We start from the raw sequence: 60,948 nt of genomic DNA, 5'->3' as shown, positions 1-60,948 counted from the left end.
TACTTTGTAAGTTCTCTTTAATTCAACATCCCTGTAGCATGTAATAATTTTGAATATTTGATGATTGCAGCAAGCAGGTTTTACAATTTAAATAAAATAACAAACACAGAATTTGATTATTTCATTTTAAACATGCAACCACCATGAAAAAAACATGAAAGCAACATTGTTTTTGTGTCACACCAGTTTAGCAAGAGATTTCTAGTTCAATGCAAAAATACTTGTCTTAAGCTTCTCTAATTTTTCTTCTCTGGTGATTATTTTTAGGCTTTTCTGTTTCTCCTGGGATACCTTCTCACCTAGCAGCCACAATGCCACCCCTTCCATGCTTTCCGGCTACTTTCATTCCTGTCCAGTTCCCATCACAAAATTCTTCCCAGGCTGAGAGCCTGGAATTCTCACAGACGTCTCCCTTGGCAATGCGCTCTGCTTGGCAAAGCAGATCCCCAGAGCTCATGCCAAACGAGAGCAGCTCAGAAATCTCAGGAGAACACGTGCAGCTTTCAGATTCAGGTGGGCAAAAAGTGCTGGAAATCTGAACCTAAGTCTATTGTGCAATTCCCGTGAATCTTTGCCTTTGCTAGTGATTCTAACTGACTTTATTGAAGGTCAGGGGAAGGTGCTTTGTTTTTATGGTGGCTTGTAATAAAAGCTTTTAAAGTATTGTAAACTTGATTTTTTTTTACTTCTCGAGTCACAGTTGACTTGCCTCATAGGGAGAGAAGTTGCAGCTTGTAGATATAAATGGAGAAGGAAGTCATTAAATTGAGAAGGCTAAATTATATGAAGTAGGGAATAGGTTATATTTAGGGGAAGAAGCATAAGAAGTCGGATGTGGCTATAGCTTTCCAAGGTGTGAGAGCATATTGCTGTAGCTAAGAAGGCCTGCTCTCTGTCAGCAATCTTGGTTTTTCTCACGCTGATCTAGAGTTGCATCACTGAGAGCTAAAACAATGTAAGCTGCTACTTGGCATATTCTCTTGGCTACACTTTGCAAGCCTTGTCTTCTGTGGGAATATACCAAAGGGTAAGAAAGAATAAAAGAGCAATTTGCAGGAAACCAAAAGTTGATTTCAAAATGGGAGGAAGAGGAGTGCAAAAAAAGTAGGAATAAACACTTAAAAGGAAAGAGAATGTAATTGTAGTCCAGACATGCATCCTGGATTCCTTTGAACTTCTGTAGTGAGACCTGACTGTGAGCCACTCTCATGGTACAACTGAAATTTTATTTTCATATTCTTCTATCTAGCTCAGGACAGGTACTCTCACTGAAAGAATCTGATCACTTCTTGTCTCTGGAACTACTATTTTCTTGCTGGTTTACACGGAACTTGGATCCATGCCCAGTTAAGTTTACAGTAGAGCTTCAGAAATACTTCTGACAGTACAAATGAGGGGAATTGAGAGATAGTCTGTGAGTGGATGAATCACAGAACCACTGAACAGTTAGGGTTGGAAGGGACCTTTGGAGATCATCTAGGTCAACCCCTCTGCCAAGGCAGGGTCACCTTGAGCAGACCACACAGGAACACATCCAGGTGGCTTTTGAATATCTCCAGAGAGGGAGACCCCATGATCTCCCTGGGCAGCCTGTTCCAGTGCTCTGCCACCCTCAGTCTAAAGAAGTGTTAAGGTGGAACTTCTTGTGTTTATAGCCATTATTCCCTGTCCTGACTCTGGGCACCATCCTCTTGGCACTTGCCTTTGAGATACTTGTATGTATTGATGAGGTTCCCTCTCAGCCTTCTTTTCTCCAGACTGAACAGGCCCAGCTCCTGCAGTGTCTCCTGATAAGAGACATGCTCCAGATCCTTCATCATCTTTGTGGCCCTCCACTGGGCCCACTCCAGTAGGTTTTTGTCTTTCTTAAACTGTGGAGACCAGAATTGAACACAATACCGCACATGTGGCCTTACTTGGGCTGAGTAGAGAGGGAGGATCTCCTCCCTCAACCTGCTGGCCACACTCTTCCCAGTGCACCCCAAGGTCCCATTGGCTCTTTTGGCCACAAGAGCACTACTGGCTCATGGTCAGCTTGTCATCCACCAATACTCCCAGTCCTCCTCAGCAGAGCTGCTCTCTAGGTGGTCAGCCCCCAGTCTGTGCTGCTGCTTGGGGTTATTCCTCCCCACGTGCAGCACCCTGCACTTGTCCTTGTTGAACCTCATAAGGTTTCTCTCTGTCCAGCTCTCCAGCCTATCAACGTCCCAGGGAATGGCAGCAGAGCCTTCAGGTGCATCAGCCAGTCTGCCCAGTTCTGTATCATCAGCAAACTTGCTTAGGGTGCTCTCTACCCCTTCATCCAGGTTGTTGACAAACAAGTTGAATAAGACTAGGCAGCAGGAATCTGACAGCAGGAACACACTAGGACAGGGAGAGGTATGACTGCTTTTTATTGAAAGCTGTGCTGACTTCAGCCTGCCTCTTGTGTAAAACTAAGGCTTGAAAGTGCAGAGGCCTCGTAACATCAGGGTAACTTCCAACTGGATCTGGTCAGTGCAGTTGTCTTTGAAATATGCTTCAGCTGAATTTGCACTTGAGGACTGGGCTAGCTGACACTTTTCTGGCTGTTGTGATGAGTCTGGTTTTTTATTGTTGGACACATAAATATATCAACAGTTTGCTTAACATTTCACATTCTTATGTAAAGGGATAAGCACCGAGCCACTGCTTCAGTCTACAGAGAGCGCCACAAAAAACCTTTCCAGACAAGATGCTCAAGAAGAGAACAGAAAAGAAAAGAAAGGTGAATTACACAGATGTTTGGGCACATTGTTCTTGCCTTGCACAGGGAATCACTAGTTGAAAATTAAAGACCTTGGGCACCTCTCCTATTAAAGCATTCTGAGGCAGCATAGCCCCACATGTGAGATCTGTGAGAAGGGACACGTGGCTTCTGCATCTCTTGCGTCTGTCAACCTACTGTGCCGCCTCTGCCTCCTCAGACATATTCTGGTGCAAGGCAGGTGGGAAGGTTGCAGAAACAGCAACACTTGTCTGCTATGGGGCTGGAGATGTTGGAGATATTTGGTGTGTAGCTGAGAAAGACTGAGGGATGAATACAAACTTTTGTATTCCTGTTGTTGGACCAGAAAGTCCTTCCAGCATGTTGCAGAGGACTTTGACAGCACTGGCTGTATTTACATGATGAAGTGAGTTATATAAATCCTGCTACAGCAACAGTGTGTAGTATGAATGAGCAAGGTTTTTTGCTCCAGTTATCAGCCCTAACTTGACCTAAAAGAGGAACTCACCACTAGCTGACACTCAGAAGAAAAATTAATTGAAGTAGAAGCTGCTTTCTTTTGGTGAAAAAGACAGCAAGCATCAATAGGAAGATGCACACATTTGCAGTTCTGTGAAATAAAACAGAAAATGTCTGGTTAGAAACTCTCATGTTCACAAATACTGCTTATTGAACTGTTAAATGAACTGGCTTGCAAGTCACATAATTATAGACACACAAGTAGTTCAGTACTGTCTAGCAGTGCCTTCACTGCCATGTTCTGGGGTGAACACATTAAGCAAGAACTACAAATCTCTAGAGGCAGGGGACACGCATCTTACTACTTGTCATTTCCAAGATTCCAGCACTAGATTTGAGGATCAGAAGCCTCTTTTTTACCACAGACTGCATCCTTCCATCTACTTAATTCAACTGTATTCTGTAAAGTGTTTGCAAAAATCAAAACCTTGTGTATGTTGTTGAAAATACAAACATTTCTAATTATTTTAGGTTATTTATTTTTCATTTATTCATTCTGTAAAGGCTTTGTTTACATTGACCTTTTTCCTGCTGCTTAGAGAACAGTCGATTAAAAAAAAAAAGGAATTTCTCTGAAACTTTTTCTGCTGCTAAAGAAGAACAAAGAGAACAACTAAAGGAGGAGATTTCTTCATCTCAGTTTGGCATAGAAGGGAAGATGAAGACTGGAAATACAGAAGCCAGGTGAGAAATTATCTTAGTCAGTCAGTCAAGCTGCAAACACATGTTTTCCTTGATGGTATACACAATGTTTGTGTTATATATGCAACACCATGGCTCTTTCCTTTGCTTGGCAGGTGTGCATGGGCAGAAATTGGGCAGGTCTATGGCCTAGCAGTTGATCTACTTCTGTGTAAGGGGATGCTGGTCTAGCCAATATAAATGAACTGGGTTTGTAACTGTGATCTCCAAAGGACAGAAGTAAGGCAAAAGTCGGCAAGGAGAGAAAAAAATATGTTGATATGCCATCACTTCTGCAGTGGCCATCAGTTTGTGATGGTAGCTCCTTCATTCCTGTCCTTGCTCTGTCTCTTCAGCTGTGCCAAGACCAATTTTTATATGCCTATATATTGAACAGGGCAGTGAAGTAATCCTTGTTAAAATTATCTGGAGAGAGAAGGATAGTAAGATTTAACTTGGATCACTTTTCTGATCTGGTTCATCACTGCACTGCAAAATGAACTGCACCAGGACTGTGGGGATGCTCACAAAAGGCAGGAATGGGTGGGCTGGCACTGGTGATGGAAGAAATGCTCTTAGAATTGTTACCTTTCCTCAACCGATGCAGATAGAAGCAGCAGGTGTTTGGCGCACTGAGCCTTTCATCAAGTAAAAAAAGAAGCAGCAAACTTCTAGGAAAGCACAGACTGAGAGCAAATGTCATGAAAATATTAGTGTGTTAACCATGTGGGAAGTTGGACAGAGAAGGAAGACAGGGACCTCCAGAGCAGAAGACTGGGAAGATGTGGCAGCACCATATGAATGTCTGGGCAAGTGGCCCTGTCCATGTATGCATTTTTGGATCATCAGTGAGCTTCTGAAGTCTGTCTCCCAGTCACCGCTACTTGTGATTTGGCTGGTATTTCACATTGTGGTCTTATCATGAGCTGGATGAAAGTAAAGCACAGAATGTTCTCCAGCTCTTCATGACACTTTCACTATGGCACCAGGCTGTACTTGGTTTGAAGCAAGCTTTGCTGAAATGAGAATTGTCTAATGTTGAGTCCTCTTCAGCAAGAGTTTTCCCTCCAAATCTCATATGATTAGGTCATGGTGTGATAGCAGAGACAGAGGGACAAATTAAAAGATTATCCATGGTACAGTGGTACTGGGTAGAGATGGGTGTAGGAAGGACAGTGATGCGCTGTACTTCTATTAATCCTAGAATTTTTTTATATTTTGTAGAAATTATTAATAAGTGACTAAATTAAGGATCAAGCACATTTCCTTTGAAATAAGATATGCTTGTGAATGCTGTATTATGCTTCATTTTGAGTCAGCTTTCAGTTTGGCTCTCTACAGCATTATAGACATTATTTTTTTCTACTCTATCACTCTTCACCATCTAATTCAAGCCACTCTACCAGAGAGATAGTGAGTTCTTTGTGACTGTCATCAACTCTAGTCTGCAGAAAATGACTGAAATATTTTTCCTTTTGACTATTTTCTATTTCTAAGGACACACTGATACCAGCCAAAAAATGTTGCTTGCTGAAAGTATAATTAATGCTTGGTCTAGACAGGATGTTTTAGAGTGAGAGTTGGATTCACACAATAGGGAGATTTTACTAACATGCTTCACATTTTAAAAGTATTGCAGAGACCATTTACAATTCTAAACTCCATATCAGCTTCATACAAATTATCAAAAGAAAACTAACTAAAGAATGTTACAAATAAGTACCTTCTTTTTCCTTGCCTGGGCAAATCACACCAGCAATTGGTATTAGACAGAAGACTTCTGAAAAATTTGTTGAAGAGCAACTTAAAGCAGACAATCATCTCATAGAAAAGCAGCAGAAGGAGCAACAGGTACTGTTGCCATCGGTGCATTCACTTCGTTTTTGACAAATTCTCACGGACATAGATATTGCATGGGCTCTATTTGGTCTCATTGCATGGTAGCACATTTTTCCACTGATCTTGCATGTGATATTGAAAGATTTTTCCCCAAAGTGGAAAAAAAGGGCTGTATTACTCAGTCACAATCCTATTCCCCCACTACTTCCCACTGGATTCCTCTGTTTCCACCTATTTTCTGGGTCATAGTTTGTGCCCAGGTCTCAAGACACTTAGTTAAAATAGACATCAAGGTAGTCTCTGTTTGTTCCATAATAAATGGTCTCTCATGTGCCACCACTGTGAGAATGGGGGCATTTCCAAATGCAGGTTTCCTACAAGGGCCAATTACAGTGAGAGTCTTCTGCTTTTTGCTGTGGGTACAGTTTGAGATGAGCTTATGCCTGACACCTCTAGGTGTCAGACTCAGCATTTGGTTCGGCTTGGTGACTTGGAAGATGCATGTTTCATCACTCAGAAATTTTCTCTATGTCTCCTTGGTAAAATAGCATCTCATACTGATGCAGTTATATATTTTTGTGTCACATTGTAAAAACTACTTGGATTTGCCCTGAAAACAAAGAAGGATAGAACTTTTCCCATCTTCTGTCATACAGACATTTAGCACCATCTTAATCCTTTGACTCTACTAATGAATGAATGAATGGAGGCATCACATAGCGACTGCTTCTAAAAATTCTTGCACCTTCCCTGTAATCTCAGGGCTGTTTCTTATGTACTCAGTTATCCGTACCCAGTGTCTTTAAGACTTCTGGTGTCTCAGTTTTTTCAGTTATTGTAAATATCTTCCTTTCTGCAGAACAATTCTCAGGCTGTGACTGTCAGGATTTAATTTTTATTTTTTTCCAGGGCAAGCCAAAAATAACACCTCGAAAGCTTTTTCTGAAACGAAGAGAGGGCATAGCCAGGCTCAAAAAAATTAAGCAGAGGCCTGTAAAAGAGGACAGCAAGAATTCCAGAAGAGCTGGTTTGAATTTCTGGGGTCATTTCTCCCAGTCTAGCCAAGTGAACAGAGGCATACTACAGCCAGGAGAATGCTCTCAGCTAAATCTGCAGGTCAGTAGCTCCATGCAGATGGATACACATGAAAAAAAGCCAGACTGTGCTTTAGCTGAGAGGGAGATGAAGGTTAAGACTGACTGTGAAGCAAAAGTAGTTGAGCAAAGTGCAGAAGAAAAAGAAGTGATTGGGGGAGATAAAGACTTAAAGGAAAATCTTGGTGACACACCACAGAGAAGATGGCCTGAAATCCTGCAACCACGTCCCAAAACAGCAACAGACACAAACCTACAAGTAGGAGAGGAGCTGGAGACTCATCACATGGGTCCTTTAGAACAAGTAGGCAAAACTGCTGGAAGAGCTGTGGAGGGTACTCTGCAAAAGGACCTAGGTAGGGTGGATCAGCCTCTGAAAGGACATCTCATAGAGGGAGCAAAAACCCCCTTGGAAGTCCTACAGAGGCATTATCCACTCCAGGGTTTAGATACAGATCACATCAAGGAGGCAGAGTGGAGTGCAGGTCCTGCATTCACACAGGGTCAGAACTGGGTTCAGGTATGCCCACAGGAAGTTGTGGACAGCCAGAACTTGGAAAGCAAGAGGCAAATCCATACTGGGTTTAAGGTGGTCAATGATAAAATAATAAAAATTACATGTAGCTCACCTGAGGCTGTGGAGAAGGGAAGCTCAGCCTTGCAGCAAGAGTGGCAAAGGAGGGGAACAGTTGCCTCCAAATGGCAAGTTGCATCTTTCTCCTGTGAGTCAAACTGCTTACCCCCAAAAAGTAATAATGACCCCAAATCTCACCATGCTCAATATCCCTCCCAGCATGTGCCTCAGGGAGTGGATCACACTGGCAGGCATTTGGATCTTTCTGATGGTGATTATGCTAGTGATGAACCCAGTGGAACAGAAAAAATCTCTCTGAGGAAATACTGCAGATCACCACCAAGAAAACAAGATATTCAAGCAATTTCAGGTCAACAAGATCTCTCCTGCAGCACAAGCAGCAGTGATTCTAGTACTGGAGCTGTCAGTCTGAAAGGGAGCAAGGCTCGCTCTTCTTTTCGTCAGTCCCTATTTCAGCTCACAAGATTGAAAAGGAGAGAGCATGAGCCTGAGTCAAAGAATGAGAACAGGACTAGCAATGTTAAAAGCCTACATCTGCCATCTTCAAGAGAGGCTCATGAGATTCCTGCTTTCAAGATTAAAGAAAGCCCTGAAGTGGAAGAACTACAAAAAAACATGATTGCAGACACATCCGGTAAGAGCTACGCAAGTGTTGATTTATGTTTATTTTTCACTGGGGAAAAATTTTTGTCTTGGATTTATGACTCCTTCTGCCTGTGCTCCCTAGCTATATGCCCACCTCTGTCAGTATTTCTCAGGCCTAAACTGGAAAAAACAGAGAAGAGGGAAGAGATACATCTGCAAGCCCCTTGTTTTTCTTGGTTCTCTATCACCACGAGTCATTCTTCCTAAGTCTGTTGCTTGAGGTACACTTTCAGGTGCAGACTTTAGATCCCATGAGATGGCTGCGATATTCAATGAATCTCTGTAGTCAGGGATAGAATTCCCTGTAGCTTAGGTATGACTCATCCCTTGACAGTGACATATTCCCATTTTCTATTTAAATTCCGCAGAGATAACATATGTGACTTTTTAAAAAGTGGGCAAATTAATCTCTCAAATTTGCATGTTTTTCTCCTAAGGCACAGACAACCTCCGCTCAGTGGCAAATTAAAATTTCCTAAGAATGTCTTCACTCAGTTTTGCCTTAATGTGGTCCCAGCTCTTTGGTCAATCAATGTTTCTTGTCTTTTGGCTCAGTGATCTTACTTCTGGTCATGAAGTGGCATCCTGCTTCAGCAGGCTTTAGTCCTTTTTATTGAACAAGTTCTTGACTTTTCTTGATTTCCACTGAAGGACTTCCCACACATTGACTCCTCATCCCAAACCATTGGCTTTCTCTTTACATAATATCAGTCAAAATAAGTTTTCCTGTCTGCAATAATCACCAGGGCAGAAATACTCACTTCTGATAGCTCTCAATTGCTCTGTCACAATCTAGAAGCACACTCTAGTCTGTGTCAGACTGCTGCTACAAAAGGGTTCCTGAGTCCTCTTTGAAAGTTATGCTCATGCTAAGGTTGAACCATCAGATGGCATTCACATTCCTAAAGAGGAATTCAGCTACTGACACTAATATACCCCGAAATCTCTTTCATTTACTTGATTTGTAGGGCTTGGATTGCACTACTAAGACCTTTGCTGGGAATGGAATACTTGCATAATTAGGCAAAATACATTAATTCCTTCTGATAGATTAAGCAATAAATGCACTTATGCAGTCTGTGGTTTTAAATACATAATGAGGGTTCATAAATATTCACCAAGTTCTGTGTACTATCACAGATACCTGTCCAGAAGAATCCCAGACTATCCTTAGCAGAGGATTAGAGATTGACGTATACCGCAGAGGAACCCCTTCACTGACCATGGTGAAAGAGGAACATGAGGAAGCAATGCATTTTTGCAGGTAAATCTGCATACACAAGAAACTGATCTGTGTGTGCAGTGAGGAAAATATTTCTTTTAGCTTCCTTAAAATCAGGCTGCTAAATTCTTACTTACCAGCTAAGTTCTTTCCACTGGCATTTCTGTTGTTTCTGAACTGAAACACTTATTTAGCCATCTAGATTAGAAGTAAAGCATGTCACTGAAGTAGGCCAGCTCTCAAAACACTGATGCAGTTTGGGTCTGAATCTGAGTAGCACCAAATGCTTCTCATAATTTGCTGAATATCTTTGGATTACAGTGAAAGCAGTAGGAACTCAGGCTAATTTTTTTAAAATTTGATCAGGCCACTGATTAAGTAAAGGATAAACTTCTCACATTCACAACAGGGTAGCACATATTTCTGAGGTTAATAAAAAGTGTAGATTATACATCAATGCCGACAGCATTCTTATGTCAGGAATACTAATCTTTAGACTAGACTGAGAATGTATTTGTTATCATATAAATTAAGAAGTTGAAAATTCAAGATAGTTGCTTTTGTAATTTGTAATTTGTAATTATTAAACGCTGTCAAAGTTTTAGTTTGGTTTTTTTTTTGTTTACATCTTCATAGAAGAAAAATACTTTCTTAACACAAAATCGCTGCAATGAATAATTTTGGAACTATGGGATTTGTAATGGAAGTGCCTTCACAACTATAATTAATTTTAGGCTATGAAAATGCCTCTAATAAAAATTGAGGTTGCTTACAATCAAATCAAATACGAATTTTTAATGTGATGAAATCTGTTAGAAATTAGTAGGTGCTATCTACTGTAAACACAGGAGAGATTCTTTCCCTCTTTACATTTCAAACCTAGTTCTTAACTGGTGCAAAATTGACATAGTTTATTGATTTTGATTTTTTGATATATAAAGCAAAGTAAGAAATTATTTTTCAGATCTACTTGTCCATTCCTCTTAATTTCAAAGACCACAGGAATAGTGCAAAAGGCTATTTTGCATTTATCAGTTTGTATCATTTTCTCCTATAGCTGTCTTGTAGCAAAATGTTTTCACCATCTTAAAAATAAATGGTTTTGTTAAAGATCTTTCTTGGATCTCTGATCTCTGGCTGACTCTAATAGGTGTTCCAGATGTGAGTGTTTGTGGGATTTGGAAGTTCATGAAACTACTAATGAAATTAGGTGCTGCTTTTACTTTTACTGGTGTAAATTTTGACTGTGGAGTAATGTACTGGTGCAGAGTTACTGCAGTGCCAAATTCTGCCAGCACTGTATTCTCTGCCTGCTGGCAGTGCTGCCTTACAGATGCAATTACTTTGACTTTTTCAAAATAATGCATATTTTTAAAAGAGCTTGCCATCGATTTATTCATGTCATTAGCCATAGTAGCCCCTAGCATTTCCGCACAGGTGTTTACCCAAAAATGCCTGCCCAGTATAATGTGTACATCTTTTCACTCACTTTTTCTAACTTATAAGCTAAAGCTAATTGCAAAAGGCAGCTTATCCTCCCCGGCTGTGTCAGCTCTGTGCTGATTTATGCAATCTGAGAATCTGCTTTGCATTTTTAAATCAGTAACATCTTGTTAGGTGTAGGTTACGGGGGTTCTGGGGTCCAGTCGGGACGGCCGGATGTAGACGGTGACGGATGGAGACGAGAGATCTCTATAGGCAGGTCTTGGGACACAGCCGGTTTATTGTAAAGGGCGTGGGTATTGGGGCACTGCTCAGAGCTGGTAGACTCAGCTCTGAGCAGGCCCAAGAGAGCAAGAGAGTGAACGGGTGAGAGAGAGAGAGAGAGAGAGTAGGAGCATGAGTGGAAGTGGAAGAGAGAGAATGAGAATGTCTGAAGTCCTGGTTACAATACAATAAATCATCTTCTGCACTGAATATTCTAATTGTCACTAACCAATCTAATACAAGATACAAATCCTATAGCATTTACATACAGCCTATAAGAGTTCTTATATTACCATAGAGTGTTACATCTTAACTTCTAAAAACTACTCTTTGGACCCCTTCTGCTGAGCTAGTAGGGTCTGCTCTGACCCTTGGACCTGTTTGCAAGCAGAGGGTATTGTTCCATCAAGAAGGGATTACTTCAGTCGGCCATACCATTGTTTTCTAGTTGTTCAGTAACTAAGACCTGGTATTTCAAAAGTGGCTTTCATTTCGATGTTGCCTGTAGTTTTCATATTCCCAAAATCTTTTGTCAGGCAATCATATTTCCAAGGCTTTCCTGTTTCATCTTCCCCAACATCTCCCCCTTTTCGACAGACAATTAAGATATTAGACATAGTCTTACTCGTCATTTTTTGCACACACTGAAGTATACAAGGTACTGCTACTAAAACTATAATTATTACTACTAGAATAATCAAGCCTATTTTACAGAGTTCCCTTAGCCAGGGTGCAAAGCTCCAACCATCAAACAAACTGTCTAGCCAAGACGAGTTATCTGTTGTAATTTGGTTAGCTAGGTCCCTTAGTTTGTCTTTGGTTGATTTACAGGTAAAGCTTCGCTACAAAAACTAAAACATAAGAATAAAAGCAACATGCACGCGCGCAGATGAGAAAGCTCCATTATTTTCTTGAGCTGTTTTTGGCAGATCGCTTTCTTCTGGTGATTCTGCGCACTTTAGGTTTGGGTGCTTGCTTCCTGGCTTCCACTTGCAGGGTCACTGGCTAGTGTGGAACAGACAGTGGGCTTTGATGCGTGGTACAGCTTCACGTTTTTTTTGCTGGAACCCACTTGAGCTCTCCACCTGTGGAAACACATGCAAACCCCTTCCCCCATGTTATAAGATTGTATGGTCCTTCTATTTTTCCTGATTCTAGATTCTTGATTAAAACTAGGGGGTGCTCTTTCAGTTTTGCTTTTTTGTTGTTTAGGAAATGTCTAAAGATGGGGGGTTCAGGCTCTTCTGCAGAGCTGTTCAAGAAATTAAAAACATACAATGCTTTATTCAACCTCCTTTGAGGTGTAGCCTGGGCTTTTCCCCTTTTCTGTTGATTTAAAATGCGTTTTAAAGTTTGATGTGTTCCTTTTAGGGTACTTTTTGGCAGTTGTTTAAGATACGGTGAGCAAATGCCACTGTATCTTACAGCACTTTTTAGTTCTTTAATTTGGAGAGTGGAGATGGGAGCCCACATTTTAGGACTGTCAGGCTGTTGGCTAGTTATCACAGGCTTAGTTAATAGACTAAGACTTTCATCTTTATAGATTTGGGGTCTTATTTCATGGCAATCTGTTAATTTAGAATAATCTGAGCACTTTGGAGGATTTTTTGATTCAGAAGGTAGCGCTGACAAACTTTCAGAACTCGTTTTCTCTTTCTGGGTTGCAAGATCCCCGCCGCTTGCCGGCGGGACTCTGGGGCTTATTGCAAACAAATCTGGCTGCTTTTCAGAGTTTACTTGTGTTAGATTTAAAGCATCAGCTCCGGCAGAGGGGCTCTCTGTCCCCCCTGCCACTGGAGCTGCATTATTGCTCTCGGGTCCCCCCTTGCTCGTGGCTCCTGAGGCGAGGCTGCGCTGCGCGGAGGGATACGGCTGTACGGTGTCGGGGGACCCCGGCGGGGGCGGCTGCGGCGCGGGGATGGGACCCGGCGGGGGGTAGCGATGGAACGGCAGAGTTCGGGAGTGGTGCAGCCGATCTCGGTGGCAGCGGGCGAGGAGGCGGGGTGGAGCTGCGCGGCGGAGTCGCGGGAGGATGCGCGGCTGGTCCCGGGAGCGGTGCTGAGGTTGGAGAAGTCTGAGCGGACTGATACCACTGGTCCGGGAGTTGCAGCAATGGCGCATGCGCGTGTTGCGTCATCAGGTCCGCGCGGTAGGCTGTAAGGGCAGCAGTCCGTGTGGCGGGCGGTTCGGGCAAAGCGAAAGATGGCAGGACTGCAGAACCAGGGGCTGGGGCTGCGGTCGCGGGAGGCAGGAGGGCTGGTGGCTGGATGGCGGCGTGCTGCTGCTGGAAGCTTGTAGGCTGGGCTGGGGTGGGTGGTGGTGCCGCGGGAGACGGGGCTGCAGTGCCGGGAGACGTAGCTGGAGCAGGGGCAGGAACGGAGGAGACTGCAGACCTCTGTGCAGGCAGCGCGGCACCGGCATCAAGTGGCTCGCGGAGCTGGGGCGCTCCCAGCGCAAGCGATGGTGTGCGGGGATCGGGGAACTGCACAGAAACGGCAGGAGAGACGGGAGTAGACACAGGCGGCTGCTGTGCCGCCACGGGGCCGGGGGACCGCTCGGGGCGTGCTGTGTGCGCTTGAACGGCAAGGTGGGGGGGTAGGGTTCCTGCGGTAATGTGCACAGGGGGTGCTGGAGACAGCAGCGCGGCCGTGACCGGCGCTGTAGGCACCGGTGGTTCGGGAGCGGCAGGGGACTGTGAAGACGCAGCAGCGGCGGACGCGGATGGAACAATGGCTATCATCGGCGCCGTGTGGGGGGGGGGGACCTGGGGGGCTGGAAGAAGGGTCGCCGCTTGGCTTTGGGGGGGGCCGGCTATAATGGCAGCCATGGCCATAACCGGCGCGGCTGGGGGAGGGGTAACACCCGTAGGTAGCAGGGGGGTAGGCGCTGGCCCCGCCGGGGGTACCGCCGGGGGGCGGGGCCACCATGATGTCAGCAGCGGGGGGTGGGGTAGCAATGACGGCAGCAGGGGGGGGTGGAGCCGCGGTGACGGAACCGGGGGGGGGGGCACGGGGGGGCAGGGGCAAGGGGCGGGGCCGCGGAGACGCTGGCACTGAAGGCGGGGGCCGCGGAGGATGGGGCAGCGGGGGCCGCGGGGGATGGGGCAGCGGGGAGGAACGGGATGGCGGGAGGGGCGGGAGGGGCCGTAGGGTCCGGTGGGGTGGCTGGGGCCGGGGTAACGGGCGCGGGGGCCACGAGCGCGGGGGGCGGGGCGGCGCGCGTCAGCCGGACCGCGGGTATCGGAGCCACGGGGTCCGGCGGAGGGGCGGGGGCCGTGCTCCGCTGCGGGCTCGCGACAGCAAGGGGCGGACTAGCAGCCGGAACCGGGCTCAGCGGGGTGACTGCTGCGGGCGGCGCCACCGCGGCAAACAGCTCTACCAGCGCTCTGCAAGCTGGGAGCAGCTGTGCGGCTGCCATATCCCGGTAGGAGATATTATTAAAGAGCTTAACTCCAACTGTGTCCCAAAAGTCTCTTGTAAAGACGGCTGAACGGTCAGCATTTGGGAAATTAAGTCGGGTCCATTCTAAAAGATTTTTTAGCTCGTGTTTAGGCAACTGACTTGGACCAGAGCTTATAAGTAAATGCTTAAGTTGCTTATAGAGATCTCTGTCATGGGCAGAGTGGGTTTGTCCCATTTTTTAGACCAGTATGATACTCACTTAGGTGATGTCGCAGGAGCAGCGTCCTTACTCAGATGTCTGTCGTGGGGGGCTGGCCAGGCACTCCACTCAGCACTCAGGACGCCGCTTTTCGGTCCTTTCCCAGAGCTCCGATTTCAGTCGTCGCTTGGCAACGGCTTTCCGTGCTCAGGACCTCACGGGTGGGTCCGCACTGAGCTCCAGTGCGGGCGGTGCTCAGCACTACTCGCCTGTGCTCGGGGCGTGCGGCAGATTTCCGTCAGCAGAGCTCCGGTCAGTACTGCTTAGCAGCGTGTCCGTGCTCGAGGGGTGATACGGCAGACCTCCTCAAAGAGCTCCAGGGGGCCGCTGCGCAGCAGTGGCGGCCCGTGCTCGAGGGCTGCCAGGCAATTGCCTCCAAGAGCTCCAGGTAAACCCTGTGCTCGAAGGCTGCCTCAGCAGAATTACAGAGCTCCAGCTATTACGATGCGCAGCATCGGTATGCCGTGCTCACGACAAGTTCTAGGTGGCTATAACTGGTCTTTTAGTTACCGTCCATGGAGAAAAGTCCTACAGATGGAGAAAGCTGAACCGGGCGTTCAATCACGTTGTGCGCCAGGCTGCAGGTGCTGGGTGTGGGCTCGGCAATCACGGTGGGCGCCAGACTGTAGGTTATGGGTGTGGGCTCGGCAATCACGGTGGGCGCCAGACTGTAGGTTGCGGGGGTTCTGGGGTCCAGTCGGGACGGCCGGACGTAGACGGTGACGGATGGAGACGAGAGATCTCTATAGGCAGGTCTTGGGACACAGCCGGTTTATTGTAAAGGGCGTGGGTATTGGGGCACTGCTCAGAGCTGGTAGACTCAGCTCTGAGCAGGCCCAAGAGAGCAAGAGAGTGAACGGGTGAGAGAGAGAGAGAGAGAGAGTAGGAGCATGAGTGGAAGTGGAAGAGAGAGAATGAGAATGTCTGAAGTCCTGGTTACAATACAATAAATCATCTTCTGCACTGAATATTCTAATTGTCACTAACCAATCTAATACAAGATACAAATCCTATAGCATTTACATACAGCCTATAAGAGTTCTTATATTACCATAGAGTGTTACATCTTAACTTCTAAAAACTACTCTTTGGACCCCTTCTGCTGAGCTAGTAGGGTCTGCTCTGACCCTTGGACCTGTTTGCAAGCAGAGGGTATTGTTCCATCAAGAAGGGATTACTTCAGTCGGCCATACCATTGTTTTCTAGTTGTTCAGTAACTAAGACCTGGTATTTCAAAAGTGGCTTTCATTTCGATGTTGCCTGTAGTTTTCATATTCCCAAAATCTTTTGTCAGGCAATCATATTTCCAAGGCTTTCCTGTTTCATCTTCCCCAACAGTTAGGATCACAAGATGACTGCCCATTGATAGCAGTTCACTTGTGCCATGTGACAACTTGTGCTCGCTGGAAACAATCAAAGCCCTTTTCTGAGCAGCGTGACATGCTCAAACCTGCCCAAATCTGTTCATTCTTTTGTTTCCAAGCACTTGGTTTTCAGACCTTTCCAGGCACAAATAATATAAGCAAGAAGAAAACCAGTTGGGATGTAGTGTGTTGTGTGTATCTTGTGCCTAACAGCACCTGGAGAGTGTTCAAGGCATCAGCCCATGGCTCCACCCCTGTAGCTGGCACTTGGCATGAGCCAGAGGATTCGCTGATGGTTATTTGCTTGCTCCTTCCACAAGGGTGGCTTGTTTGCAATTTTTAATGCACAATTTCCTTTTAGTGTGGAATATGCACACTTTTTGAACCAACAGCAACAATGTGTTGATGGTTGGTTTATTTTTTCCCACCTGCATCTTGCTGAAAACCCTTTTCTTGGAAAAAACATTTTGCTTCATGTATGTTTTTGCCTTACAGACAGCCCTGCCTCAATTTGCCTCATGCAGATGTGTGCCTGGCATGCAAGCAAGAATTTCCATTTGTGCAAAGTGCTTAGCCTCTTTTAATGTATTTTCTATCTGCATTCTGCACTTAGCTCCTATTTGTAATTTATAGCTGGGTTATGAACTGTTTGACAGAGGCTCCAAAGAAGTATCCTTAAGTGCTCCTGGTATCCTTGGTTACTGTGTTTCCTCAGGGCAGGGTTTGTTTTCTAGCCTTGACTTAACACGGTTCTGTTCAGTCTTCAGTGGAAAATGTTATACATAGATCTTGCATCTTGCTTTTGTTGTAGGGCATTGTATTTCAGAGTAACTGGTCTGGGTATGGAGGAGTGGTAGGCTGGACATAATCACACAGGGGCTCTATTTGCTCATTCAATTTGATTATTTTGAGGAGAATTAATACTTATATTGGCTGTCACTAAGGCTTTCTCTAGCATGCTTTTAACCAGAATATTAGCCAAGCTTATTTAGAATAGAAAACAACAATAAAAGTAGGTAACGAATGATAAAGAACAGAAGGATATAGGGAGTTTGTTTTTCTCTTAGTCTCTGTGAGAACTTCCACATTTTGCTCCTGAGGTGCTAAACTCCATTACTGAGAGGGAAACATGAGGTCACGGCTGCCTCCCGTAGTTCATGTTGCTTTTCGAGTAATAGTGGTGGACAGATGGTGGCTGTAGGTCATAAAGGGAGCTGGAAGCTCACTTTTTACTTGTTAGCAGGAAGCTAGCAAATAATTTCATGTCAGATTAAAAATAAACTAAGAAGTTAGATCCTAGTATATTAATAAACTCGGAGGATATGTAAAGATTTGTACTCTTCTGAGTGAGAAGTGCACTTCCAGATCAGTCATGTCTTGAGACATTGAGTTCAAAGGAAAAATCTCTTCTGAACACCCACATTTAACTCTTGGAGCGTATTTACCTGTGGAAGGTAAATTCTTTATCCCGTTTCATTCAGGTCCATGGGTAATCTGATTTGTAGTAATGACTGGGCTGATGAAAACACATCTCAGTCCCCAGCCTTGCATGATTGCAGGGCTTCACAGATACACTGACAGGTAACAAGCTGTGCCTTCTGCAGGTCTGCCCTAATTTAGCTATCTGAATACAAAATGTGTTTAAAAGCCTCTAAGTTCATGGTCATTGTATTGTCAAAAATTTCAATTAGAATTGTTTCCAGCAGCTAAATAGAAAAAATGTTGCAGCTGAACGCATACATGAGTGTTCCCACTGAGAAGTACCTTAATTTTGACAAGTGCTGATAACTTGTTGCCACTCCCAGCAGTATCAGCATATGAGGGACATGCCCAAGCCCTCCAAAGATCATGCCCAAAGAAAGTGTATCTGAGGACAGTCCTTCATTACAGTCTCGTATGCCAATTTCATACTCTTTGCTTACCTTATGAACAGAACACGAATAGACCAGCTCGAGACTGTCAGGAGACAGGAGTTGGCTCACCCTTTGGAATACAGTAGAGATCAAGCTCACCCACTGCAGAAAGAAAAAATTGCCCAGAACAAGTTCAAAGGAGCAGCTAGAGTCACTGGAGAACATGTGAAGTCAGAAGAAATGCAAGTAAGTTGTCTTCTCTAGAATAAATATGCAGTTCTCATCAATTAAAATCCTTTCATACAGACATCCTATGTTTTTACCTGAATCTTCCCATTTGCCACACATGGCAAATTATTCATGCTACTTCTTTAGGACAGTTAGATATACAGTGAAGAGTTTAATTTTAATAAGATACTGCTTTGGTTTGTGTTTTAAATGTACATTCCTTTTTTTTTTTTTTTTTGTATAAGAAAAGAAATTAGGTAGTGCCTACCATTTTTTGAAGTTAAAATATTCCCATGTTCCTCATACTTCTTTGTACTGATTTGCTCAACTGAGCTGACTCTTGAAAAATTTCCAAGTCCTGCATAGTGAACTTTCCAACTTATTAGTATTAGGACTCATTGTGCCAAGGGAAACACAGTTAATGGCCACCATTCTCTATTCTTGTCCCTGTGCTGGGTATTTGTTATTATTTTTTTCTTTAAACTACCCTGATCTTTGGCTTTGAGGTATTTTGATGGTATCTAGCTCTGTGTCTAACACTCTAACTTGCCTAATAGCATTCCCAAGTTGTTTATCATGGTTTCTTCTAAGTTCCTTTAGGGGATTATATCTCTTTGAATCCTCTATTTCAGACTTGTTAGTGATAAAGTCATCTCTGATTATCTGTGGCCATTATCGCTATTGAAAACAGCTAGACGTAATATGACCTAAGGGGCAATTTTCTAAAAGAATCACTGACAAACAGACAAAAAAATGCCATGTGAAACCAATAACAGAGATGGGGCAGCTAAAAGATATATTTTTATAGAGTAGAAGAATAGGCAATGGTAAAGCTCAGAAATGTCTGGAACAATGTTCTGCTGCAAAAGAATGTGTAAACCAAACTGATATATTTGACAGCACACTGACAATTTAAATTAATTTCATGATCAGAAAAGTTTCAGGACAATTAAAACTGGCAACACAGTACTTTGTTCAAAATTTCTATACTTTATTTTTCATCTGTATACTTTTGAGATACATATTTCTGGACCATACACATAGTGAATATTTTCTCTCTTTATGTTTCATATTTCTCTAGAGGCAATATTTACAGCAGGAAATGTTTCAGTGAGGCTATTTTAGTATTTTAATTAAAAATATTTTGAAGGTATTCTCTGAACAATATTTTAAAATATCAGCTTTCTTTCCACCTGGGATTAAACAAAATAATAATTAGAATTTATGCCAGGGAATAATTGCCTTTCTTGACTATGCCTAGCTCTAGAGATGAAATTTAATAGAATTGTTTTAATCTTTTGTTCCCCCCTGAAAAACTTAATGAGTGCAGGTTCAAAAATTTAATTTTCCACAAAACAAAACCAAAATACTTTTGAAGTTATTTATCTCTGTAACTCCCAAATTCTGAAGTCTGCTGCTTCTTGAAAATGGCTGGGAAATCTGCCAAATTCAGAGCAGGCACAGCTCTGGAATGTGATCAGGAAACAAGTGGGCAGACACACAGGTGAAGGGAAAGTGAGAAAGGGTTGCATGTGGCAATTGGTTGACTACCGAGCAAACTGCACATTTCTAGCTCAACTCCACCAGTATTCTGTTTGCAGTATCCAGCATGAGTGGCCTGAAAGAAAAGGACTCAGTGTTTGCATCAGCATGGGTGAGGGAAGAAGGGAGAAGGCAAAAATAATAGAGATGGATGTATATGGAAATGTCCTCTCCAAATTTCATTACTTTCATTTTCAATTCAGTTGAAAATTATGTCTTTGCAATCCCCTCCTCTTTGTAAGAAGGATCTAACTATTCTTGTGCCCTTTTCACCACATGAAGATCTGATTAACTGACATTCTTGTCATTAAAATATACCTTGTATTCTAGCCTTTTCTTAAAAGCATTTACATTTAATGCTGATTATTTGCGTGATTAGTTTGAATTTCCTGATTTTCTTCAGCACGGACTTCTCTCTGCTCATTGTGTAACAATTGGTTTGTTTTAAATATAGGATTTTCCAAGGCAGTGTTTTTTTATTGTTTGGGGGGGTTTTCTTTCATTGTTGAAATAATTTCAAATGTTTTCAAATTGCATAACTTAAAACTGTAAACCTTTAAGCAGAACAGAAGGCTCCATGCTTGCTTCTAGATATGTAAGGTGGGCATGCCTAGCTCAGAGCACGCAGTGACATGGCACACTTTCTTTTTTTACTGATAGATATTAAAACAGCAGATTGCTGGACTGCAGGAGGAGTTCAAGAGAACTGAGTCCTACTGGCGTGCTGCCTACAGCAAACTGAGAGACCAGGTTGAGTTGCTGACCAGGCAGAACATGGAGCTTCGAGATGAGCTCAGAGTTTCAGAACATCAGAGATGGAAAGCAGAAAAAAACCCTAAAGCTATGAACTTCATGGACAGAAAATCAGAGACCCCGGTACTGGAAGATATTTTCTGCTTAATAGGGTTTGAAAAATTCAGTAGTTTTTCTTTGGAGCTGTCATGTGTGAATACTGTTCCTCCATCCTGCCATGCTTAGCCTGAAGCAGGGAAAGTCGGCTCAACAGTAAGCCATTTTAACATACACTCTTTGTGTGGTCCTACTCCACGCAGCCTTATTTATCCATGAGGTGGGCAGCTTTACCAGATGATATAACCAGCCCATCTTAGACACTTGTGTCAGGTCAGATATCTCCCTCCACTAACTAGAAAGAGAGTTTAGATAAGTGTAGTGGTTTGGTCAAAAATACTCATTACTGTTTACCTTCTGTGAGATAAGAATTAGGAGAAATGCAAAGCAGGCACAAAACTTGACAGAATATGTAGAAGTTTATTAATAGACCTAAAAGAAAGAAAAAAAAATAAAGTCATACCACACCTTCAGAACTCTTCTCCTCCCCCCACCTTTCTCCCTTCTCCCACTGTAAAAAGACAACCCTTGAGATGTTCAGTCTGTTTATCACTTCCATAATAACCCTGTTCAGTTCATTTAGGGAGAGGAGTCTCTCTTGCCCATGCTATGGAGACATCTCCACAAGAAATTCTCTCATGGCTTCAGTATCACGAGACAGCCGCCCGGGTTGGTTCTCTGCTCGCATGCGAGTCCCTTCCCACGACTTGCAGCTTTTCCCACAACTGCTTTTGAAGGTCCAATCTTGAGCTATTGGGGTACAATTTTAAGGTTGAGCCATTCAGAAACAAAAGTTCTCTTCACCCATCTCTGGGAGCATTTCCATCTCTGAGAATAGAGGCCCTCCTCCTTTCCTGGGAGAAAAAAGCATCTTCATCTCTAAGACTATCTCTGGGAATATCTCTAGGAACAGAGGTCTTCTCCTTCCAGTTGGAGCAAGAGTCCTCATCGCTTCCACCTCTCCCTGTTCAAATTTCTCTTCAAATCACAGCTGCTTCAGCATTTGCTTGTTTCAGCATAGGTGCTTTTGCTCACAAGTACAAGTTGAACGCTCCACCCCCCATGCTTTAATGAAATTACAACGGGTACTCTGATAGATCACAGCTTTACAACAGAATTTCAGCTTTAAGCATCTCCTCTTTCTTCTCCTTCAGGTTTTCAGCTCTTCTTTCTTTACTTAATGTGTGCAGGCTCCATCTGTTCTAGAGGGAATTTACTGCACTAAAAAGGTTAATCTCACCCGGGCCTTGCAGCTGGAATTTTGCTTATCGCTGTTGGTCACATGATCTTTGCCGGACAGTGGGCAGCTTCAGCTGAATCTTCATCTTCATCTGCACTGGAGAGGGGGAGTGGCCCATCTGCATGTAGCAGGGCTGGGGGGGCCGTGGGTGGAACAGGGCCCATCAGTTCCTGGCCCGGCCCTGTGGGCCCCATACGGGCCCTGCAGCTACATGTCCCAGCACCGGAAACGAGACAGAGCTCCCCAGGGCTTTGTCCATTCTTAAATGTGGACTACAGAGGCCATCAAAATTTTAAGTGGCTCAAAGAATTGTCCATATTCAAACTGGCCAGCTGATAGGTTCTGTTGATGCCTTTACCTGGTCTTAAAATCAAGAGTCATACACGGTTAGAAGGGGAAAAGGGATTTTACCTTGGTGTTTATTTTTAAGGATCCTTAGGTGTACACATCCAGGTCATATGCATCGAGATGCCCCCCGCCGAGTCTATGTGTCCACCAACATTGGGTATAACATTATAGGTTTTACTAATTAGCATATCTATCAAAGATTCCCCAATGAGAGGCTCAAGTGAGCCCTCCTTCCCAAGGAACCTTCCCCTGGATGGTTCTATCTTGGTTTACAGAATGTGTTCTGGAGAGGACCTTGGGGTCTGGGGCACACTGATCCCTAGCTATGAAGCTTCTAAAATGTTTAGTCTCTTAGCTTGACAAACAAGTCCAAGAATGTAGGCAAAAAGCACTAGGAATACAGAAGTTGTAAAAAGGTATAACAGGGGTATAAAAGAAAAGGCAAAAAATCTTCATGGCATCACTGTTAGGTCACAGAGGAAGCTGTAAGCACCCTTTTGCAAGAACATCACTTCCAGGACTATGCTGGCTAACCCATGACAATAAGTAATTTACTTTCAGTAAATTTACTTTACTTTCAGTGGCCTAAATTAGCCACCTAAAGCCTCTTGAAAATAATTCTGCTCTTTATATATATAGTGCCATTTACCTCTTTAATAAAACATCTCTTCAGCCTGGAAAAAAATATAGTTGGACCTTCTATTAAATCTTATTTCAGTTCTTATTTTATGCTGTAAACTTTCTAGAAGGAAACGCTGTCAGTGGCCTGCCTTACAGAGGCACAAGTTGGATTCTTGAATAAGAGTTATGCTGGGATGGAGCAGGAGGGATAATCAGGGTAGAAAATATAGCTGGCTAATGTAAATGTCTTTGCTGGACTCTGGAAATCAAAATGGTTTAATGGTAGGTTAGAGTCTCTTGTAATTTTTTCATTCAGTATTCCACTTGTTTAATGTACTTGCAGGGTTTTACTTGTTCCCTTAGTATATAACTGAGTAACTTCTTGTAGGGGAGTTAAAGGAAATTAACGTTACACACTTATTACACAGGAGACAGCAAGTCTGGGTGAAATTAAATGGTTCAGACTAGAACTCAAAAAAAGAAATTTGTGTTGAGTGGATCATTTCATTTCCCTGTGTGTATTCAAAGGAGAAAAATACATGCTTTGAGGGATCAGTTTCATACTATGTATGTCAAGGAAACTAGAAAAAATAATTGTCTCCTAGATGGTATAGTCTGATGAGATGAATCCTACACTTCCACAGAATGAATCTAGAAAAAAATAAAATTGGGCCATTTACTCTTAGATATTTCCCTAATTTTCAAACCTAATTTCTCGTAAAGTATCTTTAAAAGGTGTTAGAACCACAAACTAACCTGTCATTTGCTTTATTGGAGTGAAGAAGTTTTGTGTCTCTTTTTTTGATTTGATTGCAATGTACTTGTTCATGAGATTTTTCACCTAACACTTAAGTTTCATTGGAAATGTAATTTGAAGTTAAATTTCACTTTATTTTTACTTTTCCCAAACCTGCCTGCTCATATGGCTCATCCTTTTATAAATTGTGAAGGTCAGAAAGAAAAAAGATTAGTCACAGGTACAGAATTAAAATACATAAAAATTCCAATAAAAGCCAGGATAAGGAAAAGCTAACTTACTTCTTCTTTTGGCCAGATTTCTGTTTTATTACTACTGCTTTGCTGATGTAGAACCACTACCCAAAGCACTGAATGTTTTTGTTGTGTGAGAGTCATAATGGGATGGTGTATACGAAGATGCTAGGATGGTACCTACAAAGTTTTTTGTCTGATAGTGGGAACCTTCAGTCCCTAGCAGAACAACATGTGGAATTTCATTCACTGAGTTTAAATATCATCATTTTTATGAAAAGAAAATGGCTTTAAGTTTGAGCCAGATGGCTTTGAAGGCTCTTTGATGATACTAGCTGTGACTCAAAATTACATATTTATAACTAACTTTCCACTAGGTTGCAGAAGCTATTCTGCGAGGGACAGCATCTTCATCCAAACCAGAAGAAAGTTCATGGAGAGATAATCACAAGAGACACAGCATCTCTCATGTGGGGCTGAAGACATCTTTGCAAAAACACTTTCTTAGAGATGTGAATAGTAAAGTATGCATCCCTATTGCGAGTAGTCACTTGCCCACTGTTTCAAATATGTATTTAAGAGAATGTTCCTGGAATCAAAACTTCTGCAAATGAAAGTGTGTATAAGCATGGTCATGTTTTCTTGCTTGTTCTCTCATTCTACACAAACTTCCTTTTAGATTTTTTTCTGGTTTTGCAGTAGTGGGAGAAAAAACTTTTTTCCCCCGTTTTCTAGACCTAACTGAATTGTCTGTTATTTTCAGGTTTGCTCTGAGCTCATTGCACCTGCTACTCCACAGGCTGATTTTACAGGGAATCCCCTTGCTTTGTCAAACCACAAATCTAGTATTTTGCCATTCAAGGCTTTACTTACCAATATGTAACAGTGTCCTTCTTCTGGCTCAACTCAGTGGGAAAACCACTCAGATTTTTACAAGTTGTGACGAGTTAACTCGGTATGTCAAGTGAGATTCTTGTTTCTGGCTGGTGTGTCCATGACTTCTCCTCCAAAGCCAGCTTACCACATTTCTAGCACATCTCACTGTTTAGAATATAGATATCTAAGTATCAATTTATGCTTTTCTTTCTCTTGGCTTTGTATTTCTTTCTTCATATTATGGGCACCTTGGATATTTTAAGTCCCTTTTCTTACTTTTGCTCAGATTTGGTTGAAATCTGTGCTTTGTTCAAGTGTGCAATCTCTCTGAATTCATCCTCTCTACTGAAATTCATCTGCTCTCTGCCTCTATAGGGACTGAAATAAAATGTAAAAGATATCAGGTGAGAAGGGATGAAACTGTTCCACTATAGTGAGCATGACAGCATGTGTTTTGAAAGTCACTAGACAGTAACTTTAGAGAATTCTATATGGTGCCAGATATGAAAAGAGGTATTGAAAATTTCCTGCTATGGCACACAGCCAAGTGAAATAAAAATTGTGACTTCAGCAACAGTTTTGAGAAGGGAGAAGTTGAGGACAGCAGACTTTTGGGCTTGCTGCTATCTGGGCTTTCACCATCTAGATAGCATTGGATCCAGTCCAACTGGAATGCAGCACAAGCATGAGCTAGACTGGTGGGCATGGTTCCCAGATGTCCTGAGTGAACTCTAAAAGGTTTGACAGAGACACATGCTCTTTATCTGATCTGAATGCACAAATAGACTTTATAGTGAATAGAGTGGCTGTCAATTATTTGACTCTAGAACTGAAGTCGCAGGTAAAAGGAATATTAAACAGAAGCCCCAAATCTGTGTTTTACTGATAGATCTGAACGTGGGGACTCACTTGTGTTTTCTTTGCATTTGAGGTCTTTTGTTAGCAGGTGGATGCTTTCCCTCATAGATCCTGTGAATCTGGATAATTATGAATTTTTGGATATAGATAAAACCAACTATGATACTATTTCTATCCAAAATTGAGAAATTGAGTGTAGGAACACATCAAAGTGAATGGCATAACTGTGAGCAACAAAAAGGTTGTCAGGCATTGAAATGGGCTGAACAGGGAGGTAGTAGAATCACCATCCTTGGCACTGTTGAAAAAAGTGGGGATATGGCACTTTAGGACATGATTTAGTGGTGGACTTGACAGTTCTTGGTCAATGGCTGGAACTGATTGTCTAAGAGTCTTTTGCAACCTAAAATATTCTATGGTTCTAGGATTCGAAGAAGATGTGCATGTATAACATGTATAAGTTAAAGCTAGCTTGGACTGGTGAGTTTAATCAGCTGTAACCAAGAAGGCAAAACAATAATTACCATTTGACTTATTTCCGTCAAAGCTAATAGAATTTGAGGATATGTACAAAAACAATTGGCGAGCAAGTCTGAATAATGATCAGTACAGGTTAAAGATACAGATTTTTTTGAAGACATGATTTTATGAAGTAAAAACCAAACCCCATATCCAAGAGATGTTCTGCATCTCTGAAAAAGATATAATAATACTCCTAAGTATTAGAATAATGCTATAATACTTTTAAGGATGATCTCTGTACTGTAACATGATATAGCTGGTGAGGAACTGTCCAGTTCAAGTTGTGCTTTAGTGAGACAAGAAAAATGTCCATTTTAACTGCACATCATTAGCAATTCTTTTAGAACATGCAAGAATGAACAGATGGGCCAAAATTTTTAATATTTATTAATTATTAATATTTACTAATATGGATCTTCTGAAAACAACCTGTTTCTGAATGCAGCTCATTGGCAAGAACAAGTTGCCTGTTTCCTGCCCAACATGCAGCTCTGGATAGATTTTAATGATTTCTGTGAAAAAAGATTAATTCATTTGCATGGCAGGAGCAGAAGTGGGAGGAGGGGAAAGGAATTCTGCTGAAAAGTATACTGATAGCATTTCTTAATACTTCAGTCAAGGTCAAATGTGCTTACTTCCAATCTTCTTAGATGGATTTTGCTGTCTAATCTTGCAAGGGATTTTGATGATCTTTGAGCAAGTTATTTCCTTGCCTATGAATGTTCTTACTCACAAATTACTAACTGAAGCAGGGAAGGTCTGTGAATATGTGGACAGACTTTCATAGCATTTGAATTTCACTGCTTTATCCATGAGTATTTGTTGCTTTTTCTCAGGTTTTTCATCTGTTAGGGGGAATGCAAACTCTGCATGACACAAACTGATATTTGAAGATAATAAGAGATCCTTATTTAGGGGAATTGGCAAGTGAGAGATTTCTGGGACAACTTGTTGAAGAACTGTAGGTATTAACAGCTGGGAGGCAAAAGCTCATTAGAAAATGTAATTGATTATTGTTGAGCATGAAGATCCAGGAGAACATCATATTTCTGTTCTCCTGTTCTTCACTGCCTTCCTGATAGCACAGATCTGTAGGACTAGAGGAATGTCAAGAGATCCCTGCTTTTGTCAAGAGCACCATCAGTGTCACTGATGGCAATTCAAACTGTTCTTCGCTAGCTCCCATGACAAAGATCCAAAACGAGCTGCGTACCTGTTCTTTTATGAAGTCAACCTTCATAACTAAGATACACCTCTTTTGTTGTCACCAGCTGACCAGGTGATTAGTTTTTTTTATTTTCTGTGAAAATCGGAAAAAATTGTCTACCTTGTGCATTTTGGGAGGCTGCTTCTTCCTCCAATCCTGCAACCTCTTTGTATCAAGGGTCTGCATTTACTGGTCATCCACATATTTCAAATGAAGAAAATTGAGATAATTTGATGGCTTTGTTTATGAAAGTGATGGAATTGAGAGAATCTTTATCAAGAACCTAGTCATGTGTGATTAGTCCAAATGCTTAGTATTTGAGTTTCTTAAAAAGTGCAGAGCAAGGTTGCAGTGGTTGCCTGGGACACAATGTTGGCTCTGATTTTTCAAATGATCTCTTAGAATGACATTCCTCTGAACGAAAATAGAGACTACATGTGATTCATGTAAGCCCATCTCGACTCCTTTGACATTATTGCTTTAAAAATAGGTATACTAATGTATGCAATGCATAAAAAATGAAATCAGGGGCTTTTACAATGGCATGTGTAACAAGCTGGAGTACTAACACTGTTCTGCATGGATGCTCCCTCAACTGAATTGGCTGATGCATCTCATTGTGTTCATGGAAACACTTCTACTTTCTCTCTGGCTCCATCTTGCCATGAAGTATCTTCTATTTACAAGTCTTACGTAAGTTTTTTAAAAGCTTGAATTGCAACATTCTTTCTGTAATAAACCACAAGGAAAACAAATGCTGCCACATGTTAGTGTCTCACTGAAGCTGATGAATATTTGAGCTGCTGTAGCCCTATTGGCACCTTCTGAAGATGGTGAGCCAGCTGGCTCAAAACTAACCAGGCTGCAAAAAAATGGTTCATTTCTGCCTGATTCTACTCAATGAACCAGGTAAATTCCCCTCTATGGCTGCTGACGTCTCATAAAGGAGGGACCAGAAACACGTAGCTGGGGACAGAAGAAAAGGAGTGGGACTCCAGCAATCTGGGCTGAAACTGGTTTGAGCTGCTGTGAAACGGCTCCAATGGCTTTTCAAGTTCTTTTAAATCATTTGGCAGTTTCACTCTTGAGATATTTAGAAATGAAATGATGGATTAGGAGCTCTTTCCTTTTATCACTCTGCAGTTTCTGAGCTAATATCTCTTCATCAGAAATAGTCTTAAAGGTCCTTAGTTCTACATCATTTGTCTCAAGCTGAAGTCCCAGGCATATTTTGACATTTTGCCCACTCACTTGTATTTGAATCCTGAATATGTTTGGAGAACTCAGGCATATCCAGAGAATTTGCCTGCATAAAATATCACCAAATGTAAAATATAAATAATATTCTTTTTAACAATAAATTCTATTAATTTATGTACATTCTAGCAACCTTGTCTGAAAGAGCTAATCAGTTGCCTCTCTCCTGCTGAGAACCATTTTATGCTTGGAGGATTGTAAAATCCTACAATTTTCTGGTGTTGCAATAGGATTTCTTTCTTGGCTCCTTCCTTATGAGCATACATTAAATTGTAATGTCATTTATTAATATAAATAGGACATCACAGCAACAGCAGATCCCCTAAATTTCATTGATCACATGCAAAAATGTTTACAGCTGTCAAACACTGTTCGTTGTTATCAGAGAAGGAGCAGTGCAGTCATCCCGTTTGTGCTTTGCTAGTCCCACATCCCTTGAGCAATAGCTCATGAACTTGAGTAAATTAAGCTGATAGCAAATATATTCTTTGCATGAATAACTTACATGCATCTTCTCAAACAGCCACTCTTCAGTGTGTGAGACATTTCAAAATCAGGGCTATTGATGCCATTTCCAACTTTTTCTGATTGTTTCTTTGTTTCTTACCATCATGTACTCACTTCTAGTCATTCATCAGCTCAATGTTTTAGAGATTCTTCTGCTATCAATTCTCATAGACAGTGACATAATCCCTTACCATTTCTGGGACAATTTAGCAACGTGGGCAGTGAGACTATGCCTTTGTCTCATATTGACAGGCAATCCTACACTAGGTACAGTAACTTCAAAGTTTTGGTTAGGGAGGAGTACAGCCTCAGTTTTCCTGCCATACCAATGTAATATTTTCTTGGCAACTGCAAATGCCTGAGAGTCATTGTGTAAATCCTGTAAACCCCATGTATCTCCTGGTGATCATGCAGGAATATTTTATGTTTCCTCGTGCTCTTCTCTAAAGTCTCCATGAAAAATTGGAGAAGTGCTTTTGATCTTTCCAGTCTAAATAACTCCTATAGTTTGTTTGAAACTTTTTGCCTCTCATTTCCCTTCTGTGGCTCACACCTCTCTTAGAGTGCTATAAGTCTTGTGTCAGCCTAGATTGATGGAGATGTATAAGAACAAAACATAGAAAGAGTGGACATCCAGCAAGTAAAAATGAACTGTTGTGCAATATATTTTACTAAGCTCATCTCAGTTGTGATAACCTAGAGAGAGTTATCTTTCCTGCTGTTGGCACGCTGGGGAGACTGAGGGATGAGAGCCTGACAGCAGCTGCTGGCCTCACACTTTGCCCCTTGGATTACCCTTGACTTGCATCATTGTCCAGGCACAGAGAAATGTGGGAAGCAAAACAAGGCCCCAAATACAGAGTTATGTATAAAATGTGTGTGTGTCCTTGTGCATGTCTCTGTGCATACACCCACAGACACAGTTAAACCTTCTCTGAAAGTTTTAACCACTTAATGATGGTTAAATCCTTTGTAGGAGGATTTTTAATACTATTTGAAGATGTATATATTAACTTAATACAAATGTATTTACATCTTTTAGGGCATAAATAGTTCTGTGCAAAAAGCTGATCCTTTGAGATCGGTGACAAAGGAACACCAAGAAAAGAAATCATCTAACTGCTCCATTGGTAGAAGCACGACACCAACTGGCAGGAGGACTCCTCATCAGGGAAGACTGACACCTTTTGAACCAGACAAAGTAAGTCAGTAGCAAGGTCTATTTAAATTGCCTTTATTTTCATTTTATGATATAATTCATAATCTGTATTGGGATCCTGATCGCCACATGGCTGCTGCTTGGTCTTCTTTCCCTGGAACTGCAGAATTTTTGTCAGAAATTATCTTAGAGACTGTTCATACATTGAATATTCATACATATTTAGACACCTGCAGGCCTGAGTATGGGTGTATGCTCTGAAACCTGCCCCCATTGCCTCAGAAAATGTTCAGGGATGATCACGTGCACCAAGCATTGGGGGACTGCAGGGGCCAGTGGTTCCCAGGGAGGCCAGGGGCTTGGAGCACTAGAGGCAACTCATGGAGTCCAGCAGGGCAGTGCCTATCCCACGGCCCCAGCCAGGGAGGAGGGCAGGCTGGGGATGCAAGGGAGGGCCAGACCAAAATCCCCATTGTCAAAGCCCATAGTGATGAGACAGACCTGGGGTCATGACAGGAAGTCATCCCATGGGTCAGGGCTGGGATTTGGATCAGTGAGGTGTATGGCCAGGCACAGACATTACTGCAGTGCAATCCACCATGGAGCAAATGAAGTGCAGTTCCCAAGAGAAGGGATGGGGGAAGTGGGGGGACTTGGCCCTGTCTGAGACTTATTCCAGATCTTCCACCCTCCTTTCTTACTCCACAACATTCTGAACCAAGCTTAGACACCTGCACAATATCCACACACAGACAGCTAAACTCCTAGGAAGGAGAAGTGTACAGCATGCTCTTGCCATATCACTGATAGCTCCCGTGTTAAAGTGAAGCACGACTGTAGGCCAGGGCCTCTCCATTTTTCTTCAGGTTGTACATCAGCTCTCTCCTACTGGAGGAAGGTATAATGGTAGGAAATCACCTGGAGCTGTCTCACATCTGAGTGGTTGTTTTAAGGAGCCCAGCTCATCTTCCTGTGTAAAAGGTAAGATATATGGAAACTTCCTGCCTGCTTAAAGTGGTCTGCAAATGACTTGGAGACACTGGTCCCCAACTCTTGACTCACAGAGAATGTCAGTCACTAAAACACTCCTATGATTCTTAGAAGTATTGCCAAATTTATATTTTACAAGAGAGGGAGAGAAGACTGTGCTGTCACCCACGTAGTCACTGAGTTTGTTGTCCCAGAGGTTCAGGAGGTGGGAGAAGGGGTGTGGACTGCATTTCATTTTGGTCCAGGACAAAGCACATTTGGGAAGATGGACAAGCTGTTAGCAAACATTATCAGTGTAAGAAGCAATGTGTTGCAAGACTCTGAGAGACAGCCTCTTTAAAAAGCCTGAGATATGTATGGAAATGTGATTCAGCAATTTTCATATGCTTTCAATGACCCCTTTTTCTTTGATTTTTCTTACAGGGACACCTTTGCCCATTTCATATAGCTCAGAAGACACATCCCTCTCACATAACCACAGCAATGACACTTGCAGCTTTGCACCCTGCAAGAACAACGAAGAAACAGAGGTATTTTGCCATGCAACTCTATAAAACAGGGTTACAGTGAGTCTGTGGTATTAGTTTTCATATACAGCATGCTAACTCCCATTCATTTGGGAACAATACTCTCCTGGCTTTATTTTTTTGCCTTTACTCATTATATAGTGCAGTCTTTAAAACAATATTGCAATGGCTTTCAAATAATAGGATAGATGTCTTTATCAATATATTTCTGCACAACTCTTGAACAATAATAGATTTATGTTGTTAGTTAATATTTTAATTTTGCCTCAGGAAGAAGAAGCTCTTAAAAAGACAGAAAAATTGCTAAGAGCTCAGAATAAAGTGGCTTTTGTGACTACGCACAGGAGAAGTGGCATAACTGCATGTGGCAACAAAGTATCTACAGACAGTTCTCCTGCTTCTCTGGACCCTCAAACAAAGGTTTGAGCTACTTATGATTCTAGTTCTTACGTGAGCAGCAGCTGTGTTCTTTCCATTTTTGAGCAGAAATAAAACACACCGAGAAAAAGAAAATATTCTGTTCCCACTTCCTATGCTATGTAGCAGACACAGCTTTAGGGATGGATCTGGGAACTTTGAGCATGGTGTTTATAGCTATTTACTGAAGCACATCATTGTCCTGTGGGGAGCAGTTCTCCCTGTTCCTTTGGATCCCATAATTCAAAATTCACCACATCTTCAAACTGTAATTAACATTAGCTTGTAACTGCCCCGGATGCTGTGTGCCAGATGTCACTTAACTTAAGGCTCCTTTACTATGCCAGACTGCAAAGAGCACTCTTGGTAATGGTAAACTGGAATTATAACATCCAGAATAGCCCTTAGTTACACAGAGAGCACTACCTAGCAGCTAAGAGCCATGTAATTTGTTTTGGAAGAGTGACTCTAGCTAGTACAAGTACCTTTCCTCGTAAATCAGTAAACCAATACTCAGAGATAGTTCTGCTCTCTGTTCTTGGGTTTATTCTCTCCATTTTTACAGCATAACTTTGCCAAAATGCACTTTTATAATCTCATTTTTGGACTTCTGTTTTGCTACTTTTGCTTTGCAAACTGAAGAAAACTACAATTAATATGCAACATTTCTAGTTGCAGATAAAATATGAAAATTCATTGCAAATACAAGGCAATACCAGAAAGAAGGGAATCTTTCCTCTGTGTGAAAAAGTAAATAAGTTTTTTGCACAGTTGTTTTAAGTTAACAAACATATTTTTAAAACATTTCTGTTTATATAACTGTGATGTTTTCATAATGTAGCCTCCAAAATCAATATTATCTAGAAGGTCAACGTTACATCAAGAAAGAAGAAAGCATGAGGAAGAGGTGCAGGAAAAAATAGAGTATCATGATGGAAAGGTGAGAGAAAATAGCTTTTGTTTTTGGGGCGGGGGGGAGATATTCCCTTTTGTGGGAATTCTGATAAAACTGGAACCATATGACAAAGCTGTAATGCATCTTCTGATTGTTTACTTCTTTGGACTTCACCAAATGAATTAAACTATGCTGAACAGAACCAACTGTTATAGTAACACCAGGAAAACTGATTAACCAGAGGCTATGCTGGGTATGAAGTCTTCTCTGACTAGTGTATTTTTTGTAGAAGAGCACACTAATGGAATTATTGCCTGCTGTGAATAAGAAGTCTCAAGCAAATTTTCAGGTCTGTGTATGCAGCCAAAATGAATTCTGTAGTACTTAATGTCCATCCAGGTTTACTTGGAAAGAAATGGTTCTTAAACTACTGTGTCATCAATCTCTGTTAATGCATGAAGTTCAATCATTTTGGTTCAGACAATCCAGAACCAGGTATCTCAAGTGACCTCTGTGGAAGATGCACAACCATATATGAAATGAGTCTGGATCATAATTTACTAAGGTTGGTCAGGAAAAAACCCGACTGTCTTCCCTATTGCCACAGGGCTGTGCACCTAATTTTGCTTAACATTAAAACAAAGTGGTGGGGTGAGAACCTGAAACATGTGCTACAGGTAAGTTCATCTTGTGAAAAGAAAATGTCTTTCGGCCTCTTACAGACAAATGAGTCAAAATTAATGCCTGTTCTGCAGAGATAACTTTTGAAATACAAAGATATAGCATGACGTCCTTCAAGCTCCAATTTAATTGGAAGCCAGTGCAATGCTGCTCATTTCCTTTGACTTAATTTACATTGGATGCTCTGTGTGTTTGAAGGTAGAAGAGGTGCTTTCTGATGGACGCCGAATCCTCACTTTCCGCAATGGTACTAAAAAGGAAATTAGTGCTGATAAAAGGATGACAACGATTAGCTTTTCCAATGGAGATGTAAAGAAGATCATGCCGGATCAGAGGGTGGTGTGTAACTCTTCATTTTCTTCAAGGAAAATAAAACTATTTTGCAGTAAGGTTCTATAATTTATCTTGATCTATCAATTCTGGGAGAAACTGATGAGGAAGGGTGTTGGTTTAACAACAGTGAGCAGTGAAACTGCTTCATCCACAAAGAAAAAAGTGGAAAAGTGTGAAGGTAACAGTGAAAGAAGGAACAAATGTGTAGGTGGCCAAGCAGGAGACTGAATGAAGGCAAGGGGCATGGGCAGCCATCTGAAGAAAGGACTGGTTTTTATACATTTGTGGAATAGGTAGTACAGGGGGTTCTTCCCTGTCGTCACTATGTAAATATAAATAGTTAATGTGAGCTAAAGTGGAAATAAGTGAGGCCTTGGCAGCACTGGGTTTATTTTAAATTAATAGTTAATTAATAGGAGGAGAGCCAGAGCAAAGAGATGGGAGGATGACTCTCCTGTTTGCACTGTTCTCCTGCACACTACAGAGATGAAAGTAGCATCATCTAGACACAACCTTGAGTGTGAATTAGAGGAAGGAACAGCAATGTGAACATAGCGACTTTATGCGTGGCAGATGCAGCAAATGACCTTCAAATGACTTTTTAAAGATGGTTTACTTTTGAGCACATTGTTGTGGTTGAATCTGCTTATGCAAATATTGTGAACATGCTGCTATCATCTCACTCTCCTTCCAGATTTATTATTATGCAGATGCACAGACAACTCACACTGCTTATCCAGATGGCCTGGAGGTGCTGCAGTTCTCTAATAATCAGATAGGTATGCAAGAGCTCATAAACGTGAGCGTTTGTGCAGATTTATTTCTGTTATGAAACTGTGGTCTGAATTCTGACTCCAGCAGATTGGGTATCTTCTTGCCATTTCACATTTAGTATATTGCATTTCACTTTTAGTATATTCCATCACTTCACCACTTCAAAGCAAATACAATAATGGAATGTAAACGTAGGTCTTCCAATTCTGCTTATATGATTATGTGATTCTTTCATTTCTTTTACCAGTATTGTGGATATAATTTCCATCCTACACTACAATGTCCAAAAAAAAAAAATCCTGACTTAGCTTCGTGTAAAGCAACCTGAAAGAACACTAGACAGACTTTTTGCATCTTCTTTCCACAGAAAAGCATTATCCTGATGGCACACAAGAAATTGTGTTCCCAGATCACACGGTGAAGTGCCTCTATAGTGATGGACTGAAGGAAACTTTTTTCCCAGATGGCACAGTAGTAAAAGTAGAAAAGTAAGTCCTGTGTAAACAATGGGAACTAGGCTTTGGACACAGGTACAACAATACTGACATTTAGAAATGTGGCTGGATTTTGCATAGTTGGGAAATTTCCAGATGAAGTGAAAAAGAATTTGTAAAATAATTTAATTTTTTTTTTCAAGAATATGGCACTGAAAATTCACTTCCACCTTGAATAATAGGTGACCACTCACCACAGCCGAAATGATTGTGAAATATTCCTCATTTAGTTCCATGTAAATTTACACTGTCCAGAGCTGTTGGGAGATCACCAGTTGTCAGTGTTAGCAATGTGGGTACTAAAGCACTCAGGATGAGGGCTCCTGAGCTCTATTCCCAGGTGCTTGGCTCCCCCTCTAATATTGGGCAAGGACTGAGATTAGGTCAGTCGGTTAGAGCATGGTGCTAATAAACACCAAGGTTGTGGGTTTGACCCCTGAATGGGCTATTCACTTAAGAGCTGGACTTGATAATCCTTGTTGGTCTCTTCCAAGTCATATTCTGTGAATCTGTGTTGTCTCTCTATTCCTCCATGCAAGATCAGAAAAACAGCAACAGGACTCACATGTCTCTTCTGACAAAGAGGAAGGATGCAGTGGTAAAATGGATTTTCTGGATTTCTTCAAAATGCCTTGAGATTCCTGCATGAAGTCATGTACAATTCAGATCTCACCATCCATTAGCTATTATACTATGTGTTGGAGTCTTTTTATGAGACCAGATTTCTAATGCCATCCCATGTAAATCTTGAGGTTTTCCACTTGACATTATTTTCTAATTTGATTGAGTTACATTAGACAACTCTGTGAGACAGGTTAATAACAGACAGTGCTTTCTCATCACTTCATTCATTGCTGTTTCTTTCAGGAATGGAGATAAAATCGTGGTATTCAGTGATGGCCAAAGAGAGATTCACACTGCGCAGTTCAGGAGGAGGGAGTACCCAGACGGCACCGTGAAAACTGTGTTCAGCAATGGCAGACAGGAAACCAAGTACTCCACTGGACGAGTTCAAATCAAAGATGAGGAGGGTAATCTCATCCTAGATAAGAAGTGATTCCTCCCTGCAGGGGACTGCACTGTACATATGCAGCTCAAGCCGTTTTCTTGGCAGGCCAGAACTGTAAGGAAGATTTAACTTGGGAAAATGAATGGATGGATCTGTAGGGTTGAAATTACTTTGGCTCAGCAACTGGTGCTTAGACTGGAAAAACCCTACCTGAATGAAATGTCTCTTGAGTGAGACTGAAGGAGATGCAGTCACGCCCTCCTTGTGTATTCAACATTAAAATAAATACCTACAGTATTTCTCATCAAAGTGTTTTTTTCATGGTACTGATCGCACTTTTCCTATTTTTTCTGCAATTTGCTATGGAAGTGACTACAATTAAGAACTATGGCATAAGAACCTCAAATAAGAACCAATAGTTCCGTGCTGTCATATGCTGACTAAAGTAAATCTACATAAGGTTTTTATTTCCTTAGTTAATTATCACAAAAGGTCTGGAAGTGATTAAGGTTTTCAGTTTGTTTGGATTTTTTGGAGCAGAATTTCCCAGCATGTATGAGGGCTTATCATGAGCTGGACATTAGATCAAAAACCTGAGCAGGAATGGGGTGAACAGTCACAGCTCGGGATGTCCCTTCCAACCAAAGTTATTCAATAATTATACGATCAAAATCTAAAAACTCTGCCTCATGCATTTGAAAATAAAATGCAATGTTTGTTCCATCCTAGTAATTATTCTGGATCAAAGATCTGGATCTTCTGGATCTTTCTTCTTCCTACAGCAATCTTTCCTCTGTGTTGCTTTGTCTTTGAAATAACCTTTCCCACTACTGCTTTTATTCTTCCTGTAGTGCAAAAATATTTCTGGTCAGTGCATCTCTCCACATGTAAGGTTCTTTGGATGGCACTTGATACTTAGAGGGATTAATAATTTATCAGATGCTGCTTTCAACTGCCTTCCCCATAGACTGCTTGTCAGAAAACCATAGAAGAGTTTGGATTGGAAAGGACTTTAAAAATCATCTAGTTCCAACTCCCCCTGCCATGGGTAGAGACACCTTCCACTAGACCAGATTGCTCAAAGCCCCATCCAACCTTCAACACTTCCAGTGAAGTGAATTTTTCCATATCACTGAAACTCTTCTCTTGTAGAGCTCAGCTATTACCTGCCCACTGACTGAGATACCAAATTATCTCTTTATGCCCTTCAAACAAGTACTCTCCCATGGCATACTGCTTTGGCCTTTTCTCACACCTAAGTGCAAAAATTGCAACATTATGGAATTACTCACTCTTCTCTTCTGTTTCCAGGGGCTCATACAATCAAAAAATCACCACTCAAATTGCAGAGCATCTTTCAAAGAAAGAGCAAGAAGCATTGCTGATATTTACCATACACATGCTTCAGTTTATCAATTTAATTATGAGGCTGTGAGCATCCATGCAGTTTGATATCAGCTTGTGTAATGATAAAATTGCATTGTTTTCCCTTAACTGCTTCATAACACTCCTGCTTTCCACTACTGAAATATTTAATATATTTTATTTGTTTTTTAAAAGAAAACTTTAATCAAAATGAATTCAAGGCATCATTCTTTTCCATGTGTTTCACTAAGAATTTCAGTTTGTGCTACCTTATGCTGACCAAAACAAATCTATGTTGATTTTTTTTCTCAATTAAGCATCATAAAAAATTGAATGTGGCTAGTGTTTTCAGTTTGGCTGGGAAACTAGATATGATACCAATGTTTTATAAAGAACCATTGTTTTTATTCCCAAGAATTCCTTTAACAAAAGGTCCCTGTTCTCCGCTTAAAATGCTGACATTCTTTTTGTTTCTGTAGTAAATCAGAAAACAGGCTTTGCTCGGAGCTTTTAGCCTTAAATCACTGTTTGCTATTCAATAACCTGTCACTGAATCATAGAATTCTGTGGATAAGTAATCCCTCCTAATTGTAAACTAAATAAAGAACAATTTTGTTATCGCACTGCTTGCTCCTTGCTTAATTAAGCACTCTTGATTCTACTTGCAGGAAGCATTTTGGCTGTGGAATAATTTGGCCTATGGTCTTGCAGCTGTGTGACAGACATATGGGGAATGTGGAAGGCAGTCCCCAGAGCTGTGCACGCAGCGATGCCCGAGTGCAAACACCTTGCTGATGTAGGCACTCACCGTGCTGTGTGTATACCCACCTCGTTAGCACCAGCTTACAGTGAGGCTGTAGTGGTGCATAGACACGGGCCTGGTGCTGCCCTCTGGCAAAATCAGTGGCAAACCTTCCTCTGGGGAAACCAAAGGGGAGGTTACTAAAGATTTTGCCCGCCCATCATTTTATCAAGACATGTTTTTGAGGTGATATTTTATAATATAATAGTAAACGGAATTTTGGCATAAAGGGCACACACTGGGTTTGAAAATGAAAAGGCAGAAAAACACCTGCATGAATGACAAGCTCTGTCAGGTATGTTATAACCGAGAGTCCTTTGCAGATGAGTTCTGACACATCCCACTTTGTTTTTCACAGGCTGATTCTCACACCCGCTCTCCTCCACCTTCCATTTGCCTTAGTTAACCAGAAGCAATGGCTCTACCATTTATAGTTCATAGCTGTAGGAACAAAAATAACCCCAAAATAATCCAAATTAAGTGTGACTGCATATTGTGCTTAAGTGTAGCAACACACATAGCTACTTCTCAATGTTTTTTGTCCTGGAAGATATACAATGAAATTTTCATGAATCCTTCTGGGAGATGGAACACATTTGGGAAATCCCACTTCTGTATTTTCACAGGTTTTTCTGGCATTAGCAAAAACATGCTACAGCCAGTATTTGGCCTCAATTTTTGTTCAAATTTAGAATATGCTGTGACTTCTGAACAGAGTTCTATTCAGACAGCCAGGGGTGTTGGCCTCTGGTCTTTATCAGAGGAAACACGTACGTGGATAGCTCATAGTTACAAAAGTCAGGTAAGGGTAACCAGCAACCGAGTAGGGCAGACTTGTGTGGACAATGCCCAGCCTCCTGGGATTTGGTTATTTTTAGTGTCACCTTTTGCTCGGAAGAGTAATTTTGGCATGGTATTTTTCCCTGCAGCTGGGAAGTCAGTGTTTTTCTTGGAAGTGCTCTGGCAGTTTTCTTCTTTAGGAGAGCCACCTTAGGAATTGATCTTCTTACAGCCTGCAGGGCAGGTTGTCGAGAAGAAGCAGAAGTACATTTAGCCACTTTTTCATAAGTGAGTAAGCCAGGCACTCTCACCATCTCTGCTCTAGGGCACACGCCTTCTGCCAGCCTTCATCCCAGTCACTTGGTTTGGCCTGAAAGTGTCAATCTGCTTGCAGTTCAGCAGTTCAGCAATACTATGAAAAAGTTTTCTTCTCACAGTGTCATCCGTGGAACAGCCTAAACACAAGGCTGGATTTTAGTTGCGTTCTAAAAGCCACAGCTTGAATTTGTCATAAACATTCTCATGGAGATGAAACTCCAACAGCCTCAAGATACCTCTTGTATCATAGTCATCTGCTTTCACTTCCATCTTGCTTTAAGGTGACTTTCTTTGCACTACTGCATTACTGGCACTTCATATTAACTTAATATGTTGCCCTGCTCTGAGCAAACTCTCTTGGTTAAGATCATAAAGCCCAATGCAAAACTGATAGTAGAGAGTAGGTAAATGCCTGTTGATTCCAATGCTCTTTTCCTCCTCTGACATATGCTGATTTAACTCACTGAAAATCTTCTGCTATTCCACTGATGAGCTCCTCTCCAATTCCTGAGGAGCAGGGCACCTTCTTGTCTCATCACTTCCACTTGAAGAAAATAATGTTCCATAGAAATATACGTGGATTCTGAATGAAATACCATTACCCCTTATCTATAATGGAAGTGGGTGATGGACCCCATCTATTTTTGTGAGTAGGAAATGCATTCTGAGTCACATTGCACATAGCAATTCTCACATAGTTCGTTAAGTGTGCTCTTCCCTACCCAGCTAGTTCAACATACACAAGACTCAAAGACCTGCCCAGCTGGCTGGTGGCACAGAGGAAAAAGACCCATGGATCTGTAGATTTGAAAGAGTTGCTCTTCCTCTCAGTTTTATTTTTCTGGAAAACTGCTGTGCTGAACCCCTACAGTCTAGTTGTCCCTGAGGATTAGATTCTATATTTGGGGCAGAGAGTGTCTTGCATGAGAGAACAGTGTTTGAGCTGAGGATCATTCTGACAAAACATTAACATACTAACCTCGGCCTTCTCTCAGAAAGTAGCAAGGAAAAAAAATACAAAGTGAATGGTCTGTATGCTAGACAAGACTCCTTCACATCCTGTTACTGTAGTGGTCTCCTTGCTTTTTCTTTTCAGGTTGAATTTTAGACTCCAGAATGAGTAACCTCTGCCTCCCAAACAACTACAGAAAAAAAGGGAAAAAGTCACACCTGGAAGTACTGCATTGAGCAATGTGCAGTTGTGTTGGCGAGGGACACATTTCTGTGGAAAAAATACCATTTATTGAAATGGAAATTTTTTTTCCCAGAGCACAAATGTAATCTTGTGATAGCTCTTACTTAATTTTAATTATCTTGTTTTGAAATTGTCATAATATCCTCTTTTCATTTTTTAAGAGACGATGGTGCAGGAAGACTTTTTTCAATGCCAATTTAGTTTTAAAACTAAAAGCCCAAATGTGAAATGAAATGCCTTACTATTATCAAAATGTAAATTAACATAATTCAAAAGTTTCACAAGTCACAGAACAGCTCAGGATTCTCATCACTTTATTTGAATGTGAGAAAAAAATTTAAAAATCTTCCAGGAAGAAAAAACATGTTTCTCTCTACACTCTCACATTTGTGGCTCTCTCATATGATATACCTATGTCATGGCTGTCCAATGCATAGAGAAGTGTCCAGGAGGTTTTTTGGAATGCTGGGAAGCAGGGCAGTGGGGCTGGAAGCATATGATTACTTTACCATAGGACTTTCTTTCCTGGGAATACTCTGCCCTGTAGTGTGTGAGTTGAAAATAGTCCTGGGCCATCTTACGTTGTGTAGCTGATGCCTTTCCTGGTCTTAAAATCAAGAGTCAAACACAGCTAGAAGGGGAAAAGGGATTTTACCTTGGAATTTATTTTAAGGATCCTTAGGTGCACTACATCCAGGTCAAATGCACTGAAATGCACACCTCAATCATGCACCCCACAAAAGATCTGGTATAACATTATAGGTTTTCCTAATTAGCATATCTATCAAAGATTCCCCAATGAGAGTCTTGAGTGAGCCCCCCTCCCCAAGGAGCCTTCCCCTGGATGGTTCTATCTTGGTTTACAGGATGTGTTCTGGAGAGGACCTTGGGGTCTGGGGCACACTGATCCCTAGCTACGAAGCTTCTAAAATGTTTAGTCTCTTAGCTTGACAAACAAGTCCAAGAATGTAGGCAAAAAGCACTAGGAATACAGAAGTAGTAAAAAAGGTATAACAGGGGTATAAAAGAAAAGGCAAAAAGTCTTCATGGCATCATAGCGAGGGAATTCTTGACTAAAAAAGAAGGGATTTGAAGCAAGCTTGGTCCAGGGTGTGAGGAATAAGGCTCCTACTGGAGAGAGATTTTAGGCATCATTAATGGCTGAGACTGTGGCCAAAATTTGAACTTCTGTATACAATGACTTTCCACATTGCAAAGTAATATGTAATTCTATATTCCAATATTAATATGTATATTAAAATATTTAGTGATATTTGACAGTTAGACCTGCAGTAATCTTCCATCTCAGGTTTGAACTGGTGTTTGAAGGGAGGGAGCAAGATCTAAACTGCACTGGGATTATTTCTGAGAATCCCCTTACAGATCAGAGACAGACTGCAGTTGAATTACTCTTAGTGAGAGCTTTCCTTGAGTGAGGGGTTTATAGGGAACAGGAGAGAAACATGGCAAGTGGTTACTGAAGTATGGTTGTGATGTAATAGGACTTACGTAAAACACCATGAAGGGGAAAGTAGCCTTGTTGTGTCTCTTGCAGTCAGTCGTTCTTTTCAGCCACAGAAATCTGGGGGCTTGCTGCTGAGCTTGCACACAAACCTAATGTGCTGGCCCCAGAAAATTATGGCTATCTTTGCTTCCACTTTCTTTCCTGGGAATTCTTTGCTCTGTCTGCTTATTAAACAGCACTATGCCACATGCTAAGAAAAAAATGAATTAAAAACAACAAGCAAACCACAACCAACCAACCAACCAAAAAGACAAAAAGACAAACACAGTAAAAAACCCAACCACACAAAACTAAACAAGATTTACAGTAGCTGGTTCAAATCCTGGGGCAAATATTACTAAATTAAGAAAAAAAGGATGTCATTGGATACAGCCATGGCAAGCATTTGGATGAGTCACCTTACAGACTGCAGCTAGCTTTGCCTTTTCTGCACTGCTGGACAATGCTATTAGCAGTGTTTCTGCTGTTGAACATGCACCCAGTGTGTGGTAAACTGTGCCATCACAGTCTCCACTAGTTAATCATACATTAAACTGTTAATAATGTCTGAACAATGAAGCTTTCTTTGGTGATTTGTTCATATCAGCTTGTATTACTGAACATCTTTCATACCTCTGGCATTCAAGACATGAAATTAAACTTCTGGCATTCAGGGAATGCCAGTTTACAGGAAATTGGCTCACCAAATCTAGATATAACAAATGTCTGCTTCAATTTCTCAGATAATTAAGTGCAAAGAAAAGAAAACAAACGACTTGCACTAACAAAGAACACCTATTCACTTTTAAGAAAGTCAAATTATATATAAGCAGAAGCTCCTGAAGTGCAATTATGAGCCACTAACTCCAGGATTAGGCCTTGGTCTAAATGAGTGAAGATAAATTTCCCTCACTATGTATAAATATGTGCCCAGATGAACCCCCATCTCTTCACCAGCCTTCATTCCCAGGGGGTTCTATGTTCAGCCCATAACTTGTAAACCCACCTGAGAGTTTGCAGACATCCTTCCACAATGCAAAACCTGCCACAGCTGTCTCTGACCATGCTCGAGCTTAACACCCATGTACTGCTGTTGCCAACCAGCACCCAGAAGCAGAGACCTTAGAATCATGGAACCAGAATGGTTTGGGTCAGAAGGGACCTTAAAGATCATCTAGTTCCAACCCCTCTGCCATGCCTAGGGACACCTCCCACTAGCCCAAGTTGCTCAATGTCGTCCAACCTGGCCTTGTCCCCAAGGGAGAGCAGGATGTCATCCTCTATGACACCAGGGAACACAGAGCATTCAGTAGATAAGCATCAACAGGCTTATTGCCATTGCCTGGCTTAGAGCTATTGAAGGTTTCAGGCACATGACTGGGGCAGGATTAATCTGCCTACCACTTCAAACCCCAAAGCTAGCGTCCATTGAGATGGCTACGCCTGCTTTTGTTAACCTCACACACTCAGGGTCAGACTGATAAAAGCTATCGTTTCACTGCAAAATAAACACTTCTGTGGGTGAGGTAAGAGCTTGTCTGGTAGTGACACATGGGGTGAAGAAGGGTGAGTCTACCTACACCATGCTGCTGGTTGAGGCCTCAGCACAGACAGACCTGTACTATTCACTGCCTGTTAGACTGAAGCAGGGCTTGTGGAGTCTTCCTTGGCCATGAAACAGCAGATGTCTCATGTCACAGCAACCTCAACTATCATTTTTTTTCTTGTATTTCAGTGAATATATGTTCCTAGCTGAACTTCTGCCTAAATTTTTTTATATCTACTGTGCAGCAAAATCCCTGTAGCCTTTACAATAAACAAAACCATGTAAGTTTTATAACTCTATATTGTCCATGCATAATAATGTCGTAAATGGCAATTTCATTTAAGTCATGTCCAAGACTGATGGGCACCTTTATATTCATCCTGTCCCAGGCAAAAGCATGTTCATTGCATTGCCACCTGTAGCTGTGGCTTTCATTCCCAAGGTAGCAGTGTTTCCTCATGGCCCCTGTGCAATGGAAGAGTTGTCATTCAGGAAATGACTACATAAAGTCCTGTGAAAAATCAAGAGTGAAAAACAGCTCCCCAAACCACAGGCCACAATGTCCTATCTTGTGTGCTTATTCAATATCAGTGATAGTGAGGTCCTCAACAAGGTCAAAACACCTTTCTCCTGCTCTTTTGCCCCAAACTCTTATTGCTGAGCATGGCTTCATGTGGCATGGGATATCCCTTTCATCACTCTGTCTCAGCCATCCTGGTTGTACCATCTTCCAATTTCTTGGGCATGTGCAACCTACTCACTGAGGGGGAGGAGTGGAGAAAAAGAAAACCTGAATGTTCTGCAAACACTACTCAGCAATAGCCAAAACACTGGTGTGTTATCAACACTGTTTTAGTTATAAAAATCTGAAACACAGCACCATATGGACTGCTATGAACAAAATTAACTCTGTCCCAGCCAGACTCAGTACAGGAGTAAAAAGAGAAACTATATTTAAAAAAAATCTGTCTGGTATCTAGGTAGGAATCATCTTTTTGTTCTGAGGTTGTAGAGCATCTCATGTAGCAGGATCCTGACTTCTGTGTTGGGTTATTACAAATAAAAAGTTATTACATTCACACAGATGAGGTTTTCATCATGATGTTGATCTCAAAAATCCTCTTTGCTTCACTTGCCATTGAACATCCCTTTGTAAAAGAGAATCAGAGGAGGATTCAGAGACGTGCTGAAACATGATGCTGTTCTCTCTGTGAGAGGGAAGCAGGGCAGGGTGAAAATCAGTAGCAACCTAGAATATCTGTCTGTGCATGCTGGGCAGATAGGAGGTTGTCAGGATTCTGCAGCCACAATAGTTTTGCCATTTGTATTTCCAACAGAGAGATCAACAGCCTGCCTTTGAGCTGACAGGGCAAAGGTGCAAGAGAAAGCTGCATCTGGGAGTGCACTGAGGGAGTGCACCTGTCACCTTCTTTTCTGAAAGACATAATGAATTTTACTTTATTGTATGAGATCTGGAAAAAAGCTCATCATTTGAAAAGCAATGAATCAACACAAGTGAAGTCTGAAGGGGAGTCCAGATGCTTGGGAACAAGAAATATAAGAGAGACAGCAAAGTAGCATGAAGTTTGCTGCTATTTAAAAGACAATTTGGGGATTTTTGTCGCACAAATTTTGTCATTTTTGTCACACTGAGTGGTGCCTCATCCTCCTGCTGTGGTTAGTAACAGAGAGGAAGAAGTTTCAAGTGTTATCTCCATGGCAGGCAACAGCTTAACTAGCTATATGTAGTTTATTTCCAGAGGCAGCACTAATCTCGGACATGAAGACCGCTTGTCTGCAATTCCTTTGATGCTCTCTGCCTCACACAGAGAGGCATTACCAGTAATGAACATGATGTCTGTACATTGCTCTCTCATTAAGATGCAGGGACACTGCACAGTAACTGCACTGTAACACTCTTCTCTTTGCAGTAAAAACACAAAAATCCGTATCTTGGTAAAACTAAAGAGAAGTTGAAATGAGATGAGCCACTGCAGGATACATTCAGGTCTCAAGGACTTGTAGGCCCATCCTCCTTTTCTCCCTATCTCTCTGTGACTTGCACTGTCACCTGCACCTTCCTCATGGCTAGGTTCCCCATGGCCTGGCTGCTCATCTAGAAAACAGCTCTGTCCCTGGATGGGAAAGTGGGGGAAGGTCATCATCACTGAAGTACTTTGTCTCATAGAAGGCATCTCTTTTAGAAAGAAGTTGCTATAAGTCATGACAGAAGAATTGGAGACAGGAAAATCAAAAGAAAAAGGGTGCTGGGATAGAGGGATGACATGGGCAGATTCACAGCTGTCTGCTGACCTAAGAAAAGTTGGTGGACTCAGTGGTTGGTTGATTCTGTGGTGTGCTGATACGAACTGCAGATATAGCCAGTTTATAGGTTGATGTTATTCATAGCAGGTGTTAAAGAATGCAGCACAAAACCAACACAAATCTTTATAATTAATGGTTCAATGACGTGATGTGTGTTGTCTGCAATCAACTGAACAACCCCAGCTGCTCCTCTCATTCCACATGTGGTTTGATTGTAAAGCTATACCAGGTCTTATCCACAGAAACAAAAATGTGAGGACTTTAGGAATCTTGTTTACATTTATTAAGACTTTATTTATTAAAATAAAAAGAGGAAACATTCAGTTGGTCATCTGCATGAAAGGGTGAAGTCAGACAATCTTCCCTTATAAAGGTGAAATGTCAAAGGAGATTTTTACCCCTAAGATATTTGCATTATAATGGCCTTGAAATCTGTTCCTTTACCATCTTTCTGGATACAGTAGACACTGGAACGCCCTTGGAGACATGCCTGTAAGGAGCTGGCCAGTTTGCTTTGCCTCCATCACTCTGAACCTCTTGGATTACATGCATGTTTCCTGGGAGAAGGGTCTTTCATTTTCCTTCTTTGTAGCAGTAGGTGTCCCAGGGGAGCTCTTAGCCTCGAGGTATTCCACTGCTCCATACGTCACCATGGACAGCACAAGCACAGACAATAAAATGTACAGTTTGATGTAGGCTTGCAATTTGGTGCTGTAACCAAAGGCGATGACAAATCCAAGTGATTCCCAGAGACGGTAATTTGCAAAGGCAGCCTCCTTGTGCTTTTCAAATAAAATGCCATAGAGTCCTGGAAGGAAGGAAAAAAGGAAGAGAAAACATGTCTTGTGAAGATTAAGTCTGCAACCATGGATTTTCTGAAAAGGGAATAAGTAGACCACAATGGGCAAGACAGACCCTGCCTTGTAAATGTCAGAGAAAGGAAAATACAAGCTTTGTCTTAAAAAATTGGTGCTTCTGTGAATTATAACATGAAATAACAGAGCAAAGATGACAAAATAGAGAATACCAGAGAAAAGGAGAACGAAAATGTGAGGAAGGAAGGAAGGATGGGGTCTACTGAAGTAAGATGGCGAGAAGTTTATTTTTCAAACTATTAGCTACAAAAGTCAAGGTTCTTGCACTGATGAACAAGTAAGTAAGGAGAAAGAGATGTCCAAATGTGGCCTTGACATTGTAGATTCTCCACGTATAACTGTTGAGAAGATCATACCAAATCCTTACAGGCTTTCACACAGCAGGTGGTTTTGACTAGGGACAACATGGGCCCAGATTTAGTATGCAGAGAAGATACGTCTCTCTGAACCAACCAGGTTTTCAAATTTTCAGCTCCTGGACGGGTTGGCAAATAGAATATCCTTGATTCATACTGAACTTCCAGGCAGCAACTGGAAAACTTACTTGATATAGAGACTCACTTCAGCTGATTATCCTAATGCCGTTGTGTTCACTGGGAAGCTCCCACTGAGTTCAGTCAGTTGCACACCCAAAACTGGGATCCTGGGAGGGATTCCCAGCCTCCAGGTCTGACTAGTGAAGCACACAGGGAAGGGTAGAGAGAGCTTGCTTTCCTCTGGGTGCTGAGCTAGCACCAGCGGTGATAAAGAACAGGGCATTTCCTTGGACTCAGACGTGGTGTGCATGGAGGGAAGGAGAAGAATATCATGAACTTTGACTCTTTTCATCCACTTGTCTAACAACACGTCTGTTTGAAATATGTACATTCAGCCAAAAGGCAAAGAGGAATGCAAAGTTCTTTGAAAACCTGAGTAGACTCAACTATCCCTTCAGTTTTGTTGAGTAGGAGGAGACTTCATCTGTATGTAAAAGCTTAGTGTATCCTGATGACTGCAAGAGGATGTTTACTGAACTGTTTCAATTTAATCAGGATGGAAAATCTGGACAAGTGCATCACAGGACGTACTTAGTTCATTAAACTAGCTGAGTGGAGTGTAGATATGATAGTCCTTCATAGTTTTGCCTAATATATGAACAAGTACAAGTTGTTCATACTAATTTCCTGATATCCTTAGTCTTATCTTCTGGGAAGATATTAGTGAGGTAATAAAGGAAGTTTAATATAGGAAGGTTGCTGATGCCATGACAGTTCTATGTGTAAAGATTTTGGTTCTCAGCTGGTATGTTTGCTATTTTGAAGCAAGTTCCCTAAATGAGCAGGACCTTCTGGGCTGAATGAGTGGAGAGGCTGCTAGTTCTGAAATTTTATGGTTCACTTCCGTGGAAATTATCCTGGTTTTTTACCACTACCTGCTTTTTTTCCCCTGGTACTAGTAGGCATGGGTACATAACAGGATTGCTGGAAATTATTTGAGTCCAGTTCTATAAACTCTTTAGACTCATTCATATCCTTTCTAAAGACACAAGTCAGCCTGGAAAGAACTTGGTGTTATTGTAGTCCACCTGATAGCTCTGTGTCACACAATTGTTACGCCTCAGTTGTTACGCCTCAAGCGCAATTTTTGTCAGTGGGTAATACCAGCATCTGTGCTCAAGTTAGGTAAGAAAGGGCACTACATGCTCTGAAATGAAGTAGCTTTCATTGGAAATAAGTGAGAGCGTCCACACATGAGCACAACTGTGTCAGGAAATCTTTGTAAGACGAAGCGACTCATCCACCATGAGCCTACATGTCCTCTAGGGGGTACTCGAGTATTAAATATCCACAGCAGCACAAAGAATGCTTTAAGTATGTGGCACAATGCCATTTATGTATTCACTGGTTAATCTACTGAGGCCCAAGCAGCACTCATGGGAGCTTAGCAAAGGAAGGACCTCAGTCCTTTGCCCCCAGTGTTATTTTGGAGGTCTTATCTCACCTCATAATCTTTGTTGCTGGGAATTTTTCATGTTATGCATATCTGTATAAAACTTTTGAGGGGGAGAATAGATTTAGTCCTATGTGGGTATGTCAAACTGAAGAGCATATTCTGGGATGCAGCATTGTGGGGTAATGTCACTGCACATCTCTATCAAGGTTTCATGTCATCACTTGATGTTTCATTGTGACAATGTGACAAAGCAAACTTTGTATAATTTTATAAATGGGAGCTGTGAAACAGCTGAGTAAGGTACAGACCAAAAAAAAGATGCTATGCAAGGAAAAAGAACATTTGGGTGTTTTCCAAGCTAACACAAATGTGGAATTTTCACAAGTATCCTGCAGGAATATAAGAATGGAGATGACCTGATACAGTGCTGTAAATAGAGATTAATCCTGTCACATAGCTGCAGAGTTCACTTGCCCTCAAGTAAGCATGAAGCATTTTCTGCTGCCTTTGCCTCATCTGGGGGTTTGGAAACTGCGGCCACTTCCCAGTCACCTTCTCTAACACTTAGGTCCTCTGTACTTACCCCTTTTCTCCCTAATGTGGGCCTCAGATTCATTTTTGTCAGTTGTGCAGGGACCTAACAGACGAAACATGCTCCTCAAGGACATCTCAAAGGCATGTAAATCCTAGAAGAGAGGGTACAAAGCCCAGCTCTTTGCAGCAGTGTCCAAGAAAAGTGCACAAGAGGTGATGGGCACAAACTGAAGTACAGGAGGTTTCCTCTGAACATCAGGAAAAATTTTTTTACTGTGAGGGTGACTGCGCACTGGCACAGGTTGACCAGAGAGGGTGTGGAGTCTCCTTCTCTGGAAAAAATCAAAAGCTCTCTGGACATGGTCCTGTGCTTGGGTGGCTCTGCTTGAGCAAGGGGGTTGAACCATCTGAAGTCCAAGGGTCCCTTCCAACCCTAACCTGTCTGTGATTCTGAAAGAAGCACAGTATCTGAGGACAAGGCTTTCTGGACAAGATAGAAACAGGATAAAGGACAGGTCCTTTATCCCAGTGGAAGACTAAGATATGGTTCTCAAGAGTGTTAGGAAGAAGCTTGCAGAGCAGTCAGAAAGACTGTGGCTGAAGAAGCAGGTAATGAATGAACAGCTTTACTTCAGAGAGAGCAAATCCTCGCTGGTGTTGTCCTTCCATGACCCTGAGTATCAAGACCACTGACTTAAAATTTTTACCTAAGGCACAAGGCTCTGGGCTAGGATGTGAGATGATGAGAGGGTGTCCCTTGATGTATGTTCTAGCTCTCCTCTAGGGGATATGGTCTAGAGCTGCTGCAGGGGCAGAGAAGGATGGTGGCTGGTCACTCCCTTGTGTGTAGAGGCAGGGACTCCACGTGTGCTTGAAAGGAGATCACTGTCAGTGCCAGGCAATGGACTGCCATGTTTTCCCTCTGGTTCTCCAAGAGAAACATGACACTTCATCTAGTGGGTGAAATCTTCTAAGCCTCTGAAACAACCAAAGGGATCAGAGGAAGGAAGGCCTAGACACATAACCTGCTGTGTGCCCAGAGAAGCTAGTCCTGCCACATGCATATTCCTGTGGCATCTGCCAAGCATGAACTTGGGATAGAGGAAAACAGTATTCACGAAATAAGAGGTAAAATACGGGAGCAGATGGGAGACCATTTAATTGCCTTACTGACCCAGGCTATGGAATTTATTTTAAAACATTGTGACTGATAGTCATGAGTAGATTTTGCTTCAAGTCATAACAGACTATTGCTCTTTCTTGCCCTCTCGAGCACTTGAGAGTCTGGCTTTAGCCTCCATAAAAGAATTGTCTCTAGTTTTCATTAAGGGATGGGTTTAAACAATCCCTTACAGAAGTTTGTTTGTATCAGCTCATTATCTGAACTGTCAGTACATAATAATAAATTGCACTGTGTTGCAAAGCAGAACATAAAAGATTGTTAGAATAAACCTCATGCATCAGATTAAGAGTCCAATGGCATCCTTTCAGTAACAGACTCCTGGGACAAGGGTGTAAGAAATAAGGCAAGTATACAGTTATATTTCCCTGCAAAGTCCTCCTGACTCTGGCAATCAAAGAATGTTCTGAGTTGGAGATTTCCACTGAATCACCACCCTTTAGTAGTCCCAAAATCCACTTTCCCCTGAAGTGATGCAATTCCAGCTTAAATTTTTGGCAATGAATTCCATACTTTGATTATGCGTTGTGTAAGAAATACTATTTATTTTGATTTCTATAAAGGCTTCTGCCTGATAACTTTATCTGGTGCCACTAGTTCTGTTATCAACAGAAATAGTGAATTTCAAGTCCCCTTCTCCATATAATTAATTACCTTACTGATTGCTTTCCATACTTACCACTTGTCCAGGATAGAGTTCTAGTTTGTTATCTTCCTTCAAGCAGAACTTTCCCATGACCTTGTTCCTTTTTATTGCCTTCTTATGCCTTATCACATTGGATTATGAGTTTTGAAATGGAATAAATCAGAGCTGTATGAAGTTACTTGGCTGCATAATGTTGCTTTCTCCATTTTTCTCCTACAATTTTTTTCCAATAACTCCTAACAGACAATTTCCTTCTTCTTTTGTTGCCGAGCTTTGAGCTATTTTTTATCCAGAGTGCTCTCCTTTATTGCAAAAGACAGATTAAATGTACAATTCTTTGTAGTTTCTAAATTTCTTTTAAATACTTATACTCCTCCAGAATATTTATTCTGAATACTTGTTATCATGTTCTGCAGTATTCTTCTCTCTTTATCTTGGAAAAATTGGTTTAATGAGTACTTTGCTTTCTTACTCCCAACTTGTTCTATTTCTTCTGCTTTCCAATGACTTAACATATATCTTTTAGAATCTGTCTTAAAGCCGTTACCATTTTTATGCAGCATTGTTTCACAGATGCAAACATGCAGATTTTTCTATCTCAAGAGAATACATTTCATTGTCACCAGGACTTACCATTAGTTTGTGTTTGCCAAACAGCATCAGATAGGCCCCAAAGAGCAGGGAATACAAAAAACACAGCAAGCTGCTTGGGATGAGGTTTCCACAGCAGTAGTGCTATTATACAAGCTGTGTTTGTAACTGTGGCTGTTGATTTAGAAAGAAAAAAATAAGAGAAATATAGATGCACTTATAATCAGAACAGATAGTGGTAGATAACACTTTTTCATTCTATCCCCAACATGAGCACAAGACAATCTTTAAATCTTTCTGGTTCATTGAGCTTTGTGCTGACTGAGTTAATATCACATGAAATACAAGACAATGCAGGCTTTTGACAGTCTCTAATTCATAATTCTGAGCAGTGTCCTGAGCTGAGAGATCCTCAGAGCTGATATGGTTGTTAGCCCAAAGCACATGAACCACTGGGTAGGAGAAGGAGCTTCTGGAAGGCTTGCAGTCACCGTGTGAGGCATGTGGAAAGGCAGAGCAAACATCTTTCTGCTCTCCCTGCCTTGTCCTTAAATGAGGTTTCCTTTCAGTGCCAGAGGGGTCAGTTAAGGATTTCTAGAGGGTCTGGTGGCTTTGGGTCTTTCTTTTAAAAAGTGGTTTGTAAACGAGTCACAGATTCCTCCCCCCACGGGTGTACCTTCACAGGCTGAGTACAAAGACCACTAAACAGAAATGAGAGATTCAGAGGTCTTCCATTTCTAATACTACAGTTTTGGGGGAGATTTAATTGCATATTGTCACTATTAGGTGGTTTGGGTTTTTTTAAATCTGAGTTTCATAGACTGAGACACACACCTAGAACAGACAGAAGAATCTTTGAGCTAGTGAATGTAGCAGAAAGGGCTCTAAATTTCTTCTTCCTTGTCCAGGTTTAAAATTTCTTGTGGAGAAAATGCCTAGAATGTCTTGATGCATAGCGATCCATTCAGTGATATTTCTAATAATACAAATTATTGCATAGTGGAAATAAGGCATTAGTCCACTTCAGCATGCATAGGGCATATAGAGGCACAAAAGAAATATTTCTTGGTATTTTTTTTATGCCTCCAATACTCTGTTACTCACTGGAATAATGTTCTCTGGAGAGGGAGGTGTTCTTAAATATGCAAATCTCTTCTCAAGGCAATGTGAAAATTACTGTCCCATACACAAGCCCTTAAGTTATTCTATCCTGACACATGACTTTCTTCTATTTTTCCCCCTATAGAACAAGTATTAAAAAGGACAACAGGCCAACCTCTAAAAGTTTTCCTGAAATTTTGCTCAAATTTCCAAGTTTGTCATTCTCTGAGACTCAGGTCAACAGTGATTTGCTTTCACTCCATAAGGGTGAGGAGGTTTCAGCCCAGTGGAGAAATCCTTCTTATTGTAGTGCAAGTCTCAACATCTGCATTATAAGATGATTTGCCACTGGCTGCATTAGAGCTATAAAGCATCAAAGCTATAGGGCACTTTCTGCATAGATAGTGCCCCAAAAGCAGGCTGAACTTACATCACCAGCAAAGTGATGTAAGGCAAAGACAGCAATACAGTGCTTAACTGTGAGCTGAGCTGCCTCTCTTCCTGTGAATGAATTTTGTGAAGTTTGCCTCCAGACTGACTTTGGTTTTAGTTGATAGCTGACAGCAAGCTATCCCTTTGTATGCGCAAAGGGTGGAGTAGTGGAGTAGTGTAATATCTGATTACTTATGGTGATCAGTCATTCAAGTAACCTTTACATACCTAATGCAAATAGAAGTTTTCTACCCGTGAACTGGGAGATCTTTCCGAAGAGCAGAGAGCAGAGGGAATTTACAGCTGCAAAGCAGATCATCACATAGCCAACGTACTGTATCCCCAGGGCACAGGTCACATATACCTGGAAGAGAAGGGACAGTAGGGCCACATTTTCTTTGGTGAAAGTATAGAGCTAAGGTTCAAGGGTCTTAGCCTGAGTATTTGGTAAATATCCAGCATGGACGAGATCAAAAGAGCACAGCTAGAGAGTTTGCTGACAAGTCTCTGGTATATTGACATAGTTGGCCTTCAGCAGCAACATTCCTAACCCATTTCCCAATCAGACTGATGCCATGCAAACAGAGGAATAACAAGCAGAACAAATCTGAGCACTGCTTGCTATACGAATAAAACTCCTGGAAGTAGCATTAGGAATTTTCTGCCCTTCCCATCATAGCCCAAGAGATGTCCTTTTTCATCAGACAGCTGACACTATGGTCATTACAGAGCAGCTCCCAAAAAATGAAGAGGACCTCATCTGTAAGAGCATATGACCAGTGGAGGTGGCCACAGAGTGCCCCTTTCAATCCGTTCCAACACAGCAACAAGTGCACTCTTCCATCTGATTTATATACAAGGTTTGAAAGCCTTAAGCATGGAAGAAGCAGCTCAGGATGGTTGCTTTTTTGTTTAGAGGCTTTCTCAACAAATGCCTGGAGAACACACCTGCTGTGTGTCTAGGTTTGTTGAGAAACTGGAGGAGCAGAGGTGGTTTTAATAATTGCAATCCATCAGGGTCTGGACCTGTTGGACTAGTGACTGGTGAGGGCTTTCAGCCAGCCATGTTGAGGACTTGCCCTCTTACTGTAAAGGTTGTCAAAATAAAATATGTGGAATGTGTGCTGACTTGCACTTATACAAACTCCAGGGAAACCAGAAGGAAGGAACATACAAAAGCTTTGCTGGCTTCTGGCTTTTCTCCCAGTTTGTTATTTACAACAAGGTGAAGAGTTTGAACCTGTAGCTCTCTGCTGTGGCCTCCACTGGTAAATTAAGCTCTCTACTGCATTCTTTTTGAGGCAGTTCCAAGGGACATATTTACTGCTGGCCTCTCCTGTTTGAAGATGTCACTCAGAGTTCATTCGTGTAGAAGTAAGCAGTAATTTTGCAATCCACAAATCACCATTAAAAACATCTTCTTTTGACAAGTAAATATAGATCAGATGCAATAGCAAGACACAACAGCACAAAAAAATCAGACAGAAATAGGCTTTCATTTACATCCACACCTTTGTGTAGTCACTAGAAAGAAATCCCTGTTCAAACCCACTGTACATTGTCAGAGGGATTAGAAGACACTGTCTTTTATCTTTAAGATGCCGGAAAGTTGCTAGGAACGTAGACCAAAAGGATGGTGCCTCTAGTTTTCCTTTCTCAGTCTCTGCTTGGTCAGATTTGATCTGGTCCAGAAATATAATAACCAGCAACACAGCTAGCACACCACTAGCTGCAAAAAAAAAAAAAAAACAACAAAACAAAAAGTTCATGAAAAACTGAGGAATGCTGGAAGAATGATGGGAAGTCGCTTGCTGCTGTTATTGTTCTGACTTGGTGCTTAGCTCTCTGTGGGATATTTTGGCAGATGCCTCTGATTCCGCTTCAGTGTAAAGGCCATTTCTGTATAAACAAGAAGGCTGGATCTACATTCACATCTTCTGCATACAGCTGTGCACTTGCAAATCCCCTCAGCTTAGCTGTGGCTGGCCTGTTGTGACAGCCGCTGGGCCAACTGCACGGCCGCAGAGGGCGATGGCTCACCCTTCCAGGGCAATCCAGGGGCACGGGGATAGGAGCTGGCCAGAAACAGCTCCCCCGGGAGCTATCAGAAGGTTTTAAATCAACAAGAGAGGAGTATTCACTTCCAGTGCCAAGGTTTTCATGGCTAGCAGGGATCTTCTTTCAAATACATGGAAAGAAAAATAAATGCTGTCTTGAAACCCAGTGTATGTTGTGCCTTTTTTTTTTTCAGCTCAGAACCATGCTTTGGGCATGGAATATGTGCTGTTTTGAAGGTGATAGTGAGCAGCTCTAGCCAACTTGAAAAAGATGGAAGTTATATCTTTAAACCCATAATTTCCTAGCAGAAGCAGCATATAAAAGAATATAGAGAGTAGTTAATCAGAAAATGACTATAAAAGTATCAGTCCCGATTTGTTGCTTGTATAGTGAATCAAAACAAGTTTTTTCATGTTATCAAGAAGATTACCATGTCTCATAATATACATGAGACAGCCATAGATTAACAACTGACTGCTTCATTATGGATGCAGGGTATGATAATGTTTCCTCGCTTATGCTGACTAGAATTCCATCCATGGAAACAACTACAGATCAGAGCAAGATGAGAACCGGGCACCTCTTTCCATCCACTTTGCTTGTTTAATGTGCTCGTGTGTTATGCGTATGGATATTTTCTCTCCTGTGAACTTTTAATATCCAAATACATCAGCAGATTTACAATAAATGACCTCATTTTTTTATTGCTCATTATTTTTCATCTGTCTCCTAGAATGAAATTGTATTCTCCAGTGTCCTGGTTCCCCACTGTGGCTGAGTTGTAAACCCTTCATGATTCAAGTCATTATTGGTTCTGCCAGTGTGTTTATTAGTACTTATGGGCTAATTTCTGGACTTAAATGGGTGAGAGTAGAGCATCCACATTTTCAGGAAAAATATATCTAATAAATATGTTAAATGAATCAAGAGCAATTTTTGGAGATAATGGCATGGCTTAATAGTGGTTGATATGAGCATAAATAGAAACATTCACTGTTCTTGAGAAAGCTAAACAGCAGAAGACTTATCCATTATTGCCTCCACCCAAGCTGGGCAAAATATGTATTCAGCCACCAAATAGAGGACACATTACAAAATGTCTGTGAATGAAATATTTAGCTATTTACTTTCCCTTGAGGTAGGAAAAGGCGTATATTTTATTAAGAGCTTGAAAGAAAAATGAAACCCCACTGACGCGGGGTCAGTAGACAGCAGGGCTGCATTCATTTTGCATGCACAAAGCCTAAGGGAGTGCTGTATATGTTAGTCATCAAATTTAAATTTAAACTTTACAGACAAACATGCCTTTAGGCAAAAGTAATCAGCTCCAGTACACTCTGGGAGGAGAGTGGGGGGATATTCTTTTCATTTTCCCACCAATTAGGAGTGGAGGCTGGGAACAGAGGAAGGGTTTGCTGCAATGCCCTTGTGCACTGAGAGCTGGCTCTGCCTGGATCGTACACACTCTGTTGGAGTGTATGGCAAATTCCGTACTTCAGTCTCAGCACAGAGAGTACATCTATGTCCAGAGACTGCAAAGATATTTTGACCGAGCTAAGGTGCATATTGCCAGATACTTTCCTTTATCCAGAGAATAACTTCTTTTGAGTGGGATAGTTTTTGGAACTTTCTTCACTCAGTGAATCCTTGTATATCTGTTTTTGTCTTTTAATGGCATCAGCTTCCCTGTCTTTAATTCTTTTCTAGACTCATGCAAGGAAGGTCTGTAGCAGCTGTAGTTACCAAATGAGAGATATGACACTACCTGGCTGAAATTTGGGTCATCACAGTGGGCTTCAGCTTTATTCCAGGTGAAAAATGTAAATAATATCTTTCTCCTTTAGATAAAAATGATACAGCTCTGGCATAAAGCATTAGAATTATTTAGGAAGGGGTTGTTTACAGCTCTCACACATCTTATTTTCCTTTAGCAAATTGGATTGAAGGAGAAAGTCAGAAACTTAATCTGCAAAGCCATGCTAGACTCCACAAGTACTAGGCTCTCCATCAGTGATACTGATTAAAGATTTTGTGGATTACTCACCAGTGTAGACCCCTAGCAGTGTGTAGATTAAGGAGTTGGAGGGTTTTGCTGACCCAGTGGTGTTAGTGGTATCAGTCAGGCAGTTGTACGCCCCACAGCATTCCAGGTCTTCTTCTGAGATCTCTACTAATTAAGAACCAAAAGAAAGGCAGGTCAGTGAAGAGATCAGATAAATCCACAGTATGTGTAAGGATTTAAGGAGAAAGCAATCCAGTGCTCAGTGATAGGTCCTGGTTTTCAAATCTTTCCTGCTTAGAGTTATGTAACTTCAGAATCCCAGTTTAACAAAAAAAAATTTGGTTTAACAGAAACGAAAGAGAGACTGAACACTGAATTAATGTTTACATGGAGACAGTGACCAAAGTTAGAGGCTGAAATCTGAATCCAAGCTCAATTTTCAGTATTCAAAATTTGGGTGTATATTTTTACCCCTTAATCACAATACCCCATGAAATAGGTCCCTTAGTTTACACCAGCAATGGACTGATGGACTTCTGTTCTTACAGCCATCCCGCATTTTCCCTCTCCAGATAATTTCTGTATATGTTATAGGAACAGAAACCACCTCAAAACATCTTTTTTTAATAAATTCAAATTATGATTACCTGGTATTGCAGTCCTTCAAGTAGGCTGCTTTTCCTGACTTTATTATTTTACTACTGGCTTTATAACTTTCTGAGAACACACTTGAAGCTAGAACAGTTCAGCAGGGTTTGGAGTAAGACCTTTGCTTTGTTCAGTCCTATCGTAGCTCTGTAGGGCATAAGTCAAAGCCACACACATGCACGTACTCATGCATGCTGCATCACCACAACTCTGTGCCCACTTCCTCCAGTACCCTCTTGGTAAAGAATAAATACTAACCCAAAGTGCAAGCCTGAATAAGCTGTTTCCTAGAGGAGGATGATCCAAACCCCCCCCCAATTATTTTAGCGCTTTCACTGCAGAATTTGTCTCTGGTTCAAGCACAATAAATATATATAAATACAGCTGCACCTTGGCTGATTCCTTAAATAAGAGTTGATCCGTAATTTTTCAATTAAGGTTACTGTGTAACTACTTTTACTGTGTTTTTCCTCATTGCTTCCAATCAAAGCTGCTGTGATGTGAATCAGCTGTCTAACCAGCTTCATAAACAACTTTAGGTTCAACATAAGATAAATTCAGTAACTTAAAGAAAATCATTACCTTATTATAATCACTGGTTACCACCTTCAGCAAAAAATGGACAAACAGACCTTCAGCAAAATTACCGTATGCAAAAGGTGAGTCACATGGATGAAGTGTGTAAAACAAGTTTTTATCAGTTCCTGCATCATCTGAAGATGAAGATGCACATGCAGTTAGTCATATGCAAGCTACAAGGCAGGGTTTACACTGTTTCTCTTGAATTAAAACTGTAACATTGATGAGTGAGAAAGGGTGACTCTTGTAATTTACACTGATTACTGTGTTCAGTTGGGGTATTACCATATGGGGTAACTTTGCCTTGCTGTGTCTGGATGCAGTGATGCAGGCAATATGTCAAGAGTAGGTACATGTCTGAATTCTACGCATTTTGATTCTCCCGATACGTGCTATATCTTTCCTACTTCTCAGTGAAATTATACATTTTAAGTACATGAAAATATGAATGGATGCCTTTGCACAAGTGTCAGAGGAGAGAAAAAATCATTGCGTGACAGGAGATTCTTACCCCCTGTCCCCAGAAAAGAAGTTCCCTCTAGATTAAAGCTGTGTCTCACTGAGAAGGCACAGTAGAGAAACTTACTGTATAACTGCTCATCACTGTTGTGAAGATGTGCAAGGCCTTTGGCTTTGAGAGCTGTTCACAGCATTTTTTTAAATTCTATGCAATAGATAAAAAAATAAGAATGTCTTTAAAATTAGGAGGAACATCCTTGGACGTAAAACTAGGAAGGGATTTACAAGACCAAAAAAAAATAGTGTTTTATTCTTCTTGCTAAACTGATGTGTGCTGTGAGGCAGAGGAGAGTCAAATGGTTGCAGTCTGTACAGACCCCACAGCTGCAGCACTGCCTCTGCCCTGCAAGTGAAATCAGAACAGACAGTCCCTCCTGAGATATCATGTGGCTCTGTGATCAGGTCAGCAGGGCTCCACTGCACTTGAAAAGGTCTGCCAGCGTTCTGCTTTAATGGTGCTTCACCTATGGTAACTTGTGTTTAAAGGAAGCATGATTCTACTGAAGTATCACACCTTGGGACAACTACTTTGCCATAAACCCAAAGCTTCAAAGATTAAAACCTGATGCCAACTTCCTGACATTTAGTTTTAACCTAGTAGCTATTTGAGAACTCTTCAGAGAACATACAGCTTAACTAAGCCAGGGAAGAGAGGTAACTTCTTGCTACTCATAGTAGCAGGGTATATGGAGAGCTCTCTCCATGTCAACCCTGTTCTGACTTTGACAGGATAAGGAATGTACAGGAGACTGCAATGGTAAGACACCACAACATGTTGAATCTCTAGGGAGACATCCAAATATTAATTTATCTTCACAACTGCCCTTTTTAAATTGACACCAATTACATGCATGGGAAAATGAGGGCATTGCTGCTGAGTGATTTCTTCAAGCTACATCGGCATCTGCTGTCTGAGCCTGAAATACAGCACAGGACTCCTGCCAACAGCTACTGCTATTTCTTCTTGACAGTTCTGTAAGGTACTCATTTTCAGCAAGCACCAGCACTAGTCTGACTAACCTTGAATATTTAACAGCAAACTAACCCAATACTACGGGCTTTGCAAGAAGGTTGCTTCAGTATTTTGCCTTTTGTTTTAATCCATTTTTAATAGAAGTCAGATGTGAAGGACTGTCACTTTCTGCAGCCTATCTATGCTTTGCAGCATGGGGATAGAATTCAAACAGAATTCAATAGAGTTCTATTTTCTAGCTATTTGTCTGAAGTCTCTTTATGGCTGATTTTTGATGGAAAATAGACACTTTCAGAGAGCAATTAATCTCATTTATTTCAGACATCTATCCTCAGATGGGCTAACTCTCATCTGAAGTGTCTGTTTCCACTGACTATGAAAGCTCAGCTGCAGAAATTTACCACTTATCTATCTAGAACTAGCTGATGTTTATAGAAAAAAGTGCCAAAATTTTAAATACATTTTACCTTTGGTGGAAGATTGGCTAAGTATCAAGGATGAGATAAGATTTCCCCAGATGCCAGAAGACTGAAACACCAGAAAGAAGACCCCAAAGTATTGGTTGATAATGTCTTTTGCATTTTTTCCTGCTTTCTCAGCATATGAAGTGCCAGCAATGGTGAGGTAAGTGCATTTGGCAGACCAGAGTGGTGCTCCTCCTAAGCCCAGGATCACAGAGGTTGGGATTAGTGTGTACCTGCCAAAGAACATTTTATTTAGCATAGTTGTTATCCATTAGCATAATAATAATTTTCCCAAAGATCCAGAGGCAAAAATAGACATCAAAGAAATAG

General features: G+C 41.5%; 2 protein-coding genes across 5 annotated transcripts in view; one reads left to right on the top strand and one right to left on the bottom strand.

The window, feature by feature from the left end:
• Positions 1-292: 292 nt before the first annotated feature.
• On the top strand, positions 293-38,213 carry LOC125323454 (centromere protein J-like). The gene is made up of 18 exons (XM_048298420.1): positions 293-513; positions 2,651-2,746; positions 3,805-3,948; positions 5,688-5,797; positions 6,695-8,108; positions 9,260-9,383; positions 18,006-18,171; positions 20,356-20,571; positions 24,121-24,267; positions 30,013-30,171; positions 30,996-31,110; positions 31,543-31,649; positions 31,917-32,066; positions 32,905-33,003; positions 33,838-33,978; positions 34,667-34,751; positions 35,114-35,234; positions 36,108-38,213. The coding sequence occupies exons 1-18, from the start codon at positions 312-314 to the stop codon at positions 36,295-36,297; spliced, it is 3,786 nt and encodes a 1,261-aa protein (XP_048154377.1). The 5' UTR covers positions 293-311; the 3' UTR covers positions 36,298-38,213.
• An 8,139-nt stretch (positions 38,214-46,352) lies between these two features.
• Positions 46,353-60,948, bottom strand: part of UNC93A (unc-93 homolog A) — a 24,275-nt gene continuing 9,679 nt past the window's right edge. For 2 of the 4 annotated variants that reach the window (XM_048299821.1, XM_048299822.1), the window contains 6 exons: positions 60,622-60,851; positions 57,478-57,603; positions 54,887-55,104; positions 53,604-53,739; positions 51,885-52,016; positions 46,353-46,892 (listed from right to left, as the gene is read on the bottom strand). In XM_048299821.1, the coding sequence (XP_048155778.1) occupies positions 46,627-46,892; positions 51,885-52,016; positions 53,604-53,739; positions 54,887-55,104; positions 57,478-57,603; positions 60,622-60,851 (1,108 nt within the window). In that variant the 3' untranslated portion in view covers positions 46,353-46,626. The remainder of the gene's footprint in view (positions 46,893-51,884; positions 52,017-53,603; positions 53,740-54,886; positions 55,105-57,477; positions 57,604-60,621; positions 60,852-60,948) is intronic. The other 2 variants (XM_048299823.1, XM_048299824.1) reach the window with 2 other exon arrangements.

This window comes from Corvus hawaiiensis, chromosome 3 (genome assembly GCF_020740725.1).
Source record: "Corvus hawaiiensis isolate bCorHaw1 chromosome 3, bCorHaw1.pri.cur, whole genome shotgun sequence".
Classification (NCBI taxonomy): domain Eukaryota; kingdom Metazoa; phylum Chordata; class Aves; order Passeriformes; family Corvidae; genus Corvus; species Corvus hawaiiensis.
Note: the sequence above shows the minus strand (reverse complement) of the source record. Positions and strands in the feature narration are given on the sequence as shown.

Coding starts and splice junctions, on each gene's coding strand:
- LOC125323454 (XM_048298420.1), top strand. CDS start 312: ATGCCACCCCTTCCATGCTTTCCGGCTACTTTCATTCCTGTCCAGTTC. Junction 3,949..5,687: donor GACTGGAAATACAGAAGCCA/GGTGAGAAATTA, acceptor TTTCCTTGCCTG/GGCAAATCACACCAGCAATT. Junction 20,572..24,120: donor ACAGAAAATCAGAGACCCCG/GTACTGGAAGAT, acceptor ACTTTCCACTAG/GTTGCAGAAGCTATTCTGCG.